The sequence below is a fragment of the Schistocerca nitens genome, chromosome 2, assembly GCF_023898315.1.
Source record: "Schistocerca nitens isolate TAMUIC-IGC-003100 chromosome 2, iqSchNite1.1, whole genome shotgun sequence".
Classification (NCBI taxonomy): Eukaryota; Metazoa; Arthropoda; class Insecta; order Orthoptera; family Acrididae; genus Schistocerca; species Schistocerca nitens.
In genome coordinates this window covers 677,072,532-677,126,961 of record NC_064615.1, presented here as the reverse complement: position 1 = coordinate 677,126,961, position 54,430 = coordinate 677,072,532, and the positions used below count along the sequence as shown (strand labels likewise).

General features: G+C 42.1%; 1 protein-coding gene across 1 annotated transcript; it reads right to left on the bottom strand.

Moving 5' to 3' along the window:
- Positions 1–23,696: 23,696 nt before the first annotated feature.
- Positions 23,697–52,826, bottom strand: LOC126236805 (uncharacterized). The gene is made up of 3 exons (XM_049946396.1): positions 52,669–52,826; positions 34,338–34,496; positions 23,697–24,282 (listed from the first exon to the last, which is right to left on the bottom strand). Exons 1-3 carry the CDS (start codon positions 52,714–52,716, stop codon positions 24,079–24,081), a joined length of 411 nt encoding a protein of 136 aa, XP_049802353.1. The 5' UTR covers positions 52,717–52,826; the 3' UTR covers positions 23,697–24,078.
- Positions 52,827–54,430: the final 1,604 nt, after the last annotated feature.

Here is a 54,430-nt window from a genome sequence, read left to right as displayed (position 1 = left end):
AGAAAGTTCAGTATGCTGCTGGCAGAACCAATCGTGTTCCGTGGGAAGTGAATAAATGCTCTGTAAAAAACTACTAATACGAGGGATGCCCAGAAAGTAATGCATCGCATTTTTTTTTCTCGGCGGAAAACAATGCTACGATTGCGAAACGTTACGTGTTTATTACTTGAAGTCTCTCGAGTGAGCGCTCCAAGTTTCCTTCACTTCCGACAGATAGCGTAGCTGCAGGACAATTTCAAAATGGCGTCTGTAAGTGATATAAGTTAAAAGCAACGTGCCGGCATTGAGTATCTCACTGCAGAGAAAGAAACTGTAGGGAATATTCACAGACACTTGTGCAAAGTTTACGGAACACCTGCTGTCGACGGAAGTACAGTTAGTCGCTGGGCACGGAGGGTCAGGTCATCAGAAGGCGTTTTGGCGGGGTTCCATGATTTGTAGCGGTCGGGAAGACCATCCATGGCTGTCACACCTGACATGTTGCAGAGAGCTAATGTTGTCATTCTCGAGGACAGACGCATTTCGACTCGGCAGTTGGCGCTTTATCTGTCAATCAGCAAAGGAAGTGTGGATGCAATTACCCGCACACTTGGATATTCAAAAGTGTGTGCAAGATGAGTGCCGCGGTGTCTTATGGCGGATCGCACAGAAAAAACATTTGTCTCGATTTTGATGCAATGTTTTGAAGCTAAGGGGAAGGCCTTCTTGTCCCAGATTGTGACAGTTGATGAAACCTGGCTGGGTCCACCATCTTGAAGCCGAAACAAGACGACAGTCGATGAAACGGCACCATTCCCACTCCTCACAGAAGAAAAATTCTAAGTAACTGCTTTCGCCAGTAAGGTCATGACCATCGTGTTCTGGGACTGTGAAGTTGTGATTTTCATTGATGCGATGCCAAGAGGCGGTACCATTAATTCAGAAGCACATGTCAACACATTAACAAAACTCAAAACGCGCTTCCGGCGATTTCGGCGCCACAGCAACCCAGGTGAACACGATAACGCTCGGCTCCATACATGTCTGAGGACTGCTGAACACACTGTTAACTCCATCCACCCTACAGCCCTTACCTAGCCCCCTCGGACTTCCATTTGTTCGACCCATTAAAGGATGCCACCCGTGGAAGACATTTTGAGGACGATGAAGAGGTGATTCACACAGTGAAGCACTTGCTCCGCCACCAGGACACGGATTAGTACCGACAGGGCATACACGCCCTTGTTTCGCGCTGGAGGAAGGCCATAGAACGGGATGGAGATTACGTGGAAAAATAGTGTGTGTAGATAAAACACCATTCTTTCGTGTGTGTATTTCTCATTATGTTCAATGAAGAGTTGAAAAAAAATGCGTTGCGTTACTTCTGGGCAGTCCTCGTAATATGGCGTTTTTTCTTTCGTCATTTTTACGATACTAATTATTTTTTAAAATTTTATTATGGTGTCAGTGTTATTAGTTATGATTGAAAAAGTGAAGTAAGCGCTGAATTAAACAAAATTTTCTCGTCTTCCAAAATTTTGCTAATTTTCAGAATAAACAAAGTGTTCCATCAAAGTACGAGGATTCTCAAAGTGTTCTGTCAGAGGAAAAGTTGTGATCTAGAGGGCACATTAGTGTCCAGAATTGTCTTTGGCATAATGGCCGTAACTAAATGACGTCTTAGTAAGTTCAGCGCCGCCAATGCATGCCATGAAACAACCACTGCAGACGTGTATATAACCTCTACCGCAGTGATCGAGTGATGTGTCGCAATGAACTCGCATTTGGGAGGATGGCGGCTCAAATTACAGTCTGGTCATCCAGATTGATTTTTTTCCTTGATTTCCCCTAAATGAGCCTACACAAATGCGGGGACGGTTCCTTTGAAAAGACACAGCCGATTTCCTTCCCCGTCCTCCCATAATCGGAGCTTGAGCGCAGCCTTTAGTGACCTCTCTATTGTTGAGACATTAAACTCTAACCTTGTTTCCTTTCTTCCTACCACCGGAGTGCACACAGACTTGATCACAACAGGGATCCATGCATCTTAGTCAAATCTAAACATCAACAATTAACTGTGTCCTGATTTACTCGAAAAAGTCTGTGTTAAATTATAGTGTCTCGTTATCAAAAGCATTGGTAGCATGTTTGGTTCATTTGGAAACAAGTGCTTAGCTTGCTTACCACTGCTTCAGTCCTTGTTGCCATGTGCTGCTTAGCTAGTTTCTACAGGAAGGGAGCAAGTAACGGACAAGAGTAAGTGCTTCCCCACATCGGTGACTAGGGCGCATGTCTTATCTTTCCGCTGTTGACACCCATCTCATTTCTCTTGCCAGCGCAGACCATTGTAAACCTGGTTTTTCACGGATCTTCTTTCATCACCGTATTGGTAAGACTATGTCATTGTGCATCGATTGCTTCACTGGAAAAAATCGGGATTAAAAAGTAGAGGTGTGGCACCGTAGTCCACGCTGGAAATTTCCACTCACAAGGACATGGACAAGTCATAGTAGAAACCATAAATTACACACAGAGCTTAGTAGAGAGTAACAGCAATAGACTTGGGTAATAATTAGATCAAAATGCCCAGCCTTTTCAGGTACTTTGAACTTCGTGGACATTAACCTGCAGTTACTTGTGTAATTTTGTTAACCGACGTTCATTTCCATCCTGAGATCGGTTGATTAAAATCGAAGAATTCTTGCACTGGGCGAGCAGTTTACTACCGGTGCGTTCGTGTGCTCCACTGGTCAATGTCGTGTACTAAGACCTATTCAAGATAAACGGGCCTGATGCAGAGAATTTGTGTACTTACCAAATATGTTCAGTTGGTGGTAGTGGTGGTGGCCTTCGGACTAGGGTTCATTTGAGTCCATATAAGTTCGTATTCGTTCCTTAAATTACTCAGAACATTTGTGGAGATTATGGCGACTCCTTCCATCGCCTCCACCTGTAGCAGCAGACGACAGGCTGCGCAGACTGGAAATCAGCCCCCAGCACCATCGCTGGTCACTTCCGCCGGAGGGAGAGCTTAGTTACGCTTTCCAGATGCCACGCACGCCACACCGTCGCTTGGCCAGTCTCTTGTTCCGCTCCGATGAGGTAACATGTCATGGCTGTGTTTTCGGCAGCTCGCCCACCCAACGCCTCGTGGCTCACTTAGTCGTCTGCCATACTTCGCTGGAGTGTCAGCGAACGGCAGAATCTTCGCCCCACTTTTAAGTATCAGTTTGCGTCACAGTTCGTTTAACAGGAGGAGTGCTACCGCTTTTTTTTCCGCACCGGTTCCCCTAGGTGCTTCTAGTTACTACGGGTGTACAAAACTGATGCCGAACGCTTGTTTCTTTCTTCCGGTATCAGCACTTGTAATACGGCGTGCAGAGTGGTTTAAGTGTGCCGGCCGAAGTGGCCGTGCGGTTAAAGGCGCTGCAGTCTGGAACCGCAAGACCGCTACGGTCGCAGGTTCGAATCCTGCCTCGGGCATGGATGTTTGTGATGTCCTTAGGTTAGTTAGGTTTAACTAGTTCTAGGGGACTAATGACCTCAGCAGTTGAGTCCCATAGTGCTCAGAGCCATTTGAACCATTTGGTTTAAGTGTCGATAAGACAAATTATGATACAGCACTGTTCTTGCTGCAGGGACGTAGGGTCTGGAGGTATGTAGATTCTGAAGTGGGAGCCTGGTAGATGCACCAACATTCGAATCCAAACGTCCAGATATCGCCACTGCAACACATATTTCTGAGCTCGATATCTTCTTCTCCTTCTTTTCGTCATGGATTAGGGTTGGAGCCGTGTCTGTCTTCACAATTTATCTTTCTTTCACTTTCTGGTCTTTCTACAGTGCGGGGTGTGTCCACCCTTCGCCTTTATGACGGCTTGAACTATGCTGGGGACGCTTCCACTGAGGTGTCTCAATGTCTGCGAAGCAATGGCAGCCCATTCTTCCCAAAGAGCCGAAACCAGACATAATAGTGAAGTTGACTTTTAGCTCATCCCAGAGGTATTCCGTTCACTTAAGGTTTGCGACTCTGGGTAGCCAAGTCAGTCCATTTCAGGAAAGTAATTGCCCACAAACCATTGCCTCGAAGATGCTACTTTATGACATTGTGCATTATGATGCTGATAGAAGCAGCCATGGTCATAGAACTATTCCTCTGCTGTGCGCAGCACTCAGTGTTGTAAAATATGTTCGTATCCTTCTGCATTTAGCGTTTCCGTAACCGCAATAACAGGGCCACCCGCTAACCACGAAAAACACACTCACACCGTAACACAAGGACTTCAAAGACCAGCTGAATGGAATGGACACTGCCTTGAAAAGAGAATATAAGATGACCATCAACAAAAGCAAAACGAGGATAATGGAATGCAGTCGAATTAAATCAGGCGATGTTGAGGGAATTAGATTAGGAAATTAGACATTTAAAGTGGTAGATGAGTTTTGCTATTTGTTCAAATGGTTCAAATGGCTCTGAGCACTATGGGACGTAACGTCTATGGTCATCAGTCCCCTAGAACTTAGAACTACTTAAACCTAACTAACCTAAGGACATCACACAACACCCATGCTATTTGTGCAGCAGAGTAACTGATGATGGCTGACGTAGAGACGATATAAAATGTAGACTGGCAATGGCAAGAGAAGCATTACTGAAGAAGAGAAACTTGTTAACATAGAGTATAGATTTAAGTTTTTAAAAGTCTTTTCTGAAGGTATTTTTTATGGAGTTTAACCGTGTATCGAAGTGAAACATGGGCCATAAACAGCTTAGATAAGAAGAGAATAGAAGGTTTTGGAACGTGGTGCTATAGAAGAATGCTGAAGATTATATGGCTAGATCACGTATAGGACACATCCTAAGACATCAACTGGTCACCAGTCTAGTGCCGAAGGGAAGCAGGGGAGATAAAAATCGTAGAGGGAGACCAAGAGATAAATGCAGTAAGCAGATTCAGAAGGATGTAGGCTGCAGTAGTTACTCGGAGATGAAGAGGCTTGCACAGGATCGAGTAGCTTGGAGTGCTGCATCAAACCGTTCTTCGGACTGAAGACCACAACAACAATCGTAACACAACCTTCTTCATACTTCGCTGTCGGCAGTACACATGGTGGCAGGTAACGTTCTTCAGGCATTTGCCAAACCCAAACTCTTCCTTTGGATTGCCAGAGGATATAGGACGGTTCGTCAATCCAAATGTCTTGGTACCAGTCGTCCGCTGCCCAGCGCTCTTTACATCACCTCAAGCGTCGCTTATCATTGATGATATAAATGTTTGGCTTTTGAGCGTCTCTTCGACCATTCTGTACCAATCTTTTTAACGCACTACGCGGTGTTATTTTGCTAGCTGGGCTGGTGATAGGACTTTGAAACTCGCAACTGATTTCTTCCGCTGATTTCACGCAATTTTTTACAACCAGCCTCCGCAATGTTTGACAGTCCCTGTCCGTCACTACATGAGTTCTGCCTGTCTTGGTGTAGCTGAGGTCGTTTCTTCGCGTTTCCACTTCAGTGCCGCATCACCAACAGCCGACTTGGACGGCTTCAGAAGGAATGAAATGTCCGTGATGGTGTTATTACTTAGATGATATTTAAGAATTGGTCCACGTTCGAAGTTACTGAGCTCTCCTCACCGACCCATTCTGCTGTTACTGGTTCTCTACTGCCAACACAATACTCACCGCCTCTTTTTATTCTGACGCGTCCACCTCTTGTGACATCTAGTGGTCCTATCGGCACTACATAGGGGTTTTGATCTGATAGTGTAGCTCTCTTCTTCCAATTGATTTACAATTTAACGTCACTTTCGGGAACCTTTTATGGGTCTACGTTCAGTTTTTTCCACTTTGAGTATTTGACGCACAGAAGCGTTTCTTATGTGATTTGCTTTAGAGAAACGTCTTTTTCTTCTCGAGATTTTCATTTCGGGGCTTTCTTTTATTTTCTTTTTTTATCTCTACGCAGGCTGCTATGCTAGATGGGAGAACTGTAATTGCATGAATTCTATTCTTGTGCCCTACCTGATCATACAGTTTAACTTAACAATGGATATAAAAAATAGTTACTCATTTTTCCCAACTTTGCTAGTTTCGAGTCATATTTTGTGAAGAAAGAAGCCTGGAGATACTGACAGGTTTCAGATAGATTATGTAATGGTAAGACAGAGATTTAGGAACCAGGTTTTAAATTGTAAGACATTTCCATGGGCTGATGTGGACTCTGACCACTATCTATTGTTTATGAACTGTAGATTAAAACTGAAGAAACTGCAAAAAGGTAGGAATTTAAGGAGATGGGACCTGGATAAACTGACTAAACCAGAGGTTGTACAGAGTTTCAGGGAGAGCATAAGGGAAGAATTGACAGGAAGAAGAACGGGTAGCTCTGAGGGATGAAGTAGTGAAGGTAGCAGAGGATCAAGTAGGTAAAAAGACGAGGGCTAGTAGAAATCATTGGGTGACAGAAGAAATACTGAATTTAATTGATGACAGGAGAAAATATAAAAATGCAGTAAATGACAGGCAAAAAGGAATACAAACGACTCAAAAATGAGATCGACAGGAAGTGCAAAATGGCTAAGCAGGCATGGCTAGAGGACAAATGTAAGGATGTAGAGGCTTATCTCACTAGGGGTAAGATAGATATTGCCTACAGGAAAATTAAAGAGACCTTTGGAGAAAAGAGAACCACTTCTATGAATATCAAAAGCTCAGATGGAAACCCAGTTGGGAAAGCAGAAAGGTGGAAGGAGTATATAGAGGGTCTATACAGGGGCGATGTACTTCAGGACATTATTATGGAAATGGAAGAGGATGTAGATGAAGATGAAATGGGAGATACGATACTACGTGAAGAGTTTGATAGAGCACTGAAAGACCTGTCAAAAAAGGCCCCGGGAGTAGACAACATTCCATTAGAAGTACTGACAGCCTTTGGAGAGCCAGTCCTGACAAAACTGTACCATCTGGTGAGCAAAATGTATGAGACAGGCGAAATACCCTCAGACTTCAAGAAGAATATAATAATTCCAATTCCAAAGAAAGCAGGTGTTGACAGATGTGAAAATTACCGAACTATCACTTTAATAAGCCACGGCTGCAAAATACTAACACGAATTCTTTACAGACGAATGGAAAAACTGGTAGATGCCGACCTCGGGGAAGATCTGTTTGGATTCCGTAGAAATGTCGGAACAAGTGAGGCAATACTGTCCGTACGACTTACCTTAGAAGAAAGATTAAGGAAAGGCAAACCTACGTTTCTAGCATTTGTAGACTTAGAGAAAGCTTTTGACAATGTTGACTGGAATACTCTCTTTCAAACTCTTAAGGTGGCAGGGGGAAAATACGGGGAGCGAAAGGCTATTTACAATTTGTACAGAAACCAGATGGCAGTTATAAGAGTCGAGGGACATGAAAGGGAAGCAGCGGTTGGGAAGGAAGTGAGACAGGGTTGTAGTCTATCCCCGATGTCATTCAATCTGTATATTGAGCAAGCAGTAAAGGAAACAAAAGAAAAATTCGGAGTAGGTATTAAAATCCATGGGGAAGTAATAAAAACTTTGAGGTTCGCCGATGACATTGTATTTCTGTCAGAGACAGGAATGGACTTGGAAGAGCAGATGAAAGGAATGGATAGTGTCTTGAAAGGAGGATATAAGATGAACATCAACAAAAGCGGGCGATGCTGAGGGTATTAGATTAGGAAACGAGACGCTTAAAGTAGTAAAGTAGTTTTGCTATTTGGGGAGCAAAATAACTGATGATGGTCGAAGTAGAGAGGATATAAAATGTAGACTGGCAATGGCAAGGAAAGCGTTTCTGAAGAAGAGAAATTTGTTAACATCGAGTATAGATTTAAGTGTCAGGAAGTCGTTTCTGAAAGTATTTGTATGGAGTGTAGCCATGTATGGAAGTGAAACATGGATGATAAATAGTTTGGACAAGAAGAGAATAGAAGCTTTCGAAATGTGGTGCTGCAGAAGGATGCTGAAGATTAGATGGGTAGATCACATAACTAATGAGGAGGTACTGAATAGAATTGGGGAGAAGAGAAATTTGTGGCACAACTTGACTAGAAGAAGGGATCAATCGGTAGGACATATTCTGAGGCATCAAGGGATCACCAATTTAGTATTGGAGGACAGCGCGGAGGGTAAAAATCGTAGAGGGAGACCAAGAGATGAATACACTAAACAGATTCAGAAGGATGTGGGTTGCAGTAGGTACAGGGAGATGATGAAGCTTGCACAGGGTAGAGTAGCATGGAGAGCTGCATCAAACCAGTCTCTGGACTGAAGACCACAACAACAACAACAACGACAATAACATATTTTTTGTTATCATGCTCGTCTTAGAAATGATCCTTACCGCAGACTAGAGTTATTCAAGACGATTTTAGTGCTTGCTGGATTCTTAACGCAGAAAGTTATCACTGTACTCTCTTTCTTTAGAAATCTCAACAGCATAATTTTTGCGTATGCGTACAGGATTTGAGTGGTACATTGGTCATTCTAACTCACCTCCCGCGTCTTGGAATTCCAAGGCATCGTCAGGAATAAGTGAAATGTTTAACTCATTTCCTCCTGACAACCTGATACCATTGCATGCACGCTGCCTCCAGTTTTGATTAAGTCATCTGCCTAAATATGGAGATGTATAGGTTGTAATGGACACCGTAGCCGCTCGCCCTCATTTGTTAAAACTTTCTCAATCTTAGTTTCTCCTGTGCACATACTGATTTTTAAGTCTATGTCTAGACATAATTTGTTGCGGTACTAATTATGTACCATTACTGACCAAGACTAAACTTCTTTTAAAATTGTCAGAAGCTTTTACAAAGTCTGTAGAAGGTATATGTATTTGTCGGCTAAATTCTGTTCTTTTCTTCTGTACTTTTGAAAAATGAATTTGTTGTCACTGGTTGGTCTGCCGTTTCTAAATCATTTTGTTCTTAGAATAATAATTTCTGAAATAATTTTAAGTGTCATGTTCACAATTCTTAGATGCGATTTATATACTGAATTTAAGAGGCTTATATCTCAGTGGTTTTCTGCATTGTTTGCGGTCTCCTCTTCTGAGAAACCAGAAATTGCTTCTATTGTTTTCTAAAAATCTGATACTTTTGTTCTACTGCTAATATTGGTTTACTATGTGCAGAAGTCTCTACTACAGTGTCATGCCCACGCAGGCCTATTTCGATAACCTGGCATTTATTAACTGCTGCTTTTACTCTTCGTGAAAACTGTCGGTATTATAAATGTACCTGCTCACAGTATGAACGCTGTTTTACTCCTGTTTTTATGCAGCACTAATACTTACGATAAACGTGCTTATTTGTACTGATGGCGATTAAACTCCACAGTGCAATGAAGTGCTAAACTGTTAAACAGTGACACGGCTGTAAGCATAAATAACTGGCCTGAAACTGTTACAAAATAATAATAGTTCTTAGGACTGTCGCACATACCAAAGATTCTAAGAAAAGTACATATTACATACCCATTTCATCCACTTAAGCAAACCTGTTTCAAGAAGACTCAATTCGTCTCTACATCGAAACCACTGATATTATTATTTTTAGAGCTGTCTTCTGTCATCTGGGCGCAGTTTGCACCAGAAAGTCTTGTATTTAAGGAAGTTGCACTCGAGTTAACAAACTACTAGTCACAAACCCGGAATTGCAGGGGTACCCATTTTGCCAGTTTTCTGTTAGAAACGTACAGTTTCTGTACGTTGAGCGCATCTGCTTCGCGTATCTACAATCCGACTTTGTAAAAGTCTGTGGCAACGCCTCTTCGTAGCTCTGTACACGGCTACTGTTTTCGAGCACGGCCGTTTGCGCTTGGCAGTTGAGACCTGTCAAAAGCGCTGCCTGGTGTCACGGATTTCCTTAAGTTGAATGGACTGTGGGAGTGTCGTAATAGTAAAGATTGTTTTAAAACTTCATACATGATGCGGAATTTTCTCACGTCTCTCGGTGTTAATGACGTCATATCTCATAAACTGTGTCATAATATATTTGCTTAGGTACATTCAAGGGCATCTGTGGGTACTGTCTGCAAAATATCTTGCGAATAGAGTTAGTAGCAAAGAAGTAATAGGTTTAAACGCCATGCATGACACGGCAGTTTTTCACGCATCTCAATGTTCATGACGTCATAACTCCTGATCTATGTGTGGTACCATGATACAATCTTGTAGGTGCATTTAGCGGTATACATGGATACTGCCTGCGAAATTCATAGCGAATACAGTTAGTAGCACAGAAATAATAAATTTTAAAGTCCATGCATGACGTGGCAGTTTTTTACGCATCCGATTGTTTATGACATAGTATCTCCTGAACTATAATAGGGGTTTCTTACTCCCACAGAGATTGTTGCCTGACGGTAAGGCTATGTGTACCAAGTTTAGTTGAAATCGGTCTGATGGTTTGGGAGAAGACGTGGAGGACACACACACACACACACACACACACACACACACACACACACACAATGGCTCAATTTGTGGAAACCATGAAAAAATCTTCTAATGGAAGATTGTGGTCACTTGAGGGACTTCGACGTCTCTTGAAACTAGATTTCCAGTACACACTTCATTAACCGATGTTGTGGAAAGCCGTACTGGTTCAAATGGCTCTGAGCACTATGCGACTTAACTTCTGAGGTCATCAGTCGCCTAGAGCTTAGAACTAATTAAACCTAACTAACCTAAGGACATCACACACATCCATGCCCGAGGCAGGATTCGAACCTGCGACCGTGGCGGTCGCTCGGTTCCAGACTGTAGCGCCCAGAACCGCATGGCCACTCCGGCCGGCGAAAGCCGTACTGAAAGAACTAGCTGTTTAGTTTAAATCGTGGACGGCTTGTTTAATTGCTTCTGCGACTTGAAGCAGAAGCTATTCCGCTCACCACTTGGCCCTGAATGTTCTTTGAAAGCCGAAAAGTAATACATTTATGCCCACCCTACTGTCGATTAGAGCGTGTAGCAGTGTTCCTAACAGACACAGTTTTGCTTTGTGACATGATTAAAACATCGTAGTAATGAAGTCTAGTTACATCGCGTGTAACAGTTATATTCTCAAAGCATCTGCATGAGTTCTGAGTATTTGTCTGCACTACGAGGCATGGAGTACCATGTGTTTCCTCGACTGTGTGAACGGAACTCTCAAAATCGTAACTTATTCGCCTTAATATAACCTTCGTGACTGATCTGATCTGCATGCAGGCTCAAAGCTATCTCTGTTTTCCGGTATGACACAAGCACGTCTTCCTCCACTAGCTTCCGTTTTCCAGCAACATTTTCTTCAGTGGCCAACGAAGATAATCTTGAACGGTTACGTCCTTGAGCTGCTGCGAGCCCTGTGTACTTCGCTTCACGTTCTTCATAGGGTAAAGTGTTCTCCAAGCACTGGCGTCTTTTCTTGGATGCAGTTATCCATTTCCAGCGCTCGAGAAAAATTGTTGCACAAAATTACTGGAGATGTCTCTTTGCGAAATTTCTTTATGCTAACTGCGTAACACCGGCTGCAAAAATGGTAGGTCTTAACCACACTGCAATTTCTGAACGTCTACACGTATACAGAAACGGATTGTCAGTTATTCATTGACACACTAAACAGTTTCGTATTAAAAAAAACTGTACGTCAAGAACTGATAGTGGGGGTTGAAAGAAAAATAATTACTAATCACAAAAGGTGGAAAAACATGTTCAAAACAAGGTTTCCGAGTTTGATGTGACATAAAAAAATGAAGAGACATAGGAAGGCCAAAAAGGAAATGAAAATCTTTTATATGGTGAAGGAACAAACTCAAAGGCTAATCCCTGCAGAGTAGAAGAAAGAAATAAGTTGGTCATACTACACTCGTTAGCCATAAACACGGGAATTCCTGCTATATTTAGCCCTAAATGGGACAAATAAGAAATTCTGTCCCTTGGTGAATAGTCTATGAGTAATATTGGTTGGTTGTGGGGATTAAAGGGACCAGACAGCGACGGTCATCGGTCCCTAGTAATATTGGACTAACAGAAAATTGGAGCAGCACTCACAGATACAAAAATATAAAAAGCTCGTCTCATTCGGCCTGAAAAAATCCGTATTGTTGATTATAGCGATGTTGCCCTGCATGGCATATTACGATCCCAGTAACATTTTTACTTCCGTTTTTACAGTTTTTAGTAGTTGGCTGTTCGTAGGAGTATCTACAGATACATATAATAAATAAAGATTATCAAATCACAAAATAAAACTGCAGATATGTCCATTTTTAACAGTAATCAGTGCGAACTATTTGCCAGTAAATAAATTATAATGGTGTTGATTACAAACTGAGGTTTCATTAAAACAGTATACTCCAGTTACCGAAATGTCACAAAAATAACTTAGCATTCAGCTTGCCATTACTGTCGAAACTGACCTACAAAAGCCAAATGTGATTGTTGTTAGAAAACAAACTAGATTCGGCGAAGAGGGGTACTAAGAACAACGTAGAATTAGATTTAAATGGGAGATGCTTTGTGTAGTCATTTGATCATGTAAAAATTGAATATACCAAAAATACTATCAGGCGTAGATTTCTCCAAGTAACAGTGTGTCGCCGACTCCTCCGCTCTGGTGATAATTGCTTTTGTGTTATGGTGTATGGTGGTGGGTGGGCCTATATGAAGTAATTGATGGAACACCGAATAGTGTTTAAAAACCACCCACTTTGAATGTTTATTTCTGAAAGCTTACATTGGCGCCGCTGCACTATACAGTGACGACGCCTAATTTGTCTACAATTAAAAATAATATTTAAAAAATCTAGGCTAGTCTATTTCAGCACCACCACTTAATTCGATACCATAAAAAACAAGGGCTTGTGTACTTGTTGGGATATACGTTGCTGGCTTCGCATTTTAGAATGCCATAAAACTTATCACGGTTAATTTAATGACATCAGCTGCCACCCCAAAACTCAGTAGCACGCGAGCTCGTTTCAGTGTGTTTTACCAGACAGTTTGATTCAGTCTTGACAAAATGCGTGCGTCAAGTATCAGCGGCAGTAACTACACATACAAACATCCTACAAGGCATAGAAACAGCGCGACATCCTTGTTCATTAGTTCAACAATTATAGATACAATGTCAGATTTCTCAGTCGTACGATGTTTTGTCATAAAATAATAATAATAATGTTTGAGAGTGGCTATTTGTGTTTCGTTGTGTAGACTTGTGTTGAACCTTTGCTACTAGTCCCACCAGATGGCAGCAGCAACCTTCTGTACCTCGCGTAATCTCCAACCGCGGCCAGCAGATGTCTCGTATTACGCTACGCTCACATCTTTATCCTCGCATTAACACGGAGACCTCATACATTTTTTAAACACTTAACCTTTAGAACAGAGTTAACACGCCATTCTGATCAACTTTTTGTGTGCTGTAAATTATTGCACAAAATAACCACTTAGACCCTACTATCAAAACCGTGACGCCACAACTTCACGCGTACCTCCGGAAGAGAAGTTGATGATCCATCAACTTCTCTATATTTTTCCTTTTTCTCCTCTTATGTTGATTTGATGTGGCGAACTTCAGTTTTTGTGGCTCGAGCGCGCGCGCGCGCGCCCGCCCACCCACCCACCCACAACTTTTTGTAGCTTGACAAATCCTATGAACGTGTCTTCTCTTAAGTCTTCCTTGCATTATCAAGCTCAGTGTCAGAACTGCCCCTCTGATGGATGTACCTATGAAATGTTAACCCTACTGCGCGATAGCAGTCGCACACGGCTGTTCTTGCTAGCTTTGGGATTCATTGAATGATATTTTTCTAAAAGTTTGCTGGCATTTCTTCAGATGAATAGATTCTAAAAACCAACTTGAATAGTCGTTTGGTTGCCACGTCCCCCCATGATTTTACGAATTTCGAAGGAAAGTTATCTGTGCCTTCCGCCTTGTTGACCGCAATTCTTCTTCGCCTTGCTTAACTCCAATACTGGATCCTCTACGTCTTCCATATCGACTCCCATTTTTTCTTCTATGACTTTGTCAGACAGTTGGCCCTCCTATTAGATGTCTTCAGTGTTCTCTTTCCACTTGTCCCCTCTCTTTTCAGCATATAACAGCGGCATTCCTCTCGCACTCATAATAGATGTGTATATGCCCATATGTCTTTATTAGGAAATCAACTAACTTGCACGATAGTGCTAGAAACGTTAACAATTTCCTTTGGAGTTCGCATCCTGCCTGTATTTCTTGTGTAATGAAAATTGTTACTGGGTACTGACTCAAAACGTGGGCCACAATAACTAATTATAAATATACTCCTTTTTTATTTTACCAGTTATGGGACTGCTGTTATGTATGAAGTTCTGTGGTAATCTTTTCCTCGGCTTCATATAACCACAATACTTTTTCTGGCCTACTGGAATCTCCAGTTTCTTATCGTTGTGCTAGAAGTCGCTTTTGTGTTTGTGTTATAGTTGTATGAATGAATGTCTGCGGTGGTTCATACTGGTTGGCATATAATTTCTGTCGTCGTAGATCACTTTTTCTAAAGCTTTGATTATAGTTACTGTGCAATCTTCGCTTCTTATTGAGGTGGCTGTGGGAGGTTATCCATCTCCATATGGTGACGATTCACATTTAGAATTTTACTAGAAGTTATACACACTTAATCTATGTATAAATGCGCTTAATTGTGAGGTCGTCGATAGTAGTGTAAACACTTGCCAAAAGTCCTGATCGCGTACGATGCTCACAATTCCGCTTCCGGAACAATAGAAATTAATATAGAGAGCGACAATGAAAACGTAGGTGAGACGTTCAGTTGTCAGCTACAAACCTGTGTCCTTAACTATCTCCAATGGTACCACCACCTGAAGATAGATAGAATTAAGCGCATTTCATTTGTCTTGCAAATGCTGAAAATTGTACGAGATTTCGCCTTCTGTCTGTTCAGTTTATTGTATACTGTAAAGCAAATTACCTGTTCATAAGCAGTGTCGTAAAAGACTGCACTTTTTTGTTTTAGGTATGTGGTTCACGTCTGTTAACTTGTCCAGAATTGCAGCATATGCGTAAGTAGTTCACATTTTTGATTTTTCTTGTTGAAGATATTAAAAGAAATGTACTACGTCGTGTAATTGTCTCTCATACGATCTCAAGCAAAGTACAGAGTTGAACTTCTGTTGAGTTATGTTAAAATATCAAGAACGTAATGAGCAGCTGTTCAAACCATAACAGTGCTGAGTATATACTCCAAATTATCATAATTATCCTCATCATCAGTAGATAGAGTTAGTAATCGCGTCAGGCAGGGATATTGTCTTGCCTTTGTCTTGGAATATGCACCAAGTGCTCATGATTGCTTGTGCGATAGACTGCCGTCTGTTACTGGGTCGTGTACTTTTTCATATCCGTTCACGACCCTTGGAAACGGACATTCATGTCTGTCGTAGTCAAGTTAGATTACAGCTCGTCTTGTTTGCAAATGTTCCCACTTTCAGCTTTTAGACGTCATTTGGACTTTTTACGTCTATGACTTTTTTTTGCCGGCTAGAGTGGCTGATCGGTTCCAGGCGCTACAGTCGGGAACCGCGTGACCGCTACGGTCGCAGGTTCGAATCCTGCCTCGGTCATGGATGTGTGTGATGTCCTTAGGTTAGTTACGTTTAAGTAGTTCTAAGGTCTAGGGGACTGATGACCTCAGCAGTTAAGTCCCATAGTGCTCAGAGCCATTTTTTATCTATGACTTTTTATTACCTTAATTCTTTAGAACTTAGAGTTCATTCATTTACAGAAACTGATATGCCTGTAGAGTGTTTCGCAAGGCCCTTGTGTTTCATAAAGAACGTTTGAAAGAGTAATTCATGAAGTTTCAGATACCGTCTCTAACTTACCCATGTCGCTGTGACAGAGCAGCAGCGTCAGTTGGGAAGAAAATAACTATTGCATGGCATTTTCTGCGTTCGTGTATTTATTATAGCTGAGCTGAGGAGTCTGTGCGATTTGCGTTGCGTATTTATGTCGTTAACAAGTCACCAACAACAAAGTGTTGTAACATATCTCTTCCAAACCGGGAAGATCCGCTTGTCGGAAAAGTAATTATTCGATCAATATTTCAATTGAGAGAGCAATTTTACGGGCGTTACTTGCAGTGAGAGCTACCGTAGCAGAGCGAGAGCGAGCTTGCTGTTAGTTTTCGGGGCATGGCTCTGAGCACTATGGGACTCAACTTCCGAGGTCATTAGTCCCCTAGAACTTAAAACTACTTAAACCTAACTAACCTACGGACATCACAAACATCCATGCCCGAGGCAGGATTCGAACCTGCGACCGTAGCGGTCTTGCGGTTCCAGACTGCAGCGCCTTTAACCGCACGGCCATTTCGGGGCATGTAGGGGATTTCCGTCGATCCCGGCGGTTGTATGATAATTGGAGGATTTCGATGAACGGTGAAAACTATGCTGAAATTTTGGGGGTTCATGGTCGTACTTTTATTGAGTGAGTTTCTTGTGTCACAGAAACTATTCTGATTACCAATTTGCAAAATAAGGCAAAGAGAATTTCTACCAGGTGGCAGCACCATGCGGAGAGTGGATTTTTTCAGTAGATGAGCGAAATCATTGTGCAGCCACCGCTTTGGTTAGATAACAGCTCGCAAGTGCTCAGCAGTTTTGAGAGTCATCCTGAACCCGCGAACCCAGTGATGTGGTCTTCGACCCTTGTGTAATGAAGAAGATACATACATCAGCAAAAGTTTTGCATTATCTCGATATGGCGTGCAGGTGTGTTGTTAGTGTGGCTGTACCTGTACGATCGTAGGGCTACCCGTGACGTTGTTTGCAAGAATACACACAGTCACTATGAGCGCTGCCTACGTGCAGAATGCCACACTCGAATGGATTGCAGCATTTCACTTTAAGGTAAAGCACCAGTAGTGACGCATTAGAGATGTCTGCGGAACAGTAAAGTGAACATCAGTCATGCCACGGAGTGATCGGGTCCACATCATCACCTTGCGCACAGAACGCTTGTCAACAAGGAGAGTCGCTCGGCGTGTGCACCGCGGTCAACGTGATGCGGTGCGGACATGGAATCAGCTCCAAATGATTGGTAGTGTTGAGGACTTACACCGCGCAGGCTGTACGCATAAGAAGAGCCGGCCGAAGTGGCCGTGCGGTTAAAGGCGCTGCAGTCTGGAACAGCAGGACCGCTACGGTCGCAGGTTCGAATCCTGCCTCGGGCATGGATGTTTGTGATGTCCTTAGGTTAGGTTTAACTAGTTCTAAGTTCTAGGTGACTAATGACCTCAGAAGTTGAGTCCCATAGTGCTCAGAGCCATTTGAACCATTTTTTTGTACGCCTAAGACATGTGAACAGGATATATACGACTTTTTAGAACTGAATTCAGCGTTCGAAGAGGCTACGGGAAGTGATGTATCGCATCAAACAGTTGATTGCATGACGAAATGTGCATTTCTGAGGACCATGGAGAGCACCACAATACTATGCACTCCGTTACCGATGAGCAAGATACCTTGTGGGATGGACGCTCCAGGGCTGGGGTGATGTTTTCGGACGGAACTCGGATCTGTTTGTACCCTGATAATCGCAGATAACTTGTACGGAGACAACGTGGCAATATTGAACGCCCCCAACAGTGTGTCGTACATGTGCAGTAACATTACATGGGCCCACCGTACACTTCTCGTGGTTGTTGAGGGCAGTCGCACTGAATCTACTGTACAGGAACGAAATTCTACAACCAATAATGGGACTGTACCACTAACATTTTGGGGATGATTTCATCTTGATATCTGGATAATTCGCGTGCTCATCCTGCTGTTTTCATGCTGCGTTCCCTCAACATGCTAGGGTCATTAGAACAGCCTTCTCGCCCGACATGAACGCAATCGAACATGTGTGGGATCGATTGAAACGATCTCTTTTTGGACGTCGACAACGACCACGTACACCACGCGATTTACATTTTAAGTGTGGGACAATTTGGACCAGAGGGCATCATGATCTCATTGGTGCTATGTCACGACGGATTCGAGGCTGTATCCGGGCAAGGGGATGTTCCACCACGCATTGACGTTGCTCAGGAGCGCAGCGAGAAATCCCCCGTGGGAACCAGACGATTTTATCGTTACACAAATGTTTTGTTCGTTTGTTTTGGTGAACCTTGGCACATAACAAATGAATATACGCCGGTGGTTTGATAAGTCTGGTAAAAAAGCAATAAAACTGTTTGTTTCGCAAACAACTTACCTTTCTTATCGACGTAGTGTTCTTTGTGGGATATACAAATGGTCCAGAGATCCTCCAGCTTTTTCATCCCATCGGAAAAATAGGTTGTCTGATTCTGGGAAATACTCATTGACTGCAACTATCAGTTGCTCATTTGCTGAAAATTTCTTACCAGCAAGCCAGAGTTTTAAGTTAGGGAACAGGAAGAAATCACTTGGTGCTATATCTGGTGAACAGAGTGGATGAGGAACCATTTCAAAGCACAGTTTATGCACTTTCGCCATTGTTATCACTGATGAATGGGGTGGGGCATTGTCCTGGTTAAAGAACACTTTTTGTGTGCCAACCTTGGTCTTTTTTCAGCAAACGCAAGTTTCAAACTATCCAAAAATGTAGCATAATAGGATCCAGTTACAATGGCGCGTTTTTCCAAGTAATCTATGAGAATTATTCCTTGGGAGTTCGGAAAAACAGTGGCCATCAACTTACCAATTGATAAAATGGTCTTTGCCTTCTTCGGTGCACTTTCACCAGCCTTTGTCCATTGTTTTGACTGCCGTTTTGACTCTGTTGTGTAATGATGGATCCAGGTTTCATCAAAAGTCACAAATCTTCGCAAAAAGTCGTGCGGATTGCGATTAAACATCACCAGTCGTTGTGCTGAAGTGGTGTGCCGGGTGTGTTTATGGTCGACTGTGAGCAATCTCGATGGCTGTCAACTATGAAGTGTACACTGTACATTGTTGAAGTTCTTTATACGATCCTTGGAACAATCAAGCATTACCAACCATGAAGGCTCAACAAAAATGTCCCATTCTTTCCTGGAAATTTACCAGACTCATCAAACGACTGTCGTACACGCATCACTCGGAGGCAATTTTGTCTTTTCTGTGCCACGAATTTCGAAATAAAGGGGTGATTCAAAGCTTTTGTTACACACTCTATGAGTAGGCAGGCAGGACCTGCTCAAGGAATGTTACCTGCAGTTACCGCGTTTGGAAGCCGTACGCCGTCCTTCCGGCAAAGGCACACGTGATTTCATGTCTGCAGCTTTTCTGGAGCGGTAGTATTAAAGAAGAAAGTTGAGAGTACAGTGATTTAGCTCAAGCGAGTGTTATTATTTGACAGCAGACTTTTATTGTGTCCAGGTGCTAGTAGCCCTTCACTTCTACTTTGGGGATGTTGCTTATTACCTGCAATTGACATACCACCTTCAATGATAAGCCCGGTCGTACTAACAGTTCGTGTTAATCGATACTGAAGGAAAAAGTGGTGCACTGATGGCAGAACAAGAGAATAGGACTGACAAATTACGAATTACTATACCGTGAAAGGGGGCAACTTTGTGACTTAGGTATTACTTTGCGACAACAGTACATCCTAGCTTTTTATTTTCGGATACTGTACCTCTTGTTATCATGCAACAGGTAGCTCTGCGGCAGTGTGCTGTTGCATGGTATTGCCGTTAGTGATGGAAATCACAATTATGTGAGTTAGTCACAAAGCTGTATTGTTTTTAGGCCGAAAAACGTGTTTGTGGATTTCTTGAAAACTTTTTTCTACTGCCTATACCATTGAAGAGCTGACTAACCTAAGGTATATCGATATAAGTGAGTTACATGTGCTGACCATTCTGTAAAAGAGTTAAATATTAGTAACATTTTCTTCAGCCGTTGGAATGTGAAAAAGTTATATCTGTAGACTGTAAACGTAACTTTGTGACAGGGCGGATACCTGCAGAAACAAATGCAACATTTGAAACTGTAGAAAAAAAAACAAGTCTCATTAATGAAATTAGAGACATTTACGAATGGTTTACTGAAAAAGACTATGTTTTTATTTCCCACTACAGCTCTGTTTCTAAATAAAGCATACATTTGCTCAAGATATTATATCAAATGTATCATGGTTTTGTTTTATCTCACACCACTAAACTTCAAAGTAACTGTCTAACAATATGTTCTAATTATCTTTCTTAGAAGATGTTGTGTTAAATATAAGTGATGCGACATCCCTTGTTTCCCGCATCTCGTGGTCGTGCGGTAGCGTTCTCGCTTCCCACGCCCGGGTTCCCGGGTTCGATTCCCGGCGGGGTCAGGGATTTTCTCTGCCTCGTGATGGCTGGGTGCTGTGTGCTGTCCTTAGGTTAGTTAGGTTTAAGTAGTTCTAAGTTCTAGGGGACTTATGACCACAGCAGTTGAGTCCCATAGTGCTCAGAGCCAGAGCCATCCCTTGTTTCTCAAACATTTGCGCTGAACAGATGCGTAAATACTGTGTAACAGTTTTGTTTAACTATCTTCCTTAACTCAGGTCAGTTATTTGTTCAATCTCATCTTGTTTCAATGAGTGCGGGCCTACAATCATTTGCATTGTAAGAAAAATTGGAAAAATAAATCTCACCAAGTTGACAAACTTTGTGACAAATGTTTTTCTGTATGTGGGTAAAACAGAACTTACGAAACTGAGCAAATTTGTAACCAAGTTGTCACTGTGTGTCGTAAAGAAATACTAGGTCAGCTCAGCTGTGTGACAGGTTAATTTAACTTTACTTTACCTGCCTTAGGCTTCGTGCGAACGCTTTGTCCTGAGCTGTTGGAGAAGTTAATTAATATTAAAATTCCATTTTCCGAGTAACTCTCTGCATAGAAAACCTTATTACTATCAAAGTTAAGGGATAATAGCTAAAATTACATGCATGTGGTAATTAAACGTCAGTACAGTTTTACAAGGGTATGTTACAAAAACGGTTCAAAGTGTCACAAAGTTGTCAACTTTTACAGTATGTGAAATGGAGTCAGGCTCTGACACACTATCTTGCAGCCTCACATGTAACCTAAGACGTTTCTCACTATGCTGCGTACATTGTCGCATATCACATGGATATCTGTTCCGCCATGATAACGAACTGCAGCGCAGAACGACAAGAGTCTTACGTACAGTATAGTGTATCGAAACATTCTCCGGTGCAGCTGTAGGATTAAGACAGCTCGGAGTTTGGTTGGTACTCAAAATTCGGCTGTGGGACGCAACTAAACGATTGTTAAGGCAGCATAATATTCTGCAAAATGGCAGTACTCCTCTCTGCGTTAACGGGGAGAAACATTGATGGGCCATCCAACGTGCCATACCTATATCAGCCAGAATTAATTAAAGGTTTTTTTTTCCTTCCTCTCTCTCGCTGATGTAGTTGTTGTAGTTGTTGTTGTGGGCTTCAGTCCTGAGACTGGTTTGATGCAGCTCTCCATGCTACCCTATCCTGTGCAAGCTTCTTCATCTCCCAGTACTTACTGCAACCCACATCCTTCTGAATCTGCTTAATGTATTCATCTCTTGGTCTCCCTCTACGATTTTTACCCTCCACGCTGCCCTCCAGTGCTAAATTTGTGATCCCTTGATGCCTCAGAACATGTCCTACTAACCGGTCCCTTCTTTTTGTCAAGTTGTGCCACATACTCCTCCCCAATTCTATTTAATACTTCATCATTAGTTATGTGATCTACCCATCTAATCTTCAGCATTCTTCTGTAGCACCACATTTCGAAAGCTTCTATTCTCTTCTTGTCCAAACTATTTATCGTCCACGTTTCACTTCCATACATGGCTACACTCCATACAAATACTTTCAGAAACGACTTCCTGACACTTAAATCTATACTCGATGTTAACAAATTTCTCTTCTTCAGAAACGCTTTCCTTGCCATTGCCAGTCTACATTTTATATCTTCTCTACTTCGACCATCATCAGTTATTTTGCTCCCCAAATAGCAAAACTCCTTTACTACTTTAAGTGTCTCATTTCCTAATCTAATTCCCTCAGCATCACCCGACTTAATTCGACTACATTCCATTAACCTCGTTTTGCTTTTGTTGATGTTCATCTTATATCCTCCTTTCAAGACACTGTCCATTCCGTTCAACTGCTCTTCCAAGTCCTTTGCTGTCTCTGATAGAATTACAATGTCATCGGCAAACCTCAAAGTTTTCATTTCTTCTCCATGGATTTTAATACCTACTCCAAATTTTTCTTTTGTTTCCTTTACTGCTTGCTCAATATACAGATCGAATAACATCGGGGAGAGGCTACAACCCTGTCTCACCCGCCTTCCCAACCACTGCTTCCCTTTCATGCCCCTCGACTCTTATAACTGCCATCTGGTTTCTATACAAATTGTAAATAGCCTTTCGCTCCCTGTAATTTACCCCTGCCACCTTCAGAATTTGAAAGAGAGTATTCCAGTCAACATTGTCAAACGCTTTCTCTAAGTCTACAAATGCTAGAAACGTAGGTTTGCCTTTCCTTAATCTTTCTTCTAAGATAAGTCGGAAGGTCAGTTTTGCCTCACGTGTTCCAGTATTTCTACGGAATCCAAACTGATCTTCCCCGAGGTCGGCTTCTACCAGTTTTTCCATTCGTCTGTAAAGAATTCGCGTTAGTATTTTGCAGCAGTAACTTATTAAAGTGATAGTTCAGTAATTTTCACATCTGTCAACACCTGCTTTCTTTGGGATTGGAATTATTATATTCTTCTTGAAGTCTGAGGGTATTTCGCCTGTCTCATACATCTTGCTCACCAGATGGTGAGTCGAAACAAGGCCCCGGGAGTAGACAACATTCCATTAGAACTACTGATGGCCTTGGGAGAGCCAGTCCTGACAAAACTCTCTGATGTAGTCTGTGCATTACGCGTACCTAGACATCCATCGACGCTTATATGTATAGTTTCTGTGAGAGACTCAGCAGGCAGGTTTTTAAAATAGTTGTCTTTCCAAAATCTGAAAATAAATCATTGTCTATTACACATAACAATGAAGTGTGCTTGAGCCTTGAACAACCACAATTTTTCTTGTTTTACTACCCACACATGTTTTGGAGAAGCTGCTTCATCTTCAGTGGGTTTTTGTGCGAAACATGTATGGGAAGTAAAACAAGAAAAATTATTGTTGCTCAAGGCAGAGCATATTTCCTTATTACGTATTAGGAAGCAAACGCAGCCGAGGAAAGAGCTTCGACCACGAAATGACTGCATATTATCTTTCTTAGACAGCTAAAAATTGAAGTATTGAGGGTCAGATTGATATTATTACTGCGCTGATGCCGTCTGAATGTTGCGAACGTCCAAAAATTTTAAGTTTATTCTTTGTAAATCTTAATGTAAATAACAGAATAATTTGTAAACTGTGTATTTGTTTTCGTATGTTGTAAAACAAAACGTGTGGTGCACATTGGAAATTAGTTTTGTAACCGAACGAAAGTGGTTTACAATTCAGTGCAAAGTTTGTGATGGTGAAAATACGAACATCCTTGAGAATGTTCTTCATTGCAAGAAAACGACAGATGGACATTTCACGGCAACCCACAGGAAAATAATGTATAATTTTTTCTGATGAAAGCATGAAAAAACAGTGTGATGCTGAAATGTGAAAAATTCGAAACCGATAACTGTACTTTTTAAATAAAGTAACATAAAACCAATTTGTGGCTGGTTGCTATACACCATCAACAATTTATTTCATACAACAACCACGATCTCCAACCATGTTTTATTTGACAAACTTGCATAAAATAACAGCATGTTCTTCTTTATTTCTGGGTTTTGAATGTAAGAGTACAAAATCAAATAGTTTCTTGAGAATCAGCTTGTGCACTAGTCGTAAAATTTTGTGTGGAATATTGGAGAGTAAATCAGGGGACAGTAACTCCGCGGTACATTACAAGAGATTGTCATTTCCTTATTGTATATTTGCAACAACATAGATGGAAGTTTGTAACATAGTCACTAGTAAGAAGGAGTGGGGTGGAGAGAGGGGGGGGGGGGAGGAAGATCGCGCGCGCGCGCACGCGCTCTCTCGCTCGCTCAGTGCGGGCTATACTCGTTGACATCGCGGAACCAAGCGAGCGCGTCTGCGGCGAAGAAGAAGCCGTTGACGATGGCGAGGGCGCCGCAGGTGTTGGACAGGCTCTCGGGCTTGTAGAAGTCAGGCTTGAAGGTGGTGCCGTGGATGCGTAGACTGCCCGAAACCACGAACAGCACGCCGCCCACGGCCGTTAGCAGCAGGTCCTGAGGCACACAGCAGCCGCTTACAACCGCACAAGCACAGTAGTCAACAAAGACACAGTGCTGACAAAAAAATGCACTATCAAACAAGTCACAGACAAATAATGGTAATACAGGTGAAGCGCCAGCGGATCTCAAAAGGACAAAAAAGTGAAAAAAACAGTAATTCGTAAAGATTAGCAGAAGCTCGACGAGGATTCCACAGAACGACAAAGAAGGATTTTCGTTTATTAAAAAAAAAAGTTTTCCGCATATCCGCAAGAGGTGGCACTTCATAAACCCATCGTTTGTACAGTGAGGTTATAATATTTGTACAAATGTTGTTTACACTTCCAGCAATCGAAACATGCCCGTTATCCATTAACATGACATTTAGCAGCGAATCCGCATTATTTTATGTTAGTGCCGTCATCTGCATCTAATATGATTGTTGAAAGTGATGATGATAAGCTACTGCAGGCTTTCCAGGTCTATCATGGATCTTGGCGTCAATACAGTGTGGCATCGATAGTGACAATGCCACAACGTAGGTGCACGCTCTCGTTAAGTTGGCCCTACGAGAGAAGACTAACTACGCCGACCAGAGCGCCCTCTGGCCGACGCTGTGGAGCTTAGGGAGTGCCGTCTCGATTTCGCCCCATTTTCATCAAGAGCAGACGGCCTGGAAATATCGCTTCTACTACCGAGTAGGCTAGCTTGCTATTGAGACTTGGTATTAGTTACGTTCAGTTAAAAGTTTGGACAGCAACGAGTATGTGTTAGTTTTGAGATTATACTGAACAGTCATCCCAACAGCACGCTCTCCTCACTTCTAACGGTCCCACCTAAGCATAGCAGAAGCGCGGGGCCAGTCCTACCGACTGTTGATGTTCAGGAACAAAAATCCAGTTTATGTTTGATCCCCCCTCGTAACTGAATCACCAAAGCCAGTTCGTGACTCACAGCGAAAAGATCCATGTTAATCAACTGCGCATAGTTTGCCTGAAATGCTTCGTAACGTATCAAACACGGAATTCGGTTTCATCTGAACTGTAAAAACGGTTTTGAAAAAGTCTACATGGCTACTTGGAAACCACCCTTAAGTGCCTGACGGAGGATTCATCGAACCACCTTCACAATAATTCTCTCTTATTCTACTCTCGAAAAGCGCCCGGAAGCGACGAACACCTATATCTCACCGTGCGACCTTTGATTTCCCATATTTTATTGTGATGATCGTTTCTTTCTATGTAGCTCGGCAACTAAATATTTTCACATTCGGAGGAGGAAGTTGGCGACAGAAATTTCATGACAAGATCCCGCCGCAATGAGAAACGCCTTTACTTAAATGATTTCCATCCCAAATCCTGTATCATGTTCGTGATACTTTCTCTCTAAGTGTTCGGTAGTACAAAAGCTGCTGTTCTTCTTTGAACTTTCTCGATGTACTCTGGTTATCGTATCTGGTAAGGATCCAACACCTCGCAGCAACACTCCAAAAGAGGATGGACAAGCATAGTCTAGGCAGTCTCTTTAGTAATTACGTTGCCCCTTCTAAGTGTTCTGCCAGTTAAATGCAGACTTTGGTTCGCCTTCCCCACAACATTTTCTGTGGATGCTTTCCAGTTTCAGATATTCTTGGGTATTTAATTGAATTTACGGCCTTTAGATTTGACTGATTTATCGTATAACCGAAGTTTAACGGATTCCTTGTATCATCATGTGGATGACCTCACAGTTTTCCATTACTTACGGTCAGTTGCCAACTTTTACACCATCTTATCTAAATCGTTTTGCAGTTGGTTTTGATCTTCTGATAATTTTACTAGACGATAAACGATAGCATCAGCTGCAAACAACCTTAGACGGCTGCTCAGATTGTCTCGTAAATCATGTACATAGATTAGGAACAGCAGAGGTCCTACAATACGCATCATTACGGAGAGACGTAACTCGAAATCGGTCTAATTCCCATTCAAAAATAACTGCTAACTAGATCACGGAGCAGCGACTGCGTGCTGCGACTGCTCTCCTCCTCACCCCAACAAATTGTCTTTAAAACTTAACCTCCCTCACCTCTGCATGGACAGAGCGACGAAACTTGATGAGGGCATGTTAACCAACCACAGACTGCTTGGCGTCGCAGCACTAGGATACGGAACGACCAAGCGCGTGGCGCCACGCCTGGAGACGCGCGGCCGCTTCTGGCGGCACAGAGTCGCGCCGACTTGACGCCACCGGAAAAGGTTTCGAAAATATGTTCAGTCACCTTCCCAGGACGCTACCGCAAAACTAAACCAAGGGCTTCAACCTGAGTTAGCCGAGTTGCATACATTTATTATTACGATCACATTCATTCCGAGTGAACAAGCATCCATGTTTGGGACAGGTGGTAAAACGCACATGTTGTTCTTGCTGTCAGTTGGAACTAGCCCTAGAGCTTTAAGGAGGGAAAATGTTACACTGCCACTAAAGCACCGTAAATCTGACTATTCCAACTTTTATACGAAGGAACTCACAAGCCGGCCGTGGTGGCCGAGCGGTTCTAGGCCCTTCAGTCCGGAAACGCGCGACTGCTGCGGTCGCAGGTTCGAATCCTGCCTCGGGCATGGATGTATGTGATGTCCTTAGGTTAGTTAGGTTTAAGTAGTTCGAAGTTTTAGGGGACTGATGACCTCAGGTGTCAAGTCGCATAGTGCTCAGAGCCATTTGAATTTGGAACTCACAATTTATAAGTCATGTAATTATTATTATTATTATTATCATCATCTCCAGTAGTATGTTAGATACAAAATAAGTACAAAATATCCTGTGTTAATTTCATTGCTTAGAATGTTATCGGAAAAGAAGTCATAATTTGTGTTTGCACTATTTACAAATTATTATAACTCCGAAAGTATTTTCCACACAAAGTGACAGTCTTTTCTGCTTTAGACACTATTACATCAATCTGATCGCGACCTAACTCGGTCATCCCGGTCACCCAAATTTGCTTTTTCAGATTCCTCGTTTCCGTCATTGCTGCTTCAGGGTCTGGCTCTGCGTCACTGTCATCTGTACACTCAACATTATCTTCTTCTTCACTAAATTATCCATTGCCTGTATTTTTATCAGCTTCTTCAAGCAAATCGTGCATTATGTTACTGTCTAAATCAAGGTCAGTACCATCCGTATTGTGCTGATTTCAGTAGCAAAACACGAGATTAACACTGCAGAGGGCCGATGTGATACAAACTAACTCGCTTCTATGTGACTGCTTGATATTACACCAAAGATGTCACACGAAGATAAATTCTAAGGGATAAAAGGAACATGCCGACTATTAGAAAACAGGCACACCATTAGTTGACATTCGCAGTATTTATGACGAGAGCACAGGTGCCAGCAAACAACTGTAGCCTGGCAATAAATAGTTCAGTCATTGTTAACAACAATGTTCGCCATGAAGATACTCAACAGCACGTGACGCTCATGTGTACAGATACCAACTAATATCGTAAATTTTACTAGTATTTAGTAATTCAATGTTAAGGTGAGAATAAAGACACAAAAATTCAGGTTCCCTGCGCTATTTTCGTCCCTGGCATGGAAAATATGAGGATGAAAAATACTAGCAAAAGCAGGCGGACGAAAAGATACTCTGCCGAAATTGATAAGGCAAAATCACCAAAATTATATGGGAGATGGATTGACTGATGCCTTTCAGTACTTCAGATGCATTGCCTAAAAATTCTCTTCAGTCAATATGAAATTCAAGTTTTTGGCATGTCTCAGAATATGCATCACAAGCTGGGACGGAAGGTGTACGCTTGTATAAAGCAATTTTGTACATGAATTGTTACGATGAACAACCTTTTCAAATTGATGAAAATGAAGGCTTTTTAGGTTTGCTGAAAGTCATTGTACGTTCCTGCAAAGTGCCGTCAAGCCATACTTGCAAGAGGATGCTGGAAAACAAGTTTGAAGTTACTTGGAACTATTTCTAAAATAAAATTCAGGACGTGGACAATTTAACACTCTTGGCAGATATTTTGACAGACACAACAGAACGTAAAAGTGTTCTCGGAATTACCGTTCATTATTTTGAAAGCAATAAAAGGGAAACGGCTACTCTTGATATCTAAGAATTAACAGAGTGACAGATTATGTTTTGAACATGTGATTACAGAGTTGTAATGAAGGGGGTGGGGCTTCAGTAGCAGGAAATATGGGTAGTGGTTAGTGATTCAGGAGCAGTTATGGTTAAACGAGTAGAATCAGCGTTTGAAAGAAGTCGTATATCATGTTTTGCGGGTAGGAAAAATCTATTGAAAAGCTTGACCAACTGTCTGTATTGATTACTGCTGTGAAAATGATTGTAGTGTGATCGAATGAAAGTGTAGTGGCAGCTGATGAGCTAAGAAGAGAATTAGACTTCACACTAACTCAACTAATATCCATTAGATCAGGCCTGGCCAACATTACACCGGACATCTATCACACCGTGTCAGAAATTACGAGGGGGCCGGCCGCGGTGGCCGAGCGGTTCTAGGCGATTCGGTCCGAAACCACGCGGCTGCTGCGGTCGCAGGTTCGAATCCAGCCTCGGGCATGGATGTGTGTGATGTCCTTAGGGTAGTTAGGTTTAAGTAGTTCTAAGTCTAGGGGACTGATGACAGATGTTAAGTCCCATAGTGCTTAGAGCCATTTGAAATAACGAGGTACATCAGTAGCGAAAAGTGAAAGTGGTGTGACAAATAAATCGAAATCCACCTTCGATCGTGCAATGTCATGCAGTTTCTTTGAGAACTTGTGATGAGATATTGCAATTACTGAAACTTGTTCAGTCATATCTGGTCCACAAATGACTGCCTTGAGTTATGGAAAATGATTCATGTTATAAACTTGAAGACGAATTTTCCACAGGATTAATTTTTGTTTGTGGCATCAGTCTTGTCCGCCACATCTGTTATCAAATGATGCTCCCTTTGCATTAAGACACTTAACGAATTCAAATAATTTGTAATGTCAGAAATAATAGATTTTGACACCACTCTCCTTACGCTTAATTCAGTTTTATTCCCTTCAGTTCAGCTAACGTGCAACAATCTTCGTCAGGAAAAAAACACCATTGTGTCGTCTTTATGGCTGGTGTGTAATGACGTTCCAGTAGATGTTTTTCTAGCTTATAACAGTGCGATGGCATATCAAGCCCTTTGCTTGGCCTCTAAACAACACGAAAGTAAGGCAATTCCCATTCGGCACTGAACGAGTGGCTTCCCTACTTTTTCTTTTTTGGACAAGTGCGTAGACGCCGTAGTTCTCCTAATGCAGAACGTAAATGTAATTTAACGCGAGTAGTGTGTGTGTGTGTGTGTGTGTGTGTGTGTGTGTGTGTGTGTTGAACCGGGCACCTAGAAACGACGGAGGGGCTTCGTCCCCGCCGTAGCTCACGGTGATTCACAATACCACAACAGGCCACAGCAATCCACTCACCCCATCGCCGCCCCACACCGAACTCCATTGATCTCAAAATATTTTCAAGCTACAATTTTTCTTAGTGTATGATAAGAGGTGGAAGTCAGTTGGCGCCAAATCTGACGAGTGCTGCCAATTTTCCAGCGGCTCGTATTTCACATGGCACTGTTTTCCAACTACTGACTCGCTTTTGATTTGCAGCTGTGTTGTCATGATGAAATAAGAGCCTTTTCCTTTTGCAATTCTCGCCTCTTATCACTATTTTTTCATCTAGTTGCTCCAAATAATTAGCGCAGTACTCGTAAGTTACTGTTGTACCCTTTGCCACGTGATCTGTTTATTATAAGTATCCTTTGTGCATCCCGGAAGATGAAATCGACTGATGGTGAGGAATATCGGTTTCAACATACTGCAATTTTGCTTCTTGCGTTCAGCGTTTGTTAGATCCACTATTCATACACAGCAGTTCGACCCCAGGGAAAGTGCGCATACGTTGTCTTCGTTATTCTGCTGCCCACCACTTTACTATTAAAAATAAAGGAGCAGTCTCACTGCAGGTGTATCTCAACAGGGAAACATTGCATTGGGTCTAAACTGGCCAGATAAAATAATTTTTATGGCGGTAAGATATTGTAGTTCATCGATTTGCATGTGACATATACAAAACGATATATTTAAAAGTCGCGCAAAGAAAAATATTCCGCAAATCAAGTTGAAATGTGCCTTAAGTTATTGTGCTGCATGTACCAACATAACAAAAATGAAATTCCATTAATATCAAAACTGCATCAGGCTGACAAAATTTCACGTTGTCCCAGTATTATCGCAGTAGCTTTTAAGCTAGTGAAATACTAATGCATCTAGTTCTTAAATCAGTATTTCTTCTTCGTTTAAGCAAAATCGCCGGAGCCATGAGTAAGCAGTATTATTCAATTCCGCAGGATATACTGATAAGTGATCACAGCTTTCTCGTTATCAGACTGTTCATGATAACGGCAAATGAAAAACTTTGCGGTTACAAGGCCGTTTCCGTTGTGATACTGGCTACCACAATTGGTGGCAGTTTCTGTTGCTTGATTGCGAGTGATAAACCACTGTGGGACCAGAAATAGATCCTTACAATTCTTACACATCGACGCTTTTCAGCCGCGCGGGATTAGCCGAGCGGTCTAAAGGCGCTGCAGTCATGGACTGTGCGGCTGGTCCCGGCGTAGGTTCGAGTCCTCCCTCGGGCATGGGTGTGTGTGTTTGTCCTTAGGATAATTTAGGTTATGTAGTGTGTAAGCTTCGGGACTGATGACCTTAACAGTTAAGTCCCATAAGACTTAACACACATTTGAACATTTTTTTGCCGCTTTTCTATGTTGTCCCAATATCAGAGAGGTCGCCCCATAACATCAGCCGACAGCTTGGTCGCAGTGCGTTCGATCATCTTCGTCAGTTTTTAAGGGGAGTTAGAGGTTACGAATCTACTGAAACCTATATCTGTCTCGAAAAGAACGTGGCGAGTACTGTATACTCATTCCTCAGTTATTGGAATAACCAGGTAAACAAACAAGAGGTGATTCGTGGTGACACGGGAAAGCAAGATTACAAACTTTCTGCAGTTTCAGATAAACTCACCAAAACAGACATATGTAATTTAACTTTCATTGGCTGTAATTTAGGACATGTGCGAGAGACAAATATAAATTTTGGAATAAGATTTTCTGAACACGCAAAGCACTGAAAAGCGGAAACACAAAAACACGCACCAAATTTGCAAACCGTCGCATGTAGTAGAATCACTACCTAATGACCTAAAAACGCAACTAAGCAGTAATAATAACTCGTAGACAGTTAGTGCCCACTTGCTATAACCGAAATAAGATCCTCTGTAGTAACTTTAAGCATCGAAATTGACTTACACTACCTTTCTCACTTGATCACACAATTTTTTGAGATTATAATCTAGGCCTAAAATTTCCGATACTAGCTTTGCCTGCATGGCATGCTTAGTTTTAAGTACAGACATGTGGCTGAAATGGCTAAACAGCCACAGAACATGCACAATGTAATATAAGCTAACATTCAATAAATTATTATTAAATTTTTAAGTTGTCCGAAACTTGTGGTTTCCAATAAAGCAGCGATTTCAGAGCATAGGTTCCGAGATAAGTCGCTGTTAATTCCATCTCCCGTCCTCAGGATCCCACAAACTCTTCATTTCATGTAACAAATTTAAAATATCTCACAGTCCATGTTTTGCGTGTGGGAACGTCAGCCGATTTGATCGAAGACAACAGATTTGAATTTCACTGACCGACGTTCGAAGTTACACGATCGGGCGTTGACATCGGTTGCATTGTGACCAGGCACGTACTGCTGTACACATGCCTTTATTTTCATACACATTAACCACATTATAACTTACGTTTTACAAATGAATGCTGTTTCAAAACACTAGCATATTGAGGATCTCTCGCATAAGGTACAATTTATTGATATGAAATGTCTGATAATGAGTTACTGCCGTTCGAAGTTTTCAAGAGACGGATGGCACAGAACAAAATAGTAAGTTGCATATCGTCACTCTGGTGTAATGTGCAAACTCTCCGGTTTGGGGGAAAGAGGTGGTATTGGAATAGGAAAGCTAAGATTTGCGCCCTGCCATCGGTAAAGATTTTATTAATCAGATTCACGTTTCTTAGAGCTTTGGGGACTTGTCACTCTCAATAATTTACAAATTAAGCATGAGAGACGGAAATTTGAGTGAATATTCAAAACATGTTGATCATCCGGTAAAAACAAACTACCATTCAAATAAAAAAACGTAGACAAGACTGACGCAACGGAGAAAGAATTAAAAGGTGACTTAGTCTCACGATCAGCCGCCGATAACTATAAAAGAAAATTTCCGAGCTAACTATTTTAGGAAACTTATTGTCAAACAAGAACATCTTCAAGTAAAGCATGTAAGCAGACGAATATACAGGGTGATTCAAAAAGAATACCACAACTTTAGGAATTTAAAACTCTGCAACGACAAAAGGCAGAGCTAAGCACTATCTGTCGGCGAATTAAGGGAGCTATAAAGTTTCATTTAGTTGTACATTTGTTCGCTTGAGGCGCTGTTGACTAGGCGTCAGCGTCAGTTGATGCTAAGATGGCGACCGCTCAACAGAAAGCTTTTTGTGTTATTGAGTACGGCAGAAGTGAATCGACGACAGTTGTTCAGCGTGCATTTCGAACGAAGTATGGTGTTAAACCTCCTGATAGGTGGTGTATTAAACGTTGGTATAAACAGTTTACAGAGGATGGGTGTTTGTGCAAAGGGAAAAGTTCTGGACGGCCGAGAACGAGTGATGAAAATATAGCACGCATCCAGCAAGCATTTGTTGGCTGTTCCCTCAGCTCGAACAAGAAGCACAACAATTCATATTTCAGCAGGATGGAGCGCCACCACATTGGCACTTATCTGTCCGTAACTACCTGAACGTCAACTACCTGAGGCGATGGATCGGCCGCCAGGTAGCCCGTGACAGAGCACTTCATCACTGGCCTCCAAGAAGCCCTGATCTTACCCCCTGTGATTTTTTCTTATGGGGGTATGTTAAGGATATGGTGTTTCGGCCACCTCTCCCAGCCACCATTGATGATTTGAAACGAGAAATAACAGCAGCTATCCAAACTGTTACGCCTGATATGCTACAGAGAGTGTGGAACGAGTTGGAGTATCGGGTTGATATTGCTTGAGTGTCTGGAGGGGGCCATATTGAACATCTCTGAACTTGTTTTGAGTGAAAAAAAAACCTTTTTAAATACTCTTTGTAATGATGTATAACAGACGGTTATATTATGTTTCTTTCATTAAATACACATTTTTAAAGTTGTGGTATTCTTTTTGAATCACCCTGTATATATTCTGGTGTTGGCACTGGCATATTTCTGCTGGTGTTTTCCCTCGTTATTTCACTTACTTTAAACAACAAAGCAAGAAGTTTACTTTTATGGAAGTGAACTGTAATTTTTCGCACAAATTAGAACATACGTCACACAGCTAGCACATTTATTTTTAACAGCGGGACAGCTTCTCCTTAAGTACTTTCCGTAACACATACCGCTGTGTAAATAACGAGTATGAAGTGGACAGGTTGTCACTTCCAAAGAAAGAAAAAACATATTTGCTGTGAATGAATCAGCCGAATATATAACGAGCTGCTACTTTAATTCGTCTGCTAGAATGGCTGCCGGAGTCACGACGATTGATTGTGACGATACCTTGACAGCAGAGACATCTATCGATGCCTTCGAGAAAACCAAAGTATATCTTTGACAGGAATAGAGCTACAGTACCACTCGTAACGTATATATAAATAAAGGCACGTACTGGTGCACTAATTTAGAAGATGGCCGTCTTCGGCCGATGTCGATCGGAGGCGGAATCTGTCGATGTACGTGCCACTGTGACCGCAGACTAAGGTGACTGAAGCTGTCCGACAGAAAGGGTCCTGAACGTACGGTAAAATACTAGTAACTTAGCTTACTTATCAGTTACAGTAAGCCTTGCCGCGTGGGTACTGAACAATTTTTGAAATATCAAGGCGCCCCCGTTGCGTTGACCTCCCCGCATGAGGACTCACCATCTTGGGAGGTATGCGCTCGCCGGTCATGTAGCCGATGAGGAAGCCGCTCATGATGATGACGTAGCCGCTGTATGTGGTGATCTCCAGTATGTACACGTCCAACACCGTGTGTAGCTGAGTTTCGGTGAATGTGCCAATGCACGCGCACGCCAGCGCCTGCAACATGCAACACACGAAATCTGTTTATCGATACTAAAAACAAATATAGCGGTACCTTCCAAGAGTGTCAGAAAATCCTCGTGAAACAGTAGGCGGGTATCATCTTCAGAACAGCGAGGGATGCCTATCTTTCAGCTTTGCAGTTGAGTACAGCAACTAAACTACGTCTTATTCAATCACATGCTACGTCAGCATGAACTATAAACAATGACAGATTATAATGATTTGTAATAAAGCGAAAGGCAGTATACTGGGCGGTTATAATTAAAGTGCAGCTACTCCCAGAGCTCCACTGTGGGCCATAACTGCCGTATGGCAGCGAATTTTGGTAGATATTCCAGTGCATTAATGTGGAACCGATTTACGCTGGAAGAAAACGAGATCCAGTTTTTGGCCACCAGGTGCATATCTGACGGCGTGAATGCAAGAAAGGCGTACAGAAATGTTTCCATATGTAATTTTTGAGAGGATTTCTCTTGGAGAACAACGGTCTGGCAAAAAATACTTCAGTAATGAACACAAACAGTGTCGACCGCAAAAAACTTTATTTCACGGTAACCGGTTTCGATCAGTTTTTTACCATCTTCAGATTATCATATGTGAGACCTGAAGATGATCAGAAACTGACCGAAACCGGTTACCAAAAAAACAGGTTTTTTGTGGCCGAGACTGTTAGTGTTCATTTTTAAAGTTTCCATATGTAATTGCTTAGGAACTGGACTTGGGCAGAAAAGATCAGGCAAGTGAGAAAGGCATAATGTTGATTTTATTATTAATCGCCCCCTTACACATTTTGTTCAATATGAGCACCGAAGACGCCGACGAGATGCTGTACAGCCCATGATTTGCACCCGGTGGCCCAAATTAGAACAAATTTTTTCCGCGTAAATAGGTTCTACATTAATGCATCAGCATATCTATCAAGTGTCGCTGCCATATGATAATTACAGCACATTGGACCTCCGTCAGTATCTTCCTTACAGTTTAATTACAACCACCCGGTACTTACTGCTGCAGGAAAATACGCACATTCAGAGATAGCTTTCGTGCAAACCGTCTCTCAGAATGCAGTCATTTATAAAATGTAAGTTAATTATTCGCCGATCCCTTCTGCGACTGTCTTCAATCATTTGTGTACAAACATTCCTGTGTCTCAGAATGCTCTAAGCTCATTGTAATATATTTTTTAAAGAATCATACATTTTCAAGAAATTAGACAATCAAACATCTAGGGAATTAGTAAAGATAACATGACACACCTTGGCGCGAATGTCGAGTTCGGCGCGCATGGGATCACAGAATTACTACTACAGGAGGGATTAGGCCATTAATCTTCACAGCCATGCGAGTACACGTTTTGAGTCTCCAGCAACGTGATTTACTCCACTTTTAAAAATCGTAAACTATTCCAAAAAATAAGATAAATTCGTTCACGAGCTACAAGGTCAAACACTTGCGAACTCCGTTCCAGTCTTCCCACCTAGGGAAAACTATTAATTGTAGCGGATTGTAACCCGGATGTTAAAAACTGGCCGCTTGGTATTGGAGGCGTACATCACATTCTAATAAACTTGAGTGATGTGATTGTTACCAATGCCGTATTGCCACATAGTAAAGACATTTCCCGAAGGTTAACAACCAACAACTCCAGGGAGCATTGTTGCCCTTCACACTCAGATAATGGTCTTGCAAATACATTTAGATCATCTATGACGGTTCTGTGTTTCACAGGTGTGTGATGTGTTTGCCAACAACAACCGACATTTCAGGACGACGTTTCGAAAGACGTGCGCCAAGAAAAAGGCAGAGCTGAAACAGGAAGGAAGGCGCGGTTTCCTGCCATATGCCCCCCCCCCCCCTCTCCTGCTTCGTCTCATGAGTAGAAGCAAGTTCATTATTTTGCACCACTGGACTGGACATTTCTAGCTCGGGAAAGGAATATGTAGTCCTCTTGTCCAACACGCCAGATCGCATCACAACCAGAATTATTTATGGTGATTTTTGCTGTGCAGCAGAAGTAGTGATAATGTGAAAGATTATTTTCTATTGTTCAGACAGTTGAAATTGTAGTATGAATAACTAATAATGAAACATACATAAATACTCGGACATATGTATTTTATATACCCCAGGTTTGAGAAATTTGACAGTTGGAGATTTCTCATTATTTATAGAGAGCAACTTGTTGCCATTATTGTTGCTAAAGAACACGGTGACGTCATATTTTTGTGAACAGATTAGCTATACTATATGAAATGTTACCTAGAAATGGTATTGTAGCATATTTTTTAACAGTAAGGTCGTTTTAATTTTCTGGTTTTATTTTTATAAAATATTTACATGAGTCTTGCTTGATTTCCGTTTGTGATCGCTACACGCATAAAATTACTAACTTCTGCAGCAATGTTGGAACGAATAAGGGGCACCTCAATAATACGGTCGATTATAGCGTGAAAAAACGCCAATTTGTGCTTAAAGGGGTAACAATATTAGCCATGTATGAAATTCTCTGTTGTGTTCTGTTTCCTGTAAAAGTCAAGGTTAATTTTATCATGTGCTAAACGTAGTCTCAGGTCCAGAAGTTCATATGTTGATTTTCTGTTTCATATGTAAATTTAATTTTAGCAGTTGATTTCTCACTAATCAGTTTCACGTACTCCACACCTCTCTTTAATACAATAATGGTATTATCGACATATCATCTGTAGAAATAAATGTTATTTGCTAAAGTGTTGTTGGAATTTAAAAAATGCTTTTCAGAGACGTTAATGGAGATGTCAGCTTGAAATCCAGCAGGGCAGTTCCCCATAGAAAGGCTGTCCCCTTGTTGATATAGCTGCCCATCGAAACTGAAGTAGTTGTGCTTTGAACGATTCTCAAAAATCATTAAATTCTTTAATTTCATTTGAATTTAGTTTCTTTTACTTAGTGAAGTTGTCTTCAGTAATAATATAGTTTTATCTATACGGATGTTAGTGCAGAGATTTTAATATCAAAAGGTGCGAATATATGGCTAGTAGCAAAAGGGAATTTGTTTAGGTTAATAATCCCTTTTCTTCACAGAGAATGATGTTGTGTATGTATAGTATTTCTCGAAAAGAACCAGTAATTTCTTGGACACGAAGTATCCAGGGCTAACAATTCCATTAACGACTAGACAAACAGGCCAATTTTTTATGAATCTTAACTTGTGACCATAAGGGTGGTGTTTTAGGACTGATGCTTAGTAATCTAGCAGGGTCTTTGGGAGGGTTGAGAGAATTAGTGGAATCAAAGGTCTCTTTAGTAATGGTATGAATGTTGTTATCAGTTGCTTAAGATTACAGCTATGAATAAAATAATACCTTATTTATATTCTACATCTTTATTCTTGATGTCTACATATTTATTTCTTAACATAGTTATTCTGGGTATGAACACATTTCTTCCAACGAAACAGCAGGTTGTTGATACCGTCACTGTAGGAAGTTTGACTTTGTTGACGCGGCCACAACCCCACCTCTGCTTGCACTTCTTTGTCACTATCAAAGTGAAGCCCTTGTAGATGAAAATCGGATAGGGCCAAGTCGAGACTCTAAGGAGGAGGATGGATGACTGAACCCAAGGTGTAGTATTGTTGCAGATGTCGCAGCGCTTGGATGTGGTCTGACACTGCCTTGCTGAAGGAGTGGGTACTCCATGTGTGGACGAACTCTTTGAATTCGAAACTTGATTACAGCACGCTGTTTCTCACGCACCTACATAGTTACATTACACACCGCCATGTTACACGCTACAACTCACAGCCCTCTAGCGGCAGAGGGCTCTAAACATGTAGCCATGAAAAATAAAGATGTGGAATGTTAATATTGTTTGTTTACATTTAAAAAGCTGTAAGAGTTTTCACATAAAAATTCTGGAACATTACTTTGCAGCACACCCGTGTACATTTTCCATTTTTTCTACTATAACAGCACTAAAATTATTACAGCAAATACTGGTAAAGTACCAAGTTCGTAATTTTCCCCTACGATGAGTTAGGCTTCACTATCATGTATGCTTTCTTGTTGCAGACACTAGCTAGGCATTTCTAACGTACAGCTACGTTCCATTATCAGTTACAGTCTTCGGTCCTCACCCTACAACTTCTGCTGTTTGAACAAGAAATACCGCACTTTTCATTATAATCGCGTCTGCTGTATAGCAAAAATCACCACAAATACTTGCGCTTGTAGTGCGACGCGCTTGTATAGCTGAACGCGTAATATGTTTGCATGTGAGACAGCGAGGTGAGCCGGTCCCAGTTCGAATCAGCGCGGCGGTTTAACGACCGTTGGTCCTGCGCACCGGTTTCAGCCTCACAGTGTTTTTAGGCGGTTTTCCACGTCCTTCGAAGAAAATGCTGGGCTAGTTTTCGGTCCCCACGTCTTTTAAAATACAATGACACACAGAAAAAAATTTTTACCTGATCCAAAGACATATCGCATACGCGATTCCCGTTCATTAGGTTAACTGATGACATGAATGATTTTTTTTTCAATGTCAATAAACTTCACCAACAGCCGTATATTTTAAGATATTTTATTTTATTCTGAAAGCAACCAGTTTCGGCCATTCATTTTGCCATCTTCAGGCCCAAAACGCTTTTATCAAAACAAACGAACATACACTTTTGTCCAAATAAACGAACCTATCATATGGCGCCATAAAACACTGGATATCGTGAGTTACAGTCGTTAGACAAATGCTTCATACGACGAGGCTTAATATTTTAATTCGTTGCTAATCCTAGTCATTTGAGAAATTTGCTTGCCTGCGTTGTTATTATTGCTTGTGGGTGTGCTTACGTTAACCCTCTTTTCCTACCAGTTTCGAAGCGGAAAAAAATACAAGGAAAAAAACTGCAGAATGCAACTGGTAATCAGACACAGGTTCAAAAAATTTTTTTCATCAACTTCTTGGAAAATATGCGTTTGCAGACCCATATATGTCGATGAGAAATGCAGTTTTCAATAATCTACCTATACTATCAACTCTCAGTCGACTGTGCATCCTAAACTTCAGGGGTAGTTTTCTCAGAAAGGGGAAGGTGTTGAGCCAAAATAACGTAGTCTGTAATGTTAAGTTGTGCACTTAGTGAATATGAGCCGAATCGATTGGCCTATTACCGTTGTCACAGATAGTAAACAATTTCATGTGCGAGGCTTCCAATGGACGGGATATGTTAACACGGAATGGAGTACGTGAATAGTAGTCTCATTATACCAATGCAGTGGGTAGGTGTAAGGAAGTTGTTAGAATTTGGTTGTTTTTAGTTTATTAAGTATAGGCATTGAGGACCAGATGACGAGTTACTTCGGGAATTACAGATTGTAATTGCTACATAATATGGCTCGTAGAGGAGTAGGGCTGTGCGTTCTTAAACCGTTGGCACACGGGACGAGTTAACTGACGTCGACGTAGCGCTCTACGATTTTTATGACGTCACTTCCTGCCATTTCACGCTGAGGGGCCATCTCGTCACGTGAAGCGTAAAATAAGTTGTGCGATATTTCAGCGGCGTGTCGCGTAATGTATAACCAACAGGAAGCAAGAACGCTCCCTGAGTCACAAGCAGAAAGCTTGCGATGCGCAGAAAGCGAGACGCCATATTGTCCTTGTCTCGTTCAATAAAAGCCCATCTTTGGTACGTTTTATGTGATACATTACACCCCATGAAGGCGGCCGCTGTGGCCGAGAGGTTCTAGGTGCTTCAGTCCGGAACCGCGCTGCTACTACAGTCGCAGGTTCGAATCCTGCCTCGGGCATGGGTGTGTGTGATGTCCTTAGGTTAGTCAGGTTTAAGTAGTTCTAAGTTCTAGGGGACTTATGACCTAAGATGTTGAGTCCCATAGTGCTCAGAGCCATTTGAACCCTACATTTCAGAGATTAGGACGGTATAGGGTTGGAGTCCTGTTGTATGTAATTTTTTTCTTCATCTTCATGTATTCCATAAGGTTGTGGAACTTTCTTACGAAATTAATAGGAATAGCATCTGTAATTTTTAATGTTATGTAAAAATATGTGCGTTCTCTGTCAGGAGTGAGTTTGATGGATTTGTTGAGCTTTTACAAGCTGATGTCCTCACTGATGCGGACACAAGGGAGGAAATGTGCGTTTTAATAGAGCCAACGTCGGAATTTTACGCGCGTCCATTTTCTTGAGCAAATTGTATTGTTAGCGAGCCAAATAAGGCCGACAACTCCGCTGCAGATAGCTTAGAGCAGAAAATCACGTGACCCAGCTTGTGCCGTGTGCCGACGGCGCTGCGTCTCGGGACGTTAGACATCCCGTCTACGCACAGGTTAACGTTGTAGCTGCCCCGTCCCGTGTGCCGACGGGTTTAAGACAGATTATTCTCGCTGTAGCCTGTACATTCAACACTGTGTTGTTATTTTATGACCGCGTCGTTTTCGGTGTTTGCGACAATCAGAGATTGTGTTACACAATCTGCCTTTAGCTAACAAGATTGCAGGTTTAATTTGTAACAACAAATAATAAATTCCTATTCAGATTCAGTTATTGCGCTAAATTTCTTCAGGAAAATTCTGGCATGGTTCCTTGAACGTTGCTACGGTGAATTCCTTCCCCCAAACCTACCCGACTGACCTCGTAGCCCTGCGTAATGACGTCACCGGGATGTCGCGCTCTACATTGTCTTCGTTCCTGCCTAGAATCGTTTTATGTGACAACCTGTTCCTATCGAGCAAAATCCACATTCAAATTTAACGTTTTCAGACTACGCCAGAAGAAGGATGTTTTTTTTTTCGGTTGCCCCTGACGGCAGCAGTTGTCGTCGTTGGTAGGATGGCCCGGATGTTGGTTTCCTGTTGTCACCTCGCGTGGCTGCGATGTTGCGCCAAATCAAACGTGATGTCGAAACGTCTCTTCCTTTTGCTGTCACTGTCTTCGCAGAAAAGATCGCTCTAGAACGGGAACCGCAGTGATTCATTACAAAGCATTATACAGTGCGCGTCATACGGAACAACGTAGTGGGTGGAAACGGGAAGACGATAGTTCCTTTTCCGAAGACACTGTGAGAATTAACACATCTCATGACGTAGAAGTACTATCAGCGTGACATGTAAACTGTTCGAAGAAGAATTGTTCCCAGTCACAATACGCGTTAAGCAGCCAGATATAAATGGCCGCGTGCAGCTGTGGAAACAGTCTATATTTCATTACGTCATCTCACTACCTGCACGGTACTTGTCCAGAGTAAGCTACGTCCTCTCCCTCTCTTAAACACACACACACACACACAAGCGCGCATCCATTGCTGTTCTTCAGTACATCGTATAATCCTGAACTAATCTCGCCTTTATTGATATGGAGTATGCAGTCAGCTCCTTAGTTAAAGTGCAAGCCGTTCCACGTAATGTCGATACTAGCCACACTTCGATTATGCCCTACGTTTCATAAAAGTGAAACAATGCTTCAGCCAACTTACAGCATCTCAAGCGGTGAATATTTCGCTGTAAGTTTAATGCTCTCCAGTTTTCACCTACTGAGATATGAAGACCATAATAAAGTGCATGTAGTACCATTGGGAAGGGCGCTAAAATTATTTACACAGGGTGTAACGGGGTATAAGTGCACATATTTCTATTAGCGACTGAGGACAGTGTGCTGAACAACATTACATCACAATTTACGTCATTTGCCAACTTGTAACTATAGCTATTAAAAGTCATATACATTTAGGTTGGGTAATACGTCCAAGTACATGTCGCGAGAGCAAGTCGCTAATGCTTATTTTCCCTTGGGCTCCAGGTAAGTAAGGTGTTGCAGTGTGAATGAGTGGACGCGAAACGGTTAGTCTATACTGACAGGCGTAGTCCACTTAGTGGTGCAGTTACGACCGTGCAGAGAACATCAGGTCGTAAAGGTTGTGACGTGTTTGCGGGAAAACTGTTCCATGCATAGAAGAAACAAGCAACACCCTGATGTGTGTGCATATTAAGGTACCACATATAAAATTATCTGCCTCAGTGCCTGCAGTGAAACGTGGGCGAGAAGTGTGGTGAATTATAAAATCAAAGTAGCCCGCTCAGCGCGATTTTCGCCCATTTCGCAATTTTTACGAGACAGTTAAAGTAAAACTGCACTCTCCTTTTTGGTTGACTCCCCTCTTCTCATCCCCTTCTGTCTGAAGGTTTACAGTGTCATTAAAATTACAAACTTGGTTCAGCATCTTTCGAGAAGTTAAGCTTGTCGTCCATTCTCTGACTAATTAGCGTGTCATGCTAGCTACTGTCTTACAGTAGTATTCTTCCGAAACAAACTTTGTTGTCAATCATCAGTTGCATACCACAAACAACGGAAATATTTGTACATTTTATTATTGGCAGAAAAGTGATTTACACCACACAATGGCGCAGGCTGATGTTCGAATCAATAAAAATCTTTGATCATTTAACCAGTAATCGGAATGGTTTTAAGAGGTTATTAAAAATAATTTTAAAAAACAAATTAAAGTAATATGCACCTGATAGCTAATTTAATTGTGGACAAACTGATACTGTCTTGCTCTTACAGCGTAAAGCGCAGCACCCTTCCTCATGAGATATGCAGGTGCGGAGAACCAGGATCGAATCCTGGCGGTTTACTAACCACCGCTGCTAATGCACTGACGAGGCTAAATCTGGTTTTTAGGCGGTTTCCCACGCTCGTTTAAGCAAAACCTGGGCTATTCCTCAATATCCACCTCAGGAAATACGATACACAGATAGATAAAATAAGACCAATCCATCACACACAGAGACAAAGTTTACATAATGCACACGACTTCCTTCTTGTAGGTAACTGACGGCTACAGGGATAAGACCAGCAAACGGCCGCAAAAGGTAGATACAACTGAACGTCGAAATCTTGAGTACGGCAGATCTCGTACTATAAGGGATTAACGCTAAGTAAAGGAGAAGGAAGAGGAGGAGGAAGTAGTAGCAGCCTATACTATATATATTCACATCGAAAAAGTTTTGCATCATCCCGGTTCCCAGAACTCCTGAAGATAGACGTTGACTGTGGATACTGTATCACGGACACAGTCCCTTTGTTCAGAGATGTCACTAAACCCGCCCAAAGATGTAAACAACCATGCACGAGCAGCGCCTATTAGACGGAGGGCGTCCGACAGCCGATCAGTTCCAGACATTGCACCAGGAAGAAGGTACACGGCTCGTGTTGTCTGTAGTTCAACCATGCCTAGACGGTCAATACCGCGGTTCGATCGCGTCCGCATTGTTACTGTGTGCCAGGAAGGGCTCTCAACAAGGGAAGTGTCCAGGCATCTCGAAGTGAACCAGAGCGATTTTGTTCGGACATGGAGGAGATAGACAGAAACTGTCGATGACATGCCTCGCTCAGGCCGCCCGTGGGCTACTATGGAATATGGCTCGGAGGAACCCTGACAGCAACGCCACCATGTAGAATAATGCTTTTCGTGCAGCCACAGGACGTCGTGTTACGACTCAAAGTGTGGGCAATAGGCTGCATGGTCCACCTTTGCAACCACGACACCATCCAGCGCGCTACAGACGGGCCCAACAACATGCCGAATGGACCGCTCAGGATTGGCAGCACGTTCTCTTCACCGATGAGTGAGTGTCGCATATGCCTTCAACCAGACACTCGTCGGAAACGTGTTTGGAGGCAACCCGGTCTGCTGAACGCCTTAGAGACACTGTCCAGCGAGTGCAGAAAGGTGGAGGTTCCCTGCTGTTTTGGGGTGGCATTATGTGGGGCGACATACGCCATGGAGGGCGCCGTAACGGCTGTACGATACGTGAATGCCATCCTCCGACCAATAGTGGACCTTATCGGCAGCATATTGGCGAGGCATTCGTCTCCGTGGACGGCAATTCGCGCCCCCGTCGTGCACATCTTTTGAATGACTTCCTTCAGGATTACGACATCGCTCAACTAGAGTGACCAGTATGTTCTTCAGACATGTACCCTATCGAACATTCCTGGGATAGATTGAAAAGAGCTGTTTATGGACAACGTGACCGACCAACCACTCTGAGTGATCTACACCGAATCGCTGTTGAGGAATGAGACAATCTGGATTAACATTGCCTTGATGAACTTGTGGATAGTATGCCACGACGAATACAGGCATGCATCAATGCAAGACGACGTGCTACTGGGTATTAAAGGTACCGGTGTGTACAGCAATCTGGACCCACCACCTCTGAAGGTCTCGCTGTCTGGTGGTACAACATGCAATGTGTGGTTTTCATGAGCAATAAAAAGGGCGGAAATGATGTTTATGTTGATCTCTATTCCACTTTTCTGTACAGGTTCCGGAACTCTCGGAACCGAGGTGATGCAAAACTTTTTTTGATCTGTGTACTTTCACATATTGTTCAGGGATAGTTTCACAGTATTTTGTTATAAGAGTCCGTAATCGCTTGTGGCTCGTTCCAGAATAATTATATTTCGTTTGATTTCTTACCCACATTTTTCGTTGTATCTGTATTGGATCGTAAATATCTGCAGAACAGAGTAAATGCCGATAGTATGCATTGTGTGTGTCTTATTGGGATACTATCTGATTCCATTCACTCACGGTACTTACTGGTGACAACAGTGAGGCCTACTCAACTCTTTCCCGTCAAGCTCTCATTCAGTACTGCTCGTTATTGACCCGGGCTTGTTTTCCCAGCAGCATCCAGAATGAATTTTCACTGTACAGCCAAGTGTGCGCTGATTCGTGACCGATTGAAACTGTATGCCGGATAGGGAGGGAAGAACCGACCGGTTAAAACCGATACCGGTGTTTTCGTCTTGAATAGCCAGCATTTTTCGATATTTGGTCTCGGTTATAACAGGTGCTTTTTTAATTTTTTTCTAATCGGGTAAAAAAAACAGAAATATCAGTCAGCCATAGCAGAAGTGCTATAATTTTTGGTTTTTCTGTAGACCTTCTTTAAAAAAAAAAGAGTTATTTTCAATCGTAAAACTTCCATTGCTTTAAAATATTGCGTTTTTGTAGAAAATAGGAAAATCGATCCGTGTTATTTTAATAGCAATGCCGACAGAGACGTGCAACAGACACATGGCATAAGAACTGGTACAGCATTGCTGAGACAGTAATGTACCTGTTACCACGTGGCGTGGTCTACAACTGGATGGTACGCATATACAAGCAGTGTGCGAGACTTGCTCTATCTGGTCTTTGTGATACTTCCACGCTATCGTCGTCGGGTGCTAGGTGTAACAAAAAACAGCTCCAGCTCTGTACTCTATTCATCATAAGAACAAACTTCATGTAAACATTACACTATGTATTCTTCCGCGTTTGCTTGAATCTCACTGGATTTCGTTTCACGTGGAGCGAAAGCCAAGCCGTGTCCAGTACAGTCAAGTACGATCATAAGGATACGTTTCTTAGCCTCTTTCCTATCCTAATCCGAGAAATACATTTCAGTTCTGGAACTGCCGTATGCTGCGTTGATACAGAGTCGATCAACAACAGAACCCACGAAGCCACCCAGGCACCGCATTTTCTCCTCTTTTGTTATGACGAGCCGTTCTGTACCCCGCCAATGTTCGGCAGTGACATGTGAAAAATCTGCGTACATTAGTTCTGGTACGTCTGGCAGCTTAATAGTCTTCTCATTTCTCGGACAAGAGCCCTTACCTTGGCTCCAAATCAGTTCTGTTGAGTTCATATTTTGATGGTACAGTAGCAAATGTAAAAATGCAGCATTTGTATGGTTTGGCTCAAATGGCTCTGAGCACTATGGGACTTCACTTCTGAGGTCATCAGTCCCCTAGAACTTAGAACTACTTAAACCTAACTAACCTAAGGACATCACACACATACCTGTACATGCCAGAGGCAGGATTCGAACCTGCGACCGTAGCGGTCGCGCGGCTCCAGACTGAAGCGCCTAGAACCGCTCGGCCACTCCGGCCGGCCATTTGTATGGTTTGCTCGATGCTGTGAAAAAGAATGTTTTTCATGTTTCGACGACGCTTATCAGTCTGGTTCGTGTGACACTACATCTGTAGTACAAAACAATGGTCATAGTCCAAATAGAGTATTTGGTTTGTCCTTTTTGCCCTAAAAATTGAATTGTTATGTTTTCTTAATTCAAGCAATCTTTATTAACAATCTTTCATAAAATATCAATAACTAAGAATTTATATTTGAAATGAAAACAGGAATTTCGCGTGCAATGTGTAATTAGAAACTACAGAGCGTGCATTAATAATAAAAAACGATGATGAATCTTATAATTACAAGAAGAAGGTATTACAAATGGAAAGAAACAGAAGACCAAGGTGAGACTTGATCCAGCGAATTATTAACTGCATCCGATTATGAATCTGCTACTCTACCAATTACGGTATATATTCAACGTGCATTTGTGTCTCAACTGTACTAAATAAAGTCCCTAGAAAAACTTCAGAGCCGTTTTTTTTTCTGTAAATTTATGAAAAACATCAAGAACAATCTATTTATCAGCATCTTTTTAATCGTGTTCAAAAATGGTTCAAATGGCTCTGAGCACTATGGGACTTAACATCTATGGTCATCAGTCCCCTAGAACTTAGAACTACTTAAACCTAACTAACCTAAGGACATCACACAACACCCAGCCATCACGAGGCAGAGAAAATCCCTGACCCCGCCGGGAATCGAACCCGGGAACCCGTGCATGGGAAGCGAGAACGCTACCGCACGACCACGAGATGCGGGCTAATCGTGTTCCACACGCGTGTTTCACTACGGAGCAGGAAGCAGATTTAGGCGTTTTCATACTGCGTAATATAAGCGCGATAATCAGAGAACAACAGTACAGACTCTGTGACTGTACACGATTTTTTAAATAACAACTAAGTAGCTAAAGCTTGTTTAAGAGAAACGTTGATGGCTGTCAATACATTAGAATATCTTAAAGTTTCATTTAACGCAGCTAAGTTATAAGATATCTAATACATAAGTAGGCTTCCCCCATGAACCATGGACCTTGCCGTTGGTGGGGAGGCTTGCGTGCCTCAGCGATACAGATGGCCGTACCGTAGGTGCAACCACAACGGAGGGGTATCTGTTGAGAGGCCAGACAAACATGTGGTTCCTGAAGAGGGGCAGCAGCCTTTTCAGTAGTTGCAGGGGCAACAGTCTGGATGATTGACTGATCTGGCCTTGTAACATTAACCAAAACGGCCTTGCTGTGCTGGTACTGCGAACGGCTGAAAGCAAGGGGAAACTACAGCCGTAATTTTTCCCGAGGACATGCAGCTTTACTGTGTGATTAAATGATGATGGCGTCCTCTTGGGTAAAATATTCCGGAGGTAAAATAGTCCCCCATTCGGATCTCCGGGCGGGGACTACTCAAGAGGACGTCGTTATCAGGAGAAAGAAAACTGGCATTCTACGGATCGGAGCGTGGAATGTCAGATCCCTTAATCGGGCAGGTAGGTTAGAAAATTTAAAAAGGGAAATGGATAGGTTAAAGTTAGATATAGTGGGAATTAGTGAAGTTCGGTGGCAGGAGGAACAAGACTTTTGGTCAGGTGATTACAGGGTTATAAATACAAAATCAAATAGGGGTAATGCAGGAGTAGGTTTAATAATGAATAAAAAAATAGGAGTGCGGGTTAGCTACTACAAACAGCATAGTGAACGCATTATTGTGGCCAAGATAGACACAAAGCCCATGCCTACTACAGTAGTACAAGTTTATATGCCAACTAGCTCTGCCGATGATGAAGAAATTGATGAAATGTATGACGAGATAAAAGAAATTATTCAGGTAGTGAAGGGAGACGAAAATTTAATAGTCATGGGTGACTGGAATTCGTCAGTAGGAAAAGGGAGAGAAGGAAACATAGTAGGTGAATATGGATTGGGGGGAAGAAATGAAAGAGGAAGCCGCCTTGTAGAATTTTGCACAGAGCATAACTTAATCATAGCTAACACTTGGTTCAAGAATCATAAAAGAAGATTGTATACCTGGAAGAATCCTGGAGATACTAATAGGTATCAGATAGATTATATAATGGTAAGACAGAGATTTAGGAACCAGGTCTTAAATTGTAAGACATTTCCAGGGGCAGATGTGGATTCTGACCACAATCTATTGGTTATGAACTGCAGATTGAAACTGAAGAAACTGCAAAAAGGTGGGAATTTAAGGAGATGGGACCTAGATAAACTGAAAGAACCAAAGGTTGTAGAGTGTTTCAGGGAGAGCATAAGGGAACAATTGACAGGAATGGGGGAAAGAAATACAGTAGAAGAAGAATGGGTAGCTCTGAGGGATGAAGTAGTGAAGGCAGCAGAGGATCAAGTAGGTAAAAAGACGAGGGCTAATAGAAATCCTTGGGTAACAGAAGAAATATTGAATTTAATTGATGAAAGGAGAAAATATAAAAATGCAGTAAATGAAGCAGGCAAAAGGGAACACAAACGTCTCAAAAATGAGATCTACAGAAAGTGCAAAATGGCTAAGCAGGGATGGCTAGAGGACAAATGTAAGGATGTAGAGGCTTGTCTCACTAGGGGTAAGATAGATACTGCTTACAGGAAAATTAAAGAGACCTTTGGAGAGAAGAGAACCACTTGTATGAATATCAAGAGCTCAGATGGCAACCCAGTTCTAAGCAAAGAAGGGAAGGCAGAAAGGTGGAAGGACTATATAGAGGGTTTATACAAGGGCGATGTACTTGAGGACAATATTATGGAAATGGAAGAGGATGTAGATGAAGATGAAATGGGAGATAAGATACTGCGTGAAGAGTTTGACAGAGCACTGAAAGACCTGAGTCGAAACAAGGCCCCAGGAGTAGACAACATTCCATTAGAACTACTGATGGCCTTGGGAGAACCAGTCATGACAAAACTCTACCATCTGGTGAGCAAGATGTATGAGACAGGCGAAACACCCACAGACTTCAAGAAGAATATAATAATTCCAATCCCAAAGAAATGAGGTGTTGACAGATGTGAAAATTACCGAACTATCAGTTTAATAAGTCACAGCTGCAAAATACTAACGCGAATTCTTTACAGACGAATGGAAAAACTGGTAGAAGCGGACCTCGGGGAAGATCAGTTTGGATTCCGTAGAAATGTTGGAACACGTGAGGCAATACTAACCTTACGACTTATCTTAGAAGAAAGATTAAGAAAAGGCAAACCTACGTTTCTAGCATTTGTAGACTTAGAGAAAGCTTTTGACAACGTTAACTGGAATACTCTCTTTCAAATTCTGAAGGTGGCAGGGGTAAAATACTGGGAGCGAAAGGCTATTTACAATTTGTACAGAAACCAGATGGCAGTTATAAGAGTCGAGGGGCATGAAAGGGAAGCAGTGGTTGGGAAAGGAGTGAGACAGGGTTGTAGCCTCTCCCCGATGTTATTCAATCTGTATATTGAGCAAGCAGTAAAGGAAACAAAAGAAAAATTCGGAGTAGGTATTAAAATTCATGGAGAAGAAGTAAAAACTTTGAGGTTCGCCGATGACATTGTAATTCTGTCAGAGACAGCAAAGGACTTGGAAGAGCAGTTGAACGGAATGGACAGTGTCTTGAAAGGAGGATATAAGATGAACATCAACAAAAGCAAAACGAGGATAATGGAATGTAGTCAAATTTAAATCGGGTGATGCTGAGGGGATCAGATTAGGAAATGAGACACTTAAAGTAGTAAAGGAGTTTTGCTATTTAGGGAGTAAAATAACTGATGACGGTCGAAGTAGAGAGGATATAAAATGTAGACTGGCAATGGCAAGGAAAGCGTTTCTGAAGAAGAGAAATTTGTTAACATCGAGTATAGATTTAAGTGTCAGGAAGTCGTTTCTGAAAGTATTTGTATGGAGTGTAGCCATGTATGGAAGTGAAACATGGACGATAACTAGTGTGGACAAGAAGAGAATAGAAGCTTTCGAAATGTGGTGCTACAGAAGAATGCTGAAGATAAGGTGGGTAGATCACGTAACTAATGAGGAGGTATTGAATAGGATTGGGGAGAAGAGAAGTTTGTGGCACAACTTGACTAGAAGAAGGGATCGGTTGGTAGGACATGTATTGAGGCATCAAGGGATCACAAATTTAGCATTGGAGGGCAGCGTGGAGGGTAAAAATCGTAGAGGGAGACCAAGAGATCAATACACTAAGCAGATTCAGAAGGATGTAGGTTGCAGTAGGTACTGGGAGATGAAGAAGCTTGCACAGGATAGAGTAGCATGGAGAGCTGCATCAAACCAGTCTCAGGACTGAAGACCACAACAACAACAACATAAGTAGGACCTACTTCCAAGGGCGTAACAACACCAGTATGCGTGCGCTACAGCTTCTGACCTACCATCGCGTTTGTTTTTGTTTACGTCAGGTTTATTCTTGTGATGAACAGAGTATAGTCTGGAAGTATCAAGGAAGTTCAATGCTAGATTTCCTTTAAAGTTGGTGGGGGGAGGGGAGGAGGCGGTAGGACGTCAAACGGGCAGACTTGAGGCAGGAGAGGCATCACATGTCATTTTAATTTCCACTGTCTATAGTTTTACAAATAAATTCATAAAACTTCGTCGGCATGACCAGGAAGGATTCAGGATTCACACTCACAGCAGTGGAAGTTCAAAAACACAACAAAATAATTTTTTTGTACATGTGAAATTTCATCATTTTTCACTTACTATTGACCGCATTTGATGCTAAACTCTATATTTATTTAACTTATGAAAGAATGAATGACCTGTTACATTTTAAACTTCATGTTTAGAAAAAACTCAAATGTTATAGATAATTATCTTAATTTTTACCACAGTTTTTAATAGATTTGGAAAATTCTATAGTTTTGCATTAAGGAATTTGTGTTCAATAAGCAGTGCAAAACTCAACGAAGACTATCTCTTAGTTATGACGAAAAGTGTACCTACAACAACAAATGCAGCCAGTAGTAAGTGAAAAAAGATGACGTATCACGTGTAAAAAAAGGTCATTTTGTTATGTTTTTGAACTGCACTGCCATGAGTTTGAGTTTGAATCCTGAATCCTTCCTGGTCATGCTGACAAAGTTTTATGAATTTATTTATAAAAGTATAGACTGTGGAAATTGAAATGTCCTGTGGTGCCTCTCCTGCTCCAAGTCGGGCCTTTTGACGTCCTACCCCCCCCCCCCCCCCCCTCCTGCCCTTAAGAGATTAAAAACAGGAGGAGCCACATCAGACTTGGCACGTCATATAAGGACAAAACTCACAACTGCTATTATCCTGAAACTGAAAGAGTCGTTTTCTGCGTTTACTACAGGAAATAACCGAAATAAAAAACTGAAATTAGCTGATTTGTTACTTTAGTCTACGTAATATGCCTTTGTTAGCTTGTAGCCCTCGAAAACGGACAAATTAAAAAAATAGAAATCTTCAGCCTCAGTTTTCACCCTTCAGCACAGACTACTCCAAGTGCCCAAATTGTGATATGATCCTCTATTACAACATGATTTTTGAGTAGAGTTTCAAAAAATTACAATCAATAGGAGAATACTGATGATTTTTTGTAGTATTCAACCACTGATCACTTTTCGAGACAAGTAACGAACGATCGACGGACTAACTTTTCTTTTTATTTCCCTATTTAGTCTAGTATTTTGATTCTGTGTATCCTGAACTGGGGGAGTCGATTTCTGCGTTTATTGCAGGAAATAATAGGTATAAAAACCCTAAAATCGGTTTTTTCAGAAACCGGTTGTTTTGGGCAGTTTTAATACTCTGTACTGTCAGACTGACGTGAAAAAAAGAAGCAATATAACCATAAATGTGTTGTTTTAGCGATAACCGCCATCCCTTGTTCCGGACCGGGAGTCGATCCTGGGACCTTGCCTTTCACGGGCATATGCTTTACCGTCTGAGCTCTCGAAGCAAGATGGCGGCTCGCGCTCAGTTTTACTTCAACCAGTACCTGATATCCTATCTTCCATACTTTCCATAGCCATATTCACGTAAGGACTATAATGTAAATGACCAACATGTAGCCGTATGTAAATTAACTTACTGACTCGTTCTGCATACTACCCAATAACATCTGGTTCGTGTAGCTAGTAGCTACAACAGCAACAAAAACAACAACAACAACAACAACAAAAGTAACCACTATGTCAAGTGGGCACGCCAGATCGAGCATCCAGCGACGTGTACTTACTAGCTCGAAGAGCTTGAGGCCAATCCTCAGCTTGGAGATCAGACCCATGGCGAGGTGTGAGTTTTGTATGAGTTGCGTACGGCAGCTGTGCGAGTGGCAGCGCCTCTACCCAAGCTGCAGCTGAGACTGACTGGAGAATTGTCGCCTTACGTCTGCAGGCGGCGATAGCCGGGCCGCTTCCGCCATGTCGCCAGCCCAGCGTCAACCAGGAAGCGGCGTAGCCGGCACCGCGCCGTTCGTCCAATCGCGATTCCCTGTCCAGCTCCAGGTACCACCTGAGGAGGTCGCGCACTGTCGAAACACTGGACTCGTACTCGGGAGGACATCTGTTCAAAATCACGCTCGGCCATCCAAATTAAGATTTCTCGTGGTTTCCGCAAATCCTTATCCCATATCCCATTCACCTACCTCTTCCTTATTTTTCTCTTCCAAAGATGCCCTCTGGTAGCGAAGCTTGGCGATCCACGTAGCTGGCTCTTATCTTGACAGTGCTGCTTCTGCTGTACAATTGTGCCTTCTTCGGATTCCTTTTGGCTGTGCTTCGGAGCTTCCGTTACGTCGCTGGAAGTTTCGCTTGCTGCGGTTGCCAGTAGTGCCGCACTTTTATTCGTATTGATAAACCAGAACATAATGACCGTCTGCTTAATAGCCTGTTTGACGAACGCTGACGCATCCTGTCATACGTCACTGGCCCACTAGATCATCCCGTTCATGCGATATTGTAGTGTCCGTGTTAAGAAGTACGATCAGTGTTCCTTGCATGTCCAAAGGGACATTGAATCGTACTTCTTAACAACACAAGCGTTGCAATATCGTATTTATCCGCCGGTACCAGGCAGAGACTTTCAATTAAAATGCCTTCCCCCTGTACGGAATCACAAAATGTGCACGAGGGCAGGTTGTGGCGCATGAACGAGGACATGGGGAGTTTGGGTCTGGATATTAGTCGTGTACGAATAGCCAAAGCGTGTAAGGTGACCGCTCGCCGTAAAGCGAGAAATACGGGTTCGAGTCCCGGTCAGGCACCAATTTTCACTGCGGTCATCCAGTTATACAGCACATGGATTTCATGTCATCCAATTCACTCCCAAAGAAAATGTCTAGGAATATTTGGAACAACAGGTCAATCGCAGCACTTAACAACTCCGCAACTTGGTGGGTCTGTGACATATAATAATCAATCAGGGGCTTCAGCTGGATGTGGTATACCTGCAGAAACTTGTTGAGTCTTTTCCTCAGCCAGCTGAGGGTAGAGGCGGAGTTACAAAATGTTAGCCCGTTGTCCTTTGGGGTGAATTAATTTTTATCCCGTTTGCGCACTACGAAATGCCTTAAGTACTCCGCCGTACACAGTTTCGTCTGAGGCCTTCAGCATAGCTGAAAGCATACACTCTCGGACGCAGCCTGCTAAATTATCTATACATATTGATAAAACAACTTAAATTGATGAAGTGATAAACGTATTAAGGAGAAAGTTAATTTTCCTTCTGGTTCCCCCTCCACATCACACCGTGGCGTCGTATTCCTTAGTACTCCAAACATCTCGTAACAAGTGACGAAGTGCAAACTGCATTCTTCAAAATCTCAGATGACAGATTCAGTCTTCTTACTTCTTGCGGTGTATGTAGAACGCTAACATCATTGTGTCACACAATAAGTGAGTGTGTTTTAAATTAATTAGAAATAGAATCACATATGCTTATTTAATAGCGTGTAGCTTCCCCTTTCAGCCCTGTTGCCTATAGCAACTCCTAGTTGTATG

Bases quoted from the DNA above. Each gene is read 5' to 3' on its own strand.
- LOC126236805 (XM_049946396.1), bottom strand. From the start codon at position 52,716: ATGGGTCTGATCTCCAAGCTGAGGATTGGCCTCAAGCTCTTCGAGCTA. The intron at 34,497-52,668 runs GTAAGTACACGT...TGCATGTTGCAG, and splicing joins GCCTCAAGCTCTTCGAGCTA to GCGCTGGCGTGCGCGTGCAT. The intron at 24,283-34,337 runs GTGAGTCCTCAT...TGTGTGCCTCAG, and splicing joins AGCGCATACCTCCCAAGATG to GACCTGCTGCTAACGGCCGT.